The 72,089-nt window shown below is 38.6% G+C and overlaps 1 protein-coding gene across 1 annotated transcript; it reads right to left on the bottom strand.

Moving 5' to 3' along the window:
- Positions 1-34,224: 34,224 nt before the first annotated feature.
- RERGL (RERG like) lies at positions 34,225-43,153 on the bottom strand. The gene is made up of 5 exons (XM_069861939.1): positions 43,051-43,153; positions 42,905-42,961; positions 39,290-39,363; positions 37,395-37,543; positions 34,225-36,288 (listed from the first exon to the last, which is right to left on the bottom strand). Exons 1-5 carry the CDS (start codon positions 43,100-43,102, stop codon positions 36,006-36,008), a joined length of 615 nt encoding a protein of 204 aa, XP_069718040.1. The 5' UTR covers positions 43,103-43,153; the 3' UTR covers positions 34,225-36,005.
- Between the last annotated feature and the right edge of the window lie 28,936 nt (positions 43,154-72,089).

A 72,089-nucleotide genomic window follows, 5' to 3' on the forward strand; every position in this document is an offset into this window, starting at 1 on the left:
TGATTTTTTTTATGGCTTATTAATTTGAAGTAGGATTTCTTAACATTTTGTTTTGATTTCTCTATCTCTAGTAACATTTTTGTGCATAGAAAAACTGCACAAAAATCAAACACTAATCCAAAGATAAGGGTGCTACATCAAGATATTTGGGTTTGTTTTTTTCTTAAACCCCATGTTCCTCAACTTATGTGATTACTAGTAAATGTAGATAAATGCTCCATTAAGCCTTTTTAAAATAAAAACTGGGTACCTTTCAGGCTTAAGTATTTAGCTAACTCCTGAACATTTAATACTTGGCAAATGATGTGGGCCAGCTTCTGAAAATAAGGTGTTACTGTTTGGCACTGTGAACAAACGAAAGAGATTAAATCTACTACAGTAGCATTTTGTTTGCTTGTTTGTTCACCTCTGGAAATTCAGTAGTTAGGGATAAAGAGATGGCTGTTGTCTTTAACATGACCTCCAAACATCCAGAGGTGCACAAAACTGAGTGGCACAGGAAGCTTACAGGGTTTCCAGGGGTAAATGGCCAATGTTCCAGCCCTGAAGAGGAAAGCTGAGATTGACTTGAAGCCACCTTTATGGTATAAATGCCCTAAAATCAGAGGAGCCAGGCCAGTTTACTTCAACTACAACCACTGTCATATGGGAAAATATAGTTCCTAGTATTTCTTAAGTCCTTACTTGAAGGGCCAAGTCAAAAGTTCAGGCTATTTTTTTTTCCGAGTGATCAAAACAAAATTGGTGATTCCACCACTGTATAGATGCTGTACTTAAGAGATAGTTTTGAATGCTGAGGTTTTAAGCATAGCAGTAAAACAGCTGGGAAGCTGTTTACTAAGCAATTATATGACCTCAATTCACAGAGGACCAGGGGTTTTTTTTGCTACAAAATTCAGAAAACATTATGCAGGAATCAGGACTGGGCTATGATAGGATTCCTAAGGTTTTTTAATAAAAACTTTCTAAGAGATGCGAATTATTATTAGGATATTGATTTATTCTTTGAAGATTTGCTTCATAAAATATGGGGGAAAAAAATTGAAAAATACCATCTGCTGTCACAAATCTTCAGGATTCCTATAAGAGATGCTACCATAAAAAAATAAGAAGCTCACCTTACAAAGTCATTGTTTCAAGAAAACTATGATAAAAGTTCTTCATGACATTCAGTCAGTTTCCATTTCATATGCCACAACAAGAAGGAGAGATGACTGATAATTTCTATAATCATTCTTAATAATTCCAAAAAGAAGAAGAAAGGATAATAATATGTATTCTTGTGCTAAGCTGCTCTTCCTTTTTTGCTTTTTAGATCTGACCATTGTGTTCTGTCTATTGCAGATAATCTGTCACATCAATAATATCAATAGTTTTTATTACAGAAAGCAGACGTTATCAGCCTCCATCTGTCCATTTAATTAGAAATGTGGTACTGCTGTTAAGCTTCAGAAAAATTTCAGGAAGGAAAAAGAAAAACAATACATTTCAGAGTTCTTAAAGAGGCTTGGTGTTTACAAAAGGAGAAAGGTGACAATTTCTTTAGGAAACCATACACAAGCTAAGCATACTATAATAATAGCTTAATGGCTATTACATTCTGGTGTGAGGTGACTGCAAACTGGTGTGGCTCCATTTACTTCAGGAGTACATGCATTTTCAGCAGCTGAAATTTGTCTCTTATCTGCCTCCTCTAAAGGCCTCTCATGACAACTGGGGTTTGCAGGAGGCTGTAAAGTGTGGATGAGGGGGAACCAGCCAAACTTCAGACCTCAGGAACAGAGATTCCAGAAGGGGACAGAAATGATCATCTCTCCCTCATCCCTTTATTTTTGCTATCTCCCATTCTACTGGCTGACAAAATACAACTGCATGGTTACATTTGTTTCTCTCCACCCTGCCTCCTGCACATTGCCAGGCATCACTAAATTGGCTGTGGCAAAAATAGTGCGATTATTTTGTTACTGCCTGGTTTATGCTCACTAAGTTGTCCTGGTGGACTTCTTGCAACAGTGTGGGTTTTAGCCTTGTTGGTTTACACTAGGTTTCATAGATTTTAAGTTCTTCCCTTAATCTGTATTGAAAACTTCATTGTGGTTATTAAGCTTCTTAACTAGTGCATTATTTTCTTATTTTCTTTTCATGTGTGTTTTGTCTCATGTCCTCTGTTCATTTTGTGAAGACAAGTGCGCTTTCTCACAAGCTCAGAAGTAGGTGTCCAATTAGAGAAACACACTTGTAATGGCAACAAGGGGTTGGAACTAGATGATCTTTAAGGTGCCTTCCAACCCACACTATGACTCTATGATTCTACGATTCTATGATTCTAATGCTGTGAACAGTTATCTCATGGCTGTGTTCTCGTGCTGACTGGTAGCCTCAGAAGGTCGCAGTGGCATAATTAGGTGACTTCAAATAAATGTGGATTTATATCCAAAAATAATAGATTCTGGTGCATTTTATCTTAGATCAACGCTCAGATGCATGTCTAAGAGAAAAAAAAACCATTTGAGCTGATGAGCAGGGTTGATTGACTTTGTTAAGAAATATATACAAACTAACTCTGAATAAAACTTGCTTGAAAACAAAGGAATGCAGCTGTAGAATGGATGACTTCAGCTATATAGAAGGCAAAAAACTTCTGAATGAATTAGTGTTAACTATAGCCTGGTCAATTACATAGAGGATTTTTAAATTTTTTTTTCCAAAACAGAGGAAATAGACTGGGTGACCTAGTAAATCACACCCAATCTCATCTTTTCACATATTAACTTCTTCCATTTAAATATTTTCTGAATTCTTTTTGCTCCTAGCACTACCACTAAGCTGCAGATATGAAGATTTTCAGTAGTGTATTTGATAGGCTGAAATAAACCCCGTAGCAGTTACAACACTGTGTTAGGTTTGACTGTTCTGGAACGAGTGCCAGCAATTTCTGACACTGGTAGGTTTAAGTGTGTGTGGAACAAGCTGCCTGGAGAAGTGGTGGAGTCCCCTCGCCTGGAGGTGTTCAAAAGATGTGGCACTTCATGACATGGTTTAGTAGCCATAGTGGTGTTGGGCTGACAGTTGGACTGGATGATCTTAAAAAAGGTCTTTTCCAACCTTAATGATTCTTTGATTCTATGAAATACTGATGAAGTAATATGCAAGCATCCAGGTATGTAGAAAACACCACAAAGTTTTTCACCAACCCAGGGGCATAAAGTGAAATCTTTTTGCCTCATTTTGTGCTTAAGGCTATATGGTAGGTGAGAGGAATGATTTGGGGTATGCTGGTTTGGTCTATGCATTGCTGGGCTTGGCCATGTCTGCAGTCTCAAAGGTGAGTGGGAAGCAAGTTAAGCCCAGTCTGAGTGGAAACTCACACTGAGTCACATTGAGCCAACATTTTTTATGCCATCTTTGTCAGCAACTGGATGTGTTTACAACTAAATGGTGGTTGAGATATGGGATATGATACCATTGCACATACTTCTACAAGTTATATTTTCTTTTTACTAATACTATCAGAGAAATGTAGATGAAACCTTGGACCTGCTGAGGTTTATGAGAGCTTGACTTCAGCCTTTAGAGAGATTAGGATATTTCTCATTTTTGTTGTACAATGTGCTCTTTGTTGTAGTTTTGTGTGGTTCTGCGCAGTGATAGCTTTGAAAAAGAGGTAAACTGAACAAAGTTTTTCCTTTTTTTTGCCTTGTTCTCTGACTGGAATCAATTCTTGATTGGCGTTAGCGTTGTGCTGGGACTGCAAGCAGAAGAAATTCCACTGTATTGTATCTAGTAACATTGGATCCAGAATACTGAATGTGTTCATCCAGGCTGTGCACTATCAATTTCTCCCACAGAGAGAGAGGACCTAGCAAGAAGAGCAGACACAACTGCTCATAGATGCAAAACTAGGAGTGCATCAGCATTACACATGCACACATACATTTCAGCACTCTTGCAGAAATGTTGTGTTCGGACATCAAGAAAGAGCCATAATATAGCACTACAATAAAAAGGCTAAATGATTTGTAGCTCTTAGCAAGCTGACAGGTACAGCTATTCCCCCAGGACCTCACCATTATTTTGCCTCTTAAAGGCAAGCATTTCCTTTGGTTTGAACGCCAGGGGGGAATTCAGCCTATTTTATAGTGAAGTTTAAGAGGAGAAAGAGCAAAAAGATGGCTTAGATATTGCTTCACAAATACTCTTACTGGAACCCTAAAGTGGTGTTCAAGTTGAACTCAAGCATGTTATCAGGTCTTTGCAGTCTACATTAAAGAAACTTTCTCTTTTCTATACCTTATTTATGCAGATATTTACGTTCTGAATATAGCATATATTCACAAGTACAATGCTTATTACACAGCTTTTACCAACATCAAATATTCCAAAAGCATCAAGAGGAAGCCTGCACTGTCTAGCAAAACTGGGAACCAATACTTTCATAATTTCTGTTTAAAAATAGAAAATTTAAAAAACAACAGAAACAAGAAGAAAACACATTTTACCTAGAGAAAAAACCACTTGTTTAAAGATAAAGAACAAAATCAGCAGAAAAGTTTCAAATGTTTCTTTAGGAGTTGGCATTTCCCTCTGTAGTTTTTCTTAAAAAAAAAAAAGCTTCAACAATGTTTTTCTCGTTTTTTCCCAGTTTTAAAAAGTTTAAATAATAGCTAAGGATTACCTATACTGTACCTTTTCTTTGCCTGTTGCGTGTGCCTCTTCCAAACAGTATTAACATGATGTGTTTTAAGAGTCTATGTGAAGACTGCAAAAGCAAAGAAAAACCAGTTCCTGCAAAGTTGTTGCTCTATCTGTAAGCCCATATTGTGACACTGAGGTATAGACAGGCTTATAAGAACAATAAGTGATCCTACATGCCACATGCGTTATATGATATCCAAGCACAATGAGTGGTTTTTACAGCTAATGGAGAAAAGAAATGTAAAGTAAACAGAAACTGTCAGTTTCTGTGTTTAGTCTAGAAAAAAAAATTATATTACAGAAATCAAATTATTTGTTGCTTGACATGGACAGCTAATGTCACTCTGTTTTTTGTTTATAGTCTTTTGTATCTTTGACTGTCCGCTGGAAACAGAAGTTGAAGGGCGTCGGCTATTAATTTAAATGGATTGGAATTAACGTGTGTTTTAAGCAATCACAGTCATTTTAAACGCAGCTTGATCAAAACACTGCTATTAATTTATAGTCTCAGAGCCTGAACTCAACTGGCATGCCGCTGAAGAAAGTGAACTGGGGAAAAAGGACAGTGTCTTCAGTGGTAACACCAGAAATGGAACTAATTAGTGAAGTAATGACATTAGTTCTGTTGTGCTAGTAAAATCTACTTCAGATTAATACCACAGGGCAAGAGAAGAAAAATTTTGAACAACCTGCAAATCTTAGGCAAAATAGTTTTACATGCTTGAGAATAAATATGTAGTCTTGCATTTTTTCACTTGTCCTTTCATCTTCTATATATTCTGTATCAAAATGCACAGTGACAAGACAAGGGGACATGGGTGCGAATTGGAACACAGAAAGTTGAGGGAAAACTTCTTTACTGTGAGGATGACTGAACACTAAAAAAGGCTGCCCAAGGAGGTTGTGGAGCTTCCTTCTCTGGAGGTATTCAAAATCTGCCTGGACATGTTCCTGTGCAACTTTCTCTAGGTGAACCTGCTTTAGCAGAAGGGGTTGGACTAGATGATCTCCAGAGGTCTCTTCCAGCCCCTCTCATTCTGTGATTCTGTGAAAATATGTATGTTCTATTTGAGATTTATCAGAATGAATTCTAGGTATAAAAAGTTAGACTTCAAGGGCAGCCAAGAAACACTTAATGCTCCTTGTGCAGAGGTATGGATCTGGTGAGAGTCTCTGGCAGGTTTCTATCCCCTTTTCTGGTCCTGCAATCACCCTCCACTGGTATCGGCTCTCCACCACAAATGGAAGCAGATTGAAGGCTGTTCATCTTCCCTAGCAGCTTGTGAGCATAAGGGACTTTTCTGGACACAAGAAAACGATGACTCTTTTCTTACACTTTCCACCAACTAGAAGAGCTCTGTATTAAAAAAAAAAATTATTAATTATTGGTCTGGTTTTTTTTTTGGAAGGTCAACTTTGAATTAATATGTTCTATATATAACCAAATTCCTTCCAGTGAAAGACTTGTCAAAGACTCTGCTATAGCCCCCAGTATGTCAACCGTGCCACACAGCTAGGTGTCATTGGCAAACTTGTTGAGGGTGCCCAGGATCCCCCTGTTAATATCTCCAATAAATATGTCAAAGATGTCAGATGGTTCTGTACTATTTTTATGAAAATATTGGTATCATTGATAATTCATGTTTGTACTTGTGTCTTCCGTTAAATGCATGCATCAAAATTTTGCTCACTGAATATGATTTCCTAGCATTTTCAACATTAGAAGAGGTGCTGATATCTAACTACCAGATAAAATAGATTCTGGGTTAGATTCACATAATCCTTAGCTTAAATACGTCTTTGTACTAAAAGAACAGAAGACTAGATACCAAATGATCTCTGGTGAATGAGACATAGATGGGAGAATGGGCAGGTCATTATTACTGTTCAAACAAGGAGCCTTTCTGATTCTGGAACCAGGGTCTAAACAAGAAACATATAACCACTGTGTGGCTGGGCCTATGTATTGCTGTAGTGAGTTGGAGAAGAGACCACAAGACCTCATCCATGTTGGTTTCTGCATCATCACACTTTGCAAATAGCCAGGCACTCCTCCAACCCAGTACTTGGAGCACCCAAGGTACTCTTAGGAATGCAAAGGCAAAATTCTTGTTTTCAGACAGGAATATAGATTTCACTTTCCCAATTCATTCTCCTTCTCATGCAAAATTCAGTTGCTTTAGCTTCATGCAGTTTAAATTAATTTCCTTCCATCAGAATAAATAATGTGAGGGAGATATTACACCATACATCTGTGTCTTTGCAGCCTGAGGATATTGTAGGGTAGCAGTTCTCAGAGCATCTGAATGCATTCTACAACGGGACTTTTTTATACAGTTATCCCAAATCATCCTTCAAGGCACCTCCAGGATCTCTTTCAGCTGAAACAGATCTGCTATGAATAACCAGTGTGGGAGGGTGGAGAAAGGAAGAGAGACAAAAAAGAATTACTAGGCTATATCTAAGAATAAGGCCCCAAAGGGCCCTGCCACCAAGGAATTGTAAGAGCTTGTATAGGTTCTCTGGTCTGAAGCACAATAACATACCTGCTATTTTATTCCTTGTTATTAGCTCACACCGGAAGCTACTGCAAGATCTATTTCAGAGGCACTCATTTGATAGGTCTAGTCATCTCAAGGCAACTCATCTTACAAGCACAGGACACAAGTATTTCTTGATAGAATTAGTTTTTTATGGATCTCCTGTTTTGAAGTCTGACTTGCAACTCATGGATGAACCTTCAGGAATCCCGGTCCTTTGTATTAGTTCCTCTTATTAGTGATTCTTTTACATTTTTTTACTATCAAACCCATCTTTTAATCTTACTTCAGATTTATGCTCAAAATAAGTTTTTACATACTGACAGAATATTTTTATTAACTTCATTTAATACAACTTTCATGACTTGTAAGACTAAAATAATCTAATGTTTGTTATCACTTCTGCTAAGATCTGTCAAACCATACTACGCTTAGATAAATAAATACCTAGAGACATAGATTGCCAGATGCATAGGGCCTGTTTTTCTGATCTTGCAAATTATTTCATATTTTCATCTCATAAAGTGCAGATATAATTAGGATTTGAAGGGAGAGAGTATGCATGAGTGACTTTCATGAAGCATGGGCAATTTTGTAGCCACAGCTGAATGTAGTGCTAGCTTCTCCAAAGCTCAAGGTCTTTAGATTTGAATTCTATATGAGCAAAGCAAATCTAGTTGGCAAATTTAGAAACAGATTTGGAAATGGTCTCTTTCAATCTGCTATCCAGGTTTCCCTTAAAAATTATTTCTAGAATAAATAAAGAAATGAAGAAAGATGAACAAATGCTAGTGCATATACAGAAATAAAACATGGTTAGATTAAGGTATAGATACTATGTGTCTCTCTCTTTTCAAGTCAGGTGGGGTATTGTGTTCAGATCAGAACCTTAGTACAACTTGCGTTTGTGGGGTTTTTAAATCATTAGCTACCTAGAGCAATCAACTATCGCTGATCTCAACACAGGTGGTATTCATCTCAATTCATCTTCCTACTATTGGTAGTTGTGAAGAAATTCTAGACGTGTCCCAAGAATGGCCTGAATCTTCTAAGTGAAAGTCATTATAATGGAGTGCTAAATTTTTGACCAAGAAATACAAGCAGAGTTACTACCACTGGAATTTTCATTTGTAGCAACTGGAGGATCACAGCCTGGCTGTTTGCTTTCCAGTGGGGATGGGGTAGAATCATAGCATAACAGGTGACACTTATGTCGTTGCATACTTTCAGCTTTTAATTGTTTTAATTTACTTTCTGTTGAAATATAGATGTCTCACAAGCAGTTAATGTAGTAGAATTTGCTTGGAAACATTTATAAAAAATGCTCGCATACTCAGTACTGTAGTGTGAATCCAAACCAGCTGTGCATAGCTGTACACTGAATCTAGAGAAGGCAGCGCACAGCCCTATCCAACAAGAAGTTGAAGAAGCAAAACTCTTCTTTATGTTACAGCTTGGGGCCCTAGTTACTCTAGCCACCGGATAATTTTCATAGATCAGAATACCAATTACATTCATATACTTTAATATCTGAGAAAATAGATTGGTTTTAATATATTTATTATTCTATATATCCTGTATTAGGACATAACAATTCTCTGCAATGTTCCCAGAGTATTTGCTCAATAGATATTCAGGGGTAGAGGTTATTGAAAACATTGTTGAAACATAAATCAGACAAGAACAGAGATTTGTGATGGCCTTGGGACAAAAAGTTTAGAGGAGAAATAATATTTTCACAGGTGTGGCCCTTTGATGTTCTCTGTATTACAGGATGAAAGACTTGGACTTTGTTCTCAGGTTTGATTTCTCAGTCCATAAGTTTTTCAGATGGATGTGTGCAATTTTCCCCTCTGGATCAGATACATAAAACAAGGGTAAAAGAGAAGATTTGGATTGAAGATACAAAGGAAGTAGCATGGGTTTTGTCTAAAACAATTGCTTGGTTACAAAGTAGTTAGTAATTTCTATGTGTATTCTTTCTGTAGTGAATTATTTGATGGAAATATGACTGAAAGACATCAAAGAAAGTTTTGGGAATTCCTTATCTGTTGTATATTATACCTTAATGTGGCATCAGATAAAAGTTTCAATACCCTCTTAGGTGAATGGAAAAGGAAATGAATGCATGTATTCCCTTAGATCATGTTGCTGGATGGATCCATTAAATTTATCTAGACAGTTTTCAAAAGGCATGATGATTCCTTGGTTACATCTTTGGTTGTTCACTGATGATTATGGTCATATTAATTAATTTTAATAGTTTTGTACTGTTGCATAGGAAAGTTTCACTTTTCCTCAATTGAGTTTCAGTTCAGCATTATGAATAAAGACCATGAAATATGAATTTCCATGTCTTCTGATACAGAAATAAGGCTTGTTTTAAAATTTTTATAAGCAGGCATGTGACAATGGATCTTAGTGTATATTTGCACCACCCTATATATATATGTCAGAAATTCCAGTCTAGCTCTCAATGGGCTGGTCTGTCTGCACCAGCAAATCCATTACTACATGCTAGCTATTTGAATTAGTATCAAAAGCGAATTTACAAGGGAAGGAACTAAGGATGTTGTGCTTTCTTTGACTCCTTAGCACCGTCTGGTCTTCTGTTTGCTATTCAAGAAATGAAGTAACAGGTGTGTGCCATCTGCATGGCCACAAACCGATTACATCCACTGGCACAATGTCTAGATCTGCTCGTATGAAGGTTAACATGAAACTGTGCTTAGTCAAATTAACCTCACAAAAGCAAAATAGCATGTTACTCTCCTAGTTAGTGCTGTCAGTTCCAGAGCTTATTAGTTCAAATCTCTCTTGGATATCACCTCTTGTTTCTGCACAGTCCTCTACTGCATACTATGGGTACAGTTAACATTCTCTCATGTGGATTTGGGCTCTTAAATCAATAGGCAGAACCTGAAAAATGTATTTAAAACAACCAAATCTTCGTGAAATACTATGTTTGCTTTTTTAATTATTAACATTATTTTTTTTCTAACTGTTGACTGCAAAATCAAAATTTCTGGAACTATGAATGACCAGTCCCACCCTCTTCCCTCCTGAAGGCTTTAGAAGGCTTTATTCAAAAAGGCTTCCTTTTCCTTTTTGTTTTCTCCTAATTTCCTGGGCCCCCACCTCATATAACCCTTACAACAAAAAGCTGCTTAGTCTGCAAATATTCCTTGGCACGTTTCACAAGAGTAAAATAGTGTCTCAGGTCCCATCCCAATTCCTGCTTGAGTCAGTGTACTGTAAAGCCTGAAAGCCAGGAGGTTTACGCCGGATGAGCTTTTCATCCTCTCTCCCATGCTACTGTGTTTCATTATATTTCTGTATTTTCAGAGGCTGTTTTATCACACTTTAATTTACCCAGCTGAAATTATTCCAGGTTTACAGTTGAATTCATAAGTTTTTCAAATGTGGTAGGTTCATAGAACAAAAAAGTTTTATTCATGTAGCAATAAAGATTAACACAGAAATATGGTTAACATGGCTGTTCAAGTTAATGATTTCTGAAGCTTTACTGGCTGGAAGTTAAACGTTCAGAGTTGAGAGCTGAGGTTTCTCACACTTCTTCGTGTTCGTCAGCCCCTAGGAACAGAGTCTTGTAGCATGTATTTTCATCTTCTGCACGATGGTTAATCGAACTGTCGTGTTCAGCAGGTCCTCCTGTGATAGCAGGAGGTAATGAAGCTGCTCTATTTTAAAGAGCTTCTTAATCTATGTTAATACAGTGAAGATTATTATAGAAGCAATAATAATCATAGAGAAATTGATAATGACTAGAAATCAATGTCTGGCTTGTTAATTATAAAGCTTTTGCTATAAAAAGAAATCATTTAGCAACTGCAATTAACCAGTTAGGAAGAATTCTTATTAGGAACTCCATTTAATGGGTTTTGTGAGTTTAATGTACTGGCTGAATCATCCCTATTTTAACTCTAAATCCCTCCTCTATTTTGATAGTTGGGATGCAAAATCAGATAAAGATTAAAACTTCCATATTTTCGTCTTAACAAAAGAAAATATTTTTGCTTTCACGTAAAGCCATTCACTAAGACACAGGGGTGGTTACCCTCTGTGCTTTGCAAGGGTACAGGCATAAAGATCACACACAACATGCATGCTCTTCCTTCCCAAGAAGGCAGAGTCTGGTGCCACTGAAGGCCCAACAAAAGGGTTCAAGAAGCAGACAAGCTCTCCAGTTTCCCAGAAAATAACTCAAATAAGGGAAATTGAGGCTGCTGTAGGATCAATTTTTATAAAGATTTCTAAATGAATCTCTGCAAGTTTTCTCTCTCTTTTTGATAAAGCAAGAATAGACTGTTATGCATCAGTCCCGAAGAAAGGATGAGTGACCAAAAGTTGATCTAGTTCTTTTCCAGCTGCACTATTAGGTCAAATGAATATGTTCTCTGTCTTTAAATTTTTCCTTTAAGACTATGTGACAGGTTCTGCTACAGACACATAACGTTGGTCAGATTTACTTGATATCTGTAATTGTATATATTGCTTTAATCCTATCTGAATTCTTTTTCCAAACTTCTTTGAGTTCATTTATATTATGTACCCTAGAAAATTTCAGTTTTGACATAGTGCTCACATAAAGATGAAACATAGAAGTATTGCTTTTGGTTTTGTTCTTCTGATTTGTCACAATCTCCAAGGTAACAAAACTGGATTGGTAGTTGCTTTGTTGGGTTGAAAATGTCTAAATGGGCTGCAAGGAAACTGACCTGCTATAGCATTACTTTCATAATTTTTAATTATTAATGTGGTTTTCTCCCTCAACCTTGCATCTTGGATTAGTTAGGAGCTAGAGCCAAGCTTGCTTAAAGTTTTAGTTTGTTCCAGAATAATCTGCAAGACCTTGATGAATTTTGGAGCTGCGTGTAGAGTGCCTGTCAGGCAATGACATCCAAAGTTTGGAAGCCCAGTTTCTCTAACAAACAACAATGCTCTTGAACAGAGGCTGAATGTATCATAGCATAAACATTGCTGTATTGGATAATACACGTGATAGATAGCATGCCCACAAAAAATCTAGTTGCTGTTCTAGCTGCAAGGTTTTAGACTTCAAAGGCTTCACTTAAACTTCTGACTGCATCTCATGGTTGTTATAAAGGATGCTTCTCCTTCACTCCTCTAGAGTTATAGTGAGATACAACTTCTTTGCTTCCTAACTGAAGCAATTCATGCAACCTTGTTATTTCTATAACTTAAAGATTTGATTTGACTGCACACTTTTGAGTTGTGCTTGGATTCTGTTTGTAGGTGTACTGAATTTTGCAGCCTACCCCCTCTGACTTCAGGGTTTAGAAATACCCTGGGTATGCTTATGTTAAGCTAGCAAATACTGGGCTTTTATTGTATCCCTCCAGGGCTTCCTGCTTAATAGTCTAAGAGACACATTGCAGCACCTAAAAATAAAGACAATGAGCAACAGGGAGCAATGCTTTATTCATAAAAGGCTGTGTATTTTATCTTAAATTTCCAGGTGCATTATGACTCTTTTTTTTTTTTTCCTTCTGGAACAGGTAGTCACTTTTCTTTACCCAAGGGATTCATGTTAGGAATTGGTGTGTTAAAACTTAGTTTTCTCATAGATAAATGGATGAGAGAATCTATGAGATTTGTCTAGAAAAAGAAATTCCAGTATATGTGTAGTAGCCTTATTAAGAAAAGCTAATGCTAAAAGGGGATCTTGCTTGCCTACTGAAGCTATGAGAAATATATGTAATGAAAAAAGAAGCTACAGAAAACATAACTAGGTTTTCTTTTTCATCTCTAACATGAAATTCACATCAAGTCTGACAAAAGGTTCATTAATCTCTCAAGGAAATGTGGTCTCAAGTGGCTTTTTCTTTTGTCATTGATACCTTTTTAAAGAAAATAAGAAAAAAACAATAAGGGCATTTATATAAGTGCAAAAATTATTCTCTCATGCACAAAAAGGGAGACAAATATTGTTTTGTGCTCTGAGTCTTTGGTGTTCTTTTGTTTGGGGGGTTTAATAATTAAGGATTGGCTATGCTGTTAGAGGTATTTTCATTGAATGATACCATATCTCTAATTCTTATTAAAGTATTAAAGTATTCCTATTTCAACTGTTTTTCTCAAGCTAGAGTACATTCCTAAGTATAAATATTTGTTCCTACCTGAATCAGATATTTAGAATAAGTAGCTGAATTATATCTTCCAGGTAACATCAACAAAGTATGTGTTCATATATTTGTTCAGTAAAAAGATGTGTAGCCTTCAGAAAATAGGAATCTAGGATACTCCTGTTTTCTGCAAAACATTTGAAAGCATTGAGCTGACGGCCTTAGTAAGGCTGCTTCTAGCAACCCAAGCTGAATTTTTATTTTTTTAGATGGTTATAAACTGCTATTTAACACTTTCTGATTTTATTTAATGATTTTTTAAAATCTGAAAACAGAACCAATACATAACCAAATCCTAAATGATCATGCGAGTGATGATGATGATAATGGCAGTATTCCTGACTTACAGTCTTTTGAGTGGAAAAAAACTTAGTGTTTGTGTCTTTTCCTCAGGCATTGCTTCAAAGAAAGCATTGAGATAGCCTAGTGTTTCTGATTAGTTTGGAGCTGTAATGGTTTGTGTCAACCATATGATGTTGTGCTTATTGGGATGCTTACTATCAAAATATTCTGTGGGACCCTCTGTGGAAGAACTGGTAGGAAATTGTTAAAATTGTTGCAAACCATGCATCTTTCAGAAAATTCAGAAGCTTCTCTGGGTAAATCTCAAAAACTTAATGAATAATTTGTACAATTTTTCAGGGAAGATGCTCTACAAAAATGTGGAGACAAAAGCAAAATAAGTACTGGGAATGAGGGCTTGAAACAGAAATGTATTCATCAGAGTTGGAAATAAATAAGATAATATCAGGTTAGTGGGACTTCATAATCTACAACCCAAATTTGTACAGGAAATGGTGCATGACAAAGCAAGTCCAGTAGAAAACAGTTTTAATAAACCATTTGAGCCAGCAGTGGTACCATCTGACTGGAAAACAGCAAATGTAATATTCATACTGGGAAGGATTATGAAGGGATAATGCCAGCATTATTAGCTTTGAAGATTTTCCCTGTCTCTAGCCAAACTATAAATCTGCTTTGGACCAGAGTATGAAAAGCCTGCCAGCAGAGATGAACAGTAGACCCTACTGGGGCAGAAGGGACCACCCTTCAAAATTGGAGGAGTTGTCTAAGACCCAGCTCCTTTTCAGGGAGCTGGAATCTGAAAAAACTAGGGCCATTGGTCATCAAGATAGGATAAGGCTTTGTTATCTAGGTATTTTGGAAAACTGTTTTTTTTGTTTAAATTTTGTAAATTTAGCACTGTTCTATTAATTTTTTGCAAGACAAAAAAATAAATCCCAAGTCCTGACCCTCTTAGATTTTTGAGGATTCCTTTGCCACTGTATATAGGTATTAACACTCCCCGCAACAAGGACCACAAGTGTATAGGCCTTTTCAATCAGGCAGAATAACAATAAAACTCAGAGTGCAATAGCCTGAGCCCTCTTCTTCAGAGAGAAGAGCTGTGAGCACTGCTGCCCCACACACCTGAGCAGAGACAGGAAAGGAGGCAGAGATGAAAGGATCCCTGTTGCATTGACAGTACTGAGACAGCCAGTTTTTTACTGTGCTGTGGCAAGTATGCTTAGAATAGATCCCGTGACACTGGCTTCATGGATGTTATGATATACAAGATGAAGGATGGCTTAGGAGTCCAGCGCTGGAGAAGTGACAAGCCAGAGCATAGGAGGTTCTTCTCTTTTGCTTCCATTGGAAAACTGGGTGTTATTCAGATTAGCGGCTTCCCTGAGGAATTTTCTAATATTCTTATGCTGACATAATCCTTTCCTTATCCTGCTGTAGCTGTCTTCACCTGGAACCTTACCTGCTGATATAATTCCTTGACAAGACTATAATCTGTAATGTGCCCCAGTTACCCATCTATGAAATGAAAATTATGGCACATCCATCCCTCACAGAGATGTCATTAGGATTAAATGCATTACAGGCTGTGAAACACTCAGGTATTATAATGTAGTCCTAGAAGAACAATAAGGTGCAGAGGCGAAAAAATATAGAATCATAGAATGATAGAATCATAGAATCATAGAATAACCAGGTTGGAAGAGACCCACCGGATCATCGAGTCCAACCATTCCTATCAAACACTAAACCATGCCCCTTAGCACCTCGTCCACCTGTGCCTTAAACACCTCCAGGGAAGGTGAATCAACCACCTCCCTGAGTAGCCTGTTCCAGTGCCCAACGACCTTTTCTGTGAGAAGTTTTTTCCTAATGTCCAGCCTAAATCTCCCCTGGCAGAGCTTGAGGCCATTGTCTCTTGTCTTGTCCCCTGTCACTTGGGAGAAGAGGCCATTGTGCCTCTGTAAATCATAGCTCTATGCAGTGGCATGTCAAACTCATAGGATGCAACCAATTGAGCTTGGATTGAGCCTTGGTCAGTAGTGGTCCAGCTTTCCTCAGATCTTTTCATGCGACTTTTTCCAACCTTGAATCCTCCTCCAGGGCTTAGAGGGTGAGGGCATGGGGCAGAAACAAAGCTGGAATTGGCTTCTACTCACACCTGATACTTGACTTTAATTCTTAAAAAAGGTAATGGAGAGAGTATGAGTTCCCTGTTAGATGGTTGACTAGGTGAATTATAAGGACATGTTAAAAACTAACCAAACAGATGGATGTTCTAAGGAAAAATTTCAGTCTGAGTGACTGAAAGGATTTACAGTCCTTCAGATACATAGTGAAAAGTTTCACCCAAGAACTGGAGTAATTTGAGATGCAGAAATTCAGAAGAGATATTGTGGACTACAGAGATAACAGTGTGTATCTCTAGGGGCCCTGGCTGAGCAGGCCACTTACAAACAGATCCAAAAGATAGTGAATGCCATCATTCAGATAGTAACAACATTGAAAGAAAGGGAAAAGATTTTGTCATCTTTTGACGAGTTGAGACAACAGCTCAGGACCTCAGGATCTGAGGGACCACACAAAGAAGGGAGGCAAGGCTGGAAGGAGGAAAAAAATTTTGACTGCAGAATAGATGGAGGGGGCCAGACAACTAACCTTTTATACTGAGTTCTCCAAAAGAAAGGAGTGGGGTTTTCTATATGCAAATTCCACACTATGATAACACAACTCATTTACCCCTAACTTCCCTCCATCAGAGGCCTGAGTTTGAAAACTCAGGTTGGAGTTTGGGGGCGAGTCAGACGAGCTGCCAAGATGTTGGTTGATGGGCACTGATTTTGGGGAAGTGTTTTTTCTACTCTGCCTTGATGCTGCAGGATGAAGGATCACGTGACAGGGATGTTGTGCTGCCACATTAGGGTATGTACTCCAGGAGCTCACTTATAACAGTAGATGCAAAAAAGGCTGTTCAAAATGTTCAAACCCTAGATAACGGGAGGATGTGGTCCCTGTGAAAAATGAGTGCTCAGTCATAATCTGAAGCACACACCTGAAAATGGGATTATTAGAGACAGATGAGAAAGCAGTAGCACTTGCAACTTTAACATAACCCGCTCTTCTCCCCTGGTGTCACTCCATGATATTTCGTCTAGATTTGGGACTTTCCCCTTCTTTTAAGATTTTGGAGTGGTTGAGGGTGTAGTGCTTGAATTTGGTTTAAAATATTTCAAAATTATGAGCAAGAGCTATTAGAGAAAAGAAAAATCTATGAGGCACTGCCAAAATAGGATAATGCAAATAATCTGTCCTTTGCTCTTTTCAGCAGTCTCAGTGGAGCAAAAGATGTAAACTCACACTGCATAGGAGGCCTAAACCTTTACAATCTTCTAGTCTATTATTCAAGTCTTATTTTCTTCGGCTGCCTATTCCTATTTAGATAACTTATCATCTAGTTCCTATCTGTATAAATAAAATTTCTCTCTCTACCTTACTTCTCTTTATTGTTTCTCTGAAAATAGAAAGCCCATTTTAATTCACTGCTATGTGGGATCTCAACCCCTGCTGGGGAAGCTGAATGCTAGGTCTCAGCACTCCTGCTGGCCTTCAGTTCTGGAGATAATCCTTTTAAATGGAGGTTTGAAAAGATGGACTTACTTCTAAAGTGTTGGCAAGTGAAGGGAAAGCATTTCAGAACACAAACAAAGGAACCTTCTTGTTGTTGGGGACAGCAGAGGAGTTTTGCATTGCTCTTCCTCCCTCTGCAGCAGCAGACAACGTAGCAACAGTCTTCCTATTTATACAGAGGTTTTGGTCCTTCAGTTTCTCGCTGCTGGGACGTTCAGTCAGAAAGATTCAATTCAGATAATTGCATGATAAAATAGTTCCCAGACTGGCGCTTTGGAAGCCTTTGGGATCATGCAGTGAGAGTTCAGCAGGATCCTCAGCAGTGCAAGTGGCCAGAGCATATGGCCTCTCTTAACACTCCTAAGCTTGTGTAGAAACGTGAATTTAGGCTTTAAGCAGTATGCTCTGGCCATCAGAAGTGGTTTCATTTCAGCTTACTGTAAAAAGATTTCAATAATTACATTGATACTCTTCAGTTATTTGTTTTTCTATGCTTATTGAAAATGCTGGCTAGTATAGCAAGTTAGAGGCTGTTTAGAAAAATGTTTACACTTGTGCGTGCATATATGTGTTTCTGTGATTGGACACCACCATGTGTACTCAAAATAGAAATGCATCAAACTTGAAGTTATTTCAGCATCTGTAGATTTGATGCTTGTTTTCTAGTCTACATTTATGAATATGCTGAAAAAATAACTTTTATCCTGCTAAAACATACTCTCTGCAAATCTAAATTAGAAAAAGAGACATATTAATGAGGTGAAATATTAACTCTGGAGTGTAAGAATTGTCATCCACGGACACATTTGTTCATTTAAAACCAATATTGTCATTCTATCAGTAGCAAAGAAACCCTTTGCCCTTATTGTAACACTGAGGATGGGAGATATCATTCAAATTAATCCCCACAAGTGGGCATGAAGACTGTTTTCATGTGACCTTCTGAATTTTCCAATCAATTGCTGTGTGAACTTAAGAATAAAAAAAAAAAAAAGAAAGGAGAGTATCAGATGTTTTCCCTGTTGTCAAAATTTCCTTGCTTTTTCATGATAATTGTTTTGAAGCTCTTGTGAGGTGATGCATGCTGAAGCAAGGAAGGAAAACCAGTCCCCATCAAGGGTTTTAATCAGCTGCTCCCACCAGTGGAAGGTCCATGCCAGGGGGCACTTGGGGTATCGGTACTACAACAGCTGTGGTTTGTAGGCAAAATTGCACCTGAGACAAGCATGGGGAGGAAGGCTGAACCAGCTGGGAGGAGCTGCCACAAGGCCCCTTCGTGCTGTGGGCAGCTGTCCCTGAGCCAGCAGTGGCACCGTGCTCTGGAGCTGGGATGCCACCTCCTTCCAGGGTCGAGTTTTCCATTCCTGTCCATGGCACCCCATAGCCATCGGAGGCTTTTTCCCAGGTTTCACCATCCAGTCCAAAATGTGCTCCTGAACTAATTATAACTTTCCCAGTGGTGTGGTCTGCAAAATTGTTTTCATCGGTATTTTCACACAAACACTGATTTGCATTAAATTTTGGATTTCAGCAGTTCCTTTGAGCTTGCATTTAAATCAGACACCTCAGCTCCTGGAGTCAAGGAAAATTTATCTCCTCCAACAGCCCAACCTAAGAGGTTAAAATTATGCAGAATGATACAGTCATAATCATAGAATCATATCATAGAATTATAGAACAGTTTGAGTTAGAAGGGACCTTAAAGATCATTGAGTTTCAGCCCCCCCGCCATGGGCAGGGACACCTTCCACTAGGATCAGGCTGATCAAAGTCTCATCCAACCTGGACTTGAACACCTTCAGGGATAAATTTTCACCTACTCTCATTTGCCCCTGACCCCCCCAAAAAGTCCCAGACCACTTAGAGTTTCATTCATGCTATTTACAAAGAATAGTTCCTGGCTCATGGTGTCCCTTGCATTGTGTCCCAGGGCCATCAAGGAGTGCCGTATGGTGCAAACCAAAACACAATCTCAGTGAATAACATCTTTTTTTTTTTAAAAGATGTGCATTGCTTTCAGTTAATCAACCTAGGAAGTGTGGATATACGTACTTTTTATTAGATCTTCTCTTTAACTTTTTTTTCTGTCACAATATCTTTTTTGCTGTCAGGAAAGCTTCGATATACTTTTGCCTTATACATATACAAATGTATATACAACAGAGAGAGAGTGTGTATAAAAGTGGTCAATATTCAAGTGCCTATATTTGAAAAGGAGGAAAAAAATCCTTGTCAGTTTTATCAATTTCATCCCCTCTTTCAAAATGAAAAATATAAATACAAGCTTTCAAAGCATCCTATGGGCATTGCACAGGTAACTCCTGGAAGGTAATTTCTCCTGTAAGTTAAGGGGATTCTATCACCTGCTGATCTTATTTTCACTTTTAAAGGCTGTAAAGCAAGTTGTGTGGGTTGCCCAAAGCTTTTGTGTGCCTAGAGTGAACCACATCAAGTGTTTGTGTGTTGTTGTTTTATTGTCTCTACAGTTTGGTCTAAAATTTCACCAAGTAGGGAATGTGTAGGTCTCCATTAAATTATTCTTTATAAAGGACTTAGTGATCTCTTTTCTACTGAGTTAGACAAACTGGATTTTGTGGGTTTTGAAAACAAGAGACAAAGATAGGTAGAAAGGCATAAAATATTACAGAAAAATCCAAAAGTCTTTGGTTGGATTGAATTTTGTTTTGTTGATTTTAAGTCATAAAGTGGTTGTATTTATGCTAATTTTGAAGAATAACTATGGTTTTTCTTTATAACACAGAACTCAAAATTTAATAAAATGCAGTAAGATACTTAAAAGTCTGAAAAACCTAAATACTAAAAAGTATAAACACACAGAAGATACTTACCCTAATATTTGGATAAGTGTTCTGAGAAGCTGACAGCCCCCATGAACTGCACCAAGAATACAAGTTGTATAACTAGCATATTCCAACCTCCAAATGCCTTTCATGTCAACATGAGAGATACCATCAGGCACTTTTAAAGCACCAACCTATTTATAAAGATACCATCAAAAAACCTGCCTGATGTAGCTGACTTATGAATCAATTATCTGGACTTCAGCAGTGATATATCTGTTCTAAATTTTAAAGCGATATGTTTAGAGCAACATTGTACACAGATAGTCTATTCAGCATCCCAACAGGGTACTTATCTGCATGTATAGGCCTGTCAAAAAGAGAGAGAAAAAACATTCTAACTGTAGGACCTATTTACCAGAAACAGTTTGTTAAGGAGAAAATAAAGTTTGTGGATATCCAGTTATACATAACTGAATGTAGAAGGAAATGACTAATTAGGGTTAGCATGTATGGGATGGGTGCTGACAGCAGATGGTAAAAATAATTTTTTTGAAAACTATTGAAACTGATCAGTCAGATTTGTACTTTTAAAAAAAGTTTTTCTTACTTGTTCTAATAACTTAACAGAGGGAAAATATTTAGCATGTAATTTAAGCAGTTGGGGGAAAGCATAAATAATCCTACTTGTACACTGAAACAAGTAATTCTGCAGACATTTCTGTGGACATTAAGGCCCAAGGGGTAATTTCACAAAGGTAACCATCTAAAATGTTACGTCTTGGCTGTTTTCAGTTTAGGCAGCTCCACTTCCTTGGTCCCAGATCCTCTTTCCATTTCTAGATACATTTGCAAATTCAGTTCCTTTATATTAGTGTGCTTATGCTCTGTTAGAGATTCGCTGCTGCTTTGATAAAGCTGTACTAAAAAAGTAGATAAAATGTGTGAAACTCTTCAGGTGCAGGACCTGATGCTGGTTGTTACTTCTTGCGTTGGCTTTACAGCAGGAAGCTCAAAACTAGAGCCACGTAAGTAGATTAACTGCCTCTTCCTGGGCTGCCTACAAAATAATGGGCAAGGCAGTTGAAGCTGGGAGTACAAAGTGGCACAACTTGCTGAAGCAACTTATCCAAGGTCACATTCTCTCTATTTCAGTTTAATTTGTTTACTTCTCTGAGGAGATTACGGTGTTGAGCTGTTGGTCTGAGTATTAACATTTTCTGAGTTCTCATGGGAAGTCTAAGTTGTTACACACTGGCAACTAGAAGTGACAAAGCTGGCACATCATACCAACCCACACGAGTCCTCTCATCTTCCTTCCCACAAGAGTCATATCTGGTCTTAATCAGTCAGGAAAATATCCTGCTATATTACATGACACAACTGGTGTTCTTCACTGGCAAATAGAATAACTCAGAAGAAAATAGTGAGACTGTGTGGATAGTTGGCAAGTGAACTTATTAAAACATGACAAGTTTTGGATTAGAATTTCTTATGTGACACCGAGCTTTTCTAAAGTTACTGGAGATAATGATTATGACATTTTGAGACCGATTTTTAGAGGATAGGCGTTTGGTACTTTGGCAAATCAAGTCTCCTGAAAGGTGTAGCAAGCTTTACATCAGCCTTCCCTCCCTGCTTCCACTCTGCCTCACCCTCCCCAAAACCTCAAACAAATGGAATCGTATCACCAGCTTTCTGAAGATCTGAGTTACAAACTAAGTATAACTAACCAGTGACTTTATATGGGTTTTTTTATGACTAGTAACTGTATTTGGGATGGGAGAAGAAAAGCTACCTAAAAAAAAGCTGTAAATGTAGATTTCTTTTGCTAGTATAACATATTGCAGCAAACTATAAAATAGTCATGGGCTCACACTCGTAAATATGAACATACTGATAATTTGAGGTGATTGACAGTTAGATATGGATTGGAAAATGTGGCTTGGGAAAACTTGTCCTTTCTCATTAACTGAGTGATGCCAGTGTCCTAGAAGCTCTATCCATTCAATACTGGAGATAATACCCTCCCTAAGCCTTAAAAGCAAGGTGCCACATGATCCTATTCATATAATCTAGTCATAGTTTCTGTTTCAATAACATATAGCTTTCTAAAAGCAGGAACTTTAATGATATCCTCTCTCAAATAAAACCAACCAACCACACAAACAAACATACAAACAAAAAAAGACTGTAAATGTTCTTTTCTAGTGACCTTATCAGCATATGTAATTCATCTCTTATGCTGAAGTAAAATTCTTCCCTGTGGACAGAGATGGCCCAGCATAAAATCTATGGAACCAGTAACTATACATAAACTCCCAAAAGAGATCTGAAATAGTGCCCAGGTCACGTCTTTGGCATTTCTACAAGAGGGTAATTCTAATATTCATAACTTCAGGATTCACAAATGGTACACATTAAGAGACAGTCTGGGTGCCTTCCTTGTGCAAGGTGCTCTGTACCCAAGCTCAACTCAAAGTCAGTAAGAGGCTGAAAGAGCTTTAGAGCACCTCTGAATTCTGGCCATTTAAGCATTAATGGATTTGAGGAATTAAACAGCATCAAGCATAGCAAATATTGACCTGTCCTCAGAAAATATTTACCATCTCATTTATTGTTGTATGTTCCCTGCACTAGAATGATATGTTGACATTAGCAGCTACGATTTGCTAGGTGCACTAATGTTCTAAATTGACAAACTCAGCTATTTACTTAGAGGGCCCTTGGATTGATTTCTAGATGCTTTGCTCATTGTAAATGTGTCTGTTCCCTGCTAAAATGTCACTTTGGTTTTAGGTATTTCTGGCTTTATAGCTTAATTTTGAGCATAATTTATTTTATATTAACAACTTGCCAATTTTGTGAGTAATAATACAAAAAGTGTTCATACATGAGACATGTTTTAAGCTGAACAAGTCCAGGCCTTATCTAAAGACACATTTGAAGTAGGACACGGATTTTGCAAACTAGGAAACTGAGGCACACAACTCTAAGAGATTCACTGTGATAAGTTGTCATAGCAGGTAATCTCTTTTCATAAAAGCCTTCAGGCCTTGGTCACCTGAAAAGTGAGGTGAAGTGCTGGTCTTCTATGTACTCAGGTGTTCTGAAGCATGTATTTCTATATATAATCTGTGTTTCCTGCTCTCCAGAACCTGAATCTACAATCTAACAGATAGTACATATTTCCCACATCTCTTTCTCTTCCCATTGGCAGTGCTCCTGAGTATTTCTTCTGTAGAATAGTCAGAAAGCAGAAAAATTTCTTCCAGTTTCAGTGCTTTGTTCTGCAAGGGCTCTCTGTGTTTGAGATTAGGATAATCCCCCAATCTATAATTTAACATTCTTGTGTTGTATTTTAGGTCACTTTACCTACCCATCTGTGACACTCAGAGGAAACTAGAGGAAATAATTGGGGAAAAGAGAAAGAGTCAGCTGACAGAACTTGAGCAGGCCAATTATTCCCTTGCCATGATTTGAAATGAAATGTAGCACAAATGCCAGATCTATCCTGCATTCTAGGGCTATCCAACATTAAAAGCCTCTTAAGCTCAGACTATAGAAACACAAGAACAGGTCAAGATGACATTCATAAAATGCTTTATACTTTGCTTCATAAAGATTTGCTTCATAAAGATTCCTTCAGGAACATACACAGGTCAAGGCTTGACCCAGGTGTTTACAATGAGGAAATAGTTAGACTTCTCTTCTGTTTCTGTCCCAAAGTCCTGAACAGAAAAAGGGTTCTTCCATTAAAACTATCCCTGACTGCCTGGAAAAACTCTGTTTCCTTCTTGGAAGAAGAGCTTTGAAAAGAATGTTGAAGTAATTCACAGAGATAGAATCAAGCACAAGTTGGTACACAGTGTAATTATGGAGAGCACATGTTTTAATGGTGATAGTCTATTAAGTTTTATAATCTGAAATCAGTGACATTTGCAATAATTATTATTAATAGCCCGGTTTCTTACTAGTCATATTTAAATGGAGCTTTATGGCTTAACTAACTAAAGTAATCAGCTTCCAATGGGGTATTATATTAGCCTAAATCATAGAACAGTTGAGTTTTAAGATGTGCATTCAGTAGCTTTCTGTAACTACTTATTATGTTGTAAATAAGATAAAAAACCTCCCAGCACTATTTACTCTAAATTACTCAGAGATCAGTAAGGGAAAGCCTGCTGAAACCCAGACACAGTTTTCCATAAAGCAGAAGAAAAGACTGGGGCTCTTCATGACCCTTCATTGAACCTGAAATTATGTAAGCTGATGCACAGCACCTTGACACCAGATTTTCAGTGATTCCAGCATCTTAGGATCAAGACTCTCACCACCTAAATCTTGTATAACATATTCTCTAAATGTTGTGCCACCAAGATGATGTGTCGCACTTATTCTTAATTTTTTTTAGGGCTGACATCTTTGCTGAGAAGACTGCTGCTAGTCATCTGAGAGAAAATAAATGATATTCAAAGCAACAAGAATAATGCAGGTGAACAGAGTATTATGAAAAATGAGTACAGCAAAGGACAATTTGGAAGACTCCTCTCAGAAACAAGTAGTGGGTGGAAGTGGCTGTCTGCCTGCTGGGAACTTGTGAACTTTGTGTAGTTTTCAATTATCTGAGGATCCTAAAAATGCTCTCTTGAGGCAGAAAGGGCTAATATACTTTAGGGAGCTATGTAAAACAATTATTCTGAATAGAAAGGTATTACTTAAAGAGCCCTTCTTTTAAATTTATTTTTTAATGACATCATGCTTTTATCAAAGGCTTTCCTTGGAAACTTTTATTTCTTAATACCCACAGACAGCATTAGCAGGTCTCTTTAAATAGTTTAAATGTTAAATTCAGAGCCAGAAGTTTTCTATTCTTTGGGGGGGTTGTGGTTGATGTTTGGGGTTTTTGGAGGACATGCAACATCCAGAACACTTCCCCTAAAGCAGTTTCTGGATTTTATGTAAGCAGATACTATCCCCATTAAAAGAGAGAGATCAGAACCTTTTGTAGCAGTAAGTGAAATAATTCTTACTAAGTAAGAAACTAATTGACTCTTCAAAGCCACTTTTCTCAAAGGAGTTAACATCCACAGGATGTATTAAAACAGATGACTTTTTTCTTCACCTTTACTAACCTGGCACCTCCCTCTTTCTACTTGTGTGTGTATTTTGCACCTATTTGAAGTAAATTAAAGACAGGCAATTCACAGAAGTAATACACTTTCCATCAGGCCATTACTGCTTGTTTTCACAGCATGTTCTGCAGATCTGTCTAAAGAATGGATCCTGTCATTGCAAACATCAATTGTGCAAGGTGGTCAGCATTTATGGACAACAGATAGTTAGAACAATAGTAAATATGGAGTGTAAAGGAGGTACTCAAAATATGTTTTTGTTAATCCATGTGTTGGTCTGATAAATGTGGCTTTGTGTTATAGGCAATTGGTGAATGAGAAGACTTACATTCATTCTGGATACTGTGTGCTACAATGCCTGTTAGTGGCTGTGCACCTGGCACATCTGTCTATTTTGTGTCTTGACCTCTAAGCCTCCTACAAAAATTATGCCATATACCAATTCTAAGTGGAGTGGGACAAGACATTGTTTGGAAGACAAATGTCAGAGCTGAAGTGAAGGCAAAGTTATCTTGTCACAATTTTTTTATAATATGATATAATATTGTATATCATATCTTTTAGACTTGCAGAAATTTCCTGCACCTCTGGAGTGTAGAAGCTATGCTCTCTCCACCACAGCTCTGAGAGGTGCATAAAGGAAGAATATAACAGAACCATAGTGTTGGACTGGGTAGTTGGAAGTCTTCTATGCCAATCCCTGCTCCAGTTAAAGCTAACTTTAGAATTAGATTAAGTTGTTCAGAGCATTTTGCAGTCAAGTTTTGAATATTTACAAGGACAAAAGTTCCACGGATTTTCTGGGAAACTTGTTTCAATACTTAACCACTCTCATAGACAATTCATTTCTTTACATCCAGTTAGAATTTCCTTTACTGCTACTTGTATCTGTTGACCCATCTCCTTTTGGAGGTTTTATTTATTCTTCTCAGGAGAGACTGGTTCTGTTTTCTCTATAGCCTCTTAATAGGTAGCTGATAAGGGCAATCAAATCCCGTCTCAACTCTCTCTTTTCCGGGCTAGATAAACTCATTTCCCTCAGTCTCTGTTCACATATCATGTGATGTAGCCCCTTAGCCATCTTCATAGCCCTGTGCTGAACTAACTCTAGCCTGTTCCTCTTGCACTGGAGGGCCAGAAACTGCACAATCTTACAGAAGCGGGCACACAAGTGCCAGGTGGAGGGCAATCTGCTCTTTTCTTAATCTGCTGACTGTATTTTTACTAACACAATCCAGACTGCAGTTGGCCTATGAAGTGATAAGAGCACATTGCTGAGTCGCGTCCATCTTGTCTGCCAGGACCACCACCTTTTTCTGCAGATTTGTCCTCTCACATGCTCAGTCCGTAGCCTGCACAGTTGTATGGAGCTATTGCATCGTAGATGTAGAATTTCACTTTTGTTTTGCTGAACTTCATGAGGCTCCTTGTTAGCCCAGTCCTTCAGGTTGTCCTTGTCTCTTTCCAAGGGGCCTCTCTGAATGGCAGCCTTACAGTGTCTCAGCCATTGTCCCTCACTTGGTGTGGTTCACAAACTTGCCGAGGGTAGGTTCTCTTTCGTTGCAAGGGTGGTCAATGAAGATGCTACATTGTGTTAGTTCCACTATCAGCCCCTGACAAATGCCTGTAGTAATTAGCCTCAGCTAAACTTTGAATTACTGAGCACTATACTTTGAGCCTGATCATCCAGCTGATTTTCCATAGTCCTCCTGCCTAGTCCTCCTCTCCAGTGCGCTTTTTACTGTGCCAAAAGCCTTGCAAAATTCAAGGTAAATTACATCCACTACTCTGTCTGCATTCACATAGACACTAATTTCATAGAAAGTGATCAGGTTGGTCAGGAACATATTTTTCATTGGTAAATATGTACTGACTGTTACTAGTCATGTTCTTATCCTTTAAATGTCTGGAAATGGCTTCTAGGGAGACTTGCTTTTTAATCTTCGTAGGGATTAAAGTGAAAGTGGCCATCTCAGCCCGGTGACCACCTCCCTGCTACAGTTCTTACTAAGGAGAGCAGGGAGTTGGAGGAAGGAGGGTTGGTATCTTAAAAACAGAATCTTACATTTGCAGAGGCTTGTGCAAGAAATATGACAGCAGATGCAGTAAGCTAACCTGGATTCAAGTGTGCAGTTTCCTCATTAGTGAAATAAATAGTCAAGATGTATCCTAGAGGTGAAGTTAACTTTACATAGTCATTTCAAAGTGAAAAAAGAAATATTCTGCAGGTTTACAGTCCATCTGATTTCTTTGTTCATGTCTTTTCATGTACCTAGAGTGAAAATGGAAATCTTGGGCATCAAGAATTGCAGGTTCAATTCCTAACTTGGCTCTCTGTACAAAATGAAGATCATTTTGTGACAGTTAAGTGGGGAAAAGCTGAAAATTTTAATATTGGATAGTTAGAAAAATTCCCATCAACAACTGGTTATTTCAGTATAATTTTTTTTTTCATCGCTAAAAGTACTATTGATTTCTGCTGTATTTTTTCACCCTTTGGAAAGCACAAAACCGTTAAATAATTTGAGTTTTTCCTTATTCCTCAGAATCGCGGTATATGACTGATAACTGCCTTTAGAACTCCTAATAGCTAAATTACAATTATTATGCAAAGGCCTACAATAGACAGTTATATGGATTGTTAAATGACTTTGCCTTTTTTGCAAACCATAATCATTTTGCTTTATTAGCTGAAGGATTTCATAATTTAAGGAAGATGAGAACCTATAAGTCACATTTTCAAATAAGGAACATGGATATTGCAAACATTAAATTCTCCCATAAAAATGTTAAGGCATCATTAAACTAGGATCAGATTAATACAATTCAGTCAACTCTAGATAGATATCTCCCGTAATAGGCTGAAACAATACCTCGTCATATAGGATGTATAAGAATTTGCTACAACCAATTTATAAACCTGTAAAACATACAGGTATCACTCAAAGCCATCATTAATTTTGCATGCCTTATATTAAATCAAGTGAATTTAATAAGGAAAAATACTCCCCCCCCTTACTGTACCTTCCTTTCTATTGTTAGCTACTATCACAGCATCTTACTTCTACCGTAAGTCAGATGAGAGATTCCTTCTGGTAGAAGTTGACCTGAGAATCTGTGCTTGATTTATCCATCTGTTTAGGTGTCTGAAAGATTTTTCAAATGAATTTTCAGGGCATAATTTAGTTCTCACTTGTATCACTGTAAATCTGGAGTGATTCTGGGTTTGTTCCAGAATAACAGCAAGCAGGATCTGACCCTGGGTTTAGTCAAATTAAAAACAAAGGCTTGCATATCCTCTACTCAGCTGGGCAAAGGAAGGGAGATAGCTGGGGAAAAAGAGGATTTGGACTAAAGGCTCATACGTATTCCTTCCAGAGGTACAGGGTAGCTCTGTGGATCTGAAGAAATGGAAATTTCAGAGAAGCACGGCATAACCAGTGAGACTCTATTTATAAGTGTGCCTTCCCAGTCCTTTGAGTGCATGTGAAGAGTGCAGCTGAGATTGGGCTGACTGCTTCTAATTCCTAACCCACCGATTCAATTTTAGCTTAGATCAGCTTTCATGTGATTCTCAACAAGACCCATTAGGAATATGTCTGTCTTACTTGGATGGTACTTTTGGTCCCAGCCGTCATCTAGTAAGCAATCAGTGACCAAACAGATTTGGTGCAAGAACAATCCTTTCATTTGGGGTAACTGGAAGAAAAAATAATCATTACTAGCAGGGGAGAGTGTTGCTAGCTATAGAGTCCTCTTATGAACAATCTTCAGAACTTGGCTTAGACAAGCTTCCATCTCTCTCCCATACTGCAAGTAGGTGTACATACCCTGGGCCCGAAGAGGAAATGCAGGAGTTCCCATACATGATTTGTAAATCTTTATTAACGATCAAAAATGCAGTGCAAGCTAGCAGAGGGACCTTTCAAACATTGTAAAAGATGAGTATAGATTAGTTCCTTTGTAAAGCTTTTCCAATTGCATCTAGGATAAGTTACATGGTTCAGCTTAGTATTTGCAGTATTCCCTAAGGTCTGTATAGGACAGATACCAGACTACCTCAGTCATTTATTAAATCATCTAATGCAATTGAATTCTGAGTGACAGCCAAAATTATATGCAGTTAGTAAAAAATGTTGTTGTATTTAATCATATAATTGTGCATCCATTTAGATCAGCCCAGCAATCATAAGAACCCTTATACACAAGTAGCTTTACCTATGTGACTCTTCATTTTAGTAACTAGGAAACCTCACATGGAGGGCATTCTCATGCACAGAATTTGAAGAATTAGGCCTAGCTGTATGCCAGCAAGACACATTTCCAATAATCCATTATTGTAGATAAGGATTAGTTTAAACTAGGGTTTTTTTGCATGCAGCCATCTTGTCGCTACTCCGGTGATATCTCACGTGGAAGAAACTATGAAGCAGTTTCTGTTATATTTTACCTTATAACGTATAGCAGCAGCCATCTGGTCCGCACACAACATGGATAGTTCTGGGCTTTTCATGCTGTTGTTTGGATACTATAGTGCTGTAATAGCTGGAAATTTGATGAGAAACTGGTGTGACTGGTGTGACACGTAGGCGGTTCAAAGGAAATAGCTCACTAATCAACTTTATTATTTAGTTAAACTTCCCATTTAATGAAATGTTTTAAGATTAGAGCAGTTTGGTGGAAAATCCTCCAGCTGCAAAGAGAAGACAATTGATGGCAAATTGACACATACATGATGCAGAGATTTTATGCTGTCCATTTCCAAATAATGAGCTTGGTTCATTCTATATGGCTGGTAATTGCTATCAGAATAAGTCACAAAGTGATCTAGTATCTTTGTTCACACACAAATTGTTGAAACGTATTTTCCATGTTAGAAACCCACCAACTAGTTGAATCACTAGCTTGGGAGTCAGGAGACCTGATTTAATTTTCTGCTCTGTCTTAGGCTTTTGGATTTACCATAGGCAAGCATTTCAAACATGGCTTTGCTGCAGACTGCAGTGACACATTGAGGTTTTCTAGTCAGTTTTTAATATGCTAGCTTGGATACAATCTGTGGCAGTACTCAGTTAACTTATCCTCAGCTTCATTTCCTGTTCATCTATTAATTTAACATGTGACAACTGGATTTCAAGCTGTTTCATGAAGTTCAGCAGTGATCAAATATAACCTAGCATCCTGATCAATCATATGAAATAAATTTAGCATTAAATAACTCAATGGTCAGCTCAAGTTAGATGTTAATTATTTAACCATAGGGACTCAATTGACTTTGTAAATTAGGACAGATGGGCTCTGTAGGGATGAAGGGCAAAATAGCTAGCAAAGAGCTCTGAGGGGCCATATTTGGAACATGATTCATCTCACCTAACTTTAGAGATCCCCAACCTTAACTATTTATATAGTTTCTGGAGAGTTTAATGCCCTTTGGAACATGATTCATTTATGTTATTTGAAACATCACATGGATGAAGTAAGTGGCTCAGTAGGAAGCCATCTAGCTGAGATGGGAGTCGAGAAGACTGCTATATTGGACCAGATGAATCCAACCTTAGAGTCTTTCCAGTAAGTGATCTTGCTCATTTAAAGATTGAATTAGCGTATCCTTACTAGAGCTCACAGATAAAAGAAACACACTTTCCTAACTCTGCCTTAGCTCCCTGCCATGTCTCCCTGTCATGCTTGGGGGATAATACCTTCAGGGAGCTGTAGAAAGACAAGGTGGAGGTCAGACCTCTTATCAAACCAATAGGTGTAGGTGGGAAAATGGTAGAAGCTTTCAAGCCCTTCCCAAGGATATTAATATGTATGTACGATATGTTAACAGGAAACCTTTTGGCGTCTTAGACAAGATAGCTGAACTTTATTTCACTGAAACAGCTGAGCTCAGAGGTGTCAGTTGTGAGAAAAACCTTATCAACACTTGCAGTTTTATTAGTAAGCATGCTGTCAAATGAAGCCTATGAAATGTCATATTGTTAAGCTCAGCATAATCGATAGCACAATTTAATAATACTGGAAGGAAGGAGGGTTTTTCCCTGTACTTCGTGATTAGCTTTCTTGGTTTTACTAGCATTGATGTTACAAGCTGAGAAGCAAGCAAAAGGCGTCTTTGCTCACCGAGGAGGATGAAGTGTGAGCAAGAAGCCACGAGAGGGAGCTGTTGGAAGAAATAAGGCTGTTGTGTTTCTCATTAAGCAGCGTGTTACATTTAAAAAGCACTAGGCTAAAGATTATTAAATTTTAGAGGCTCACAGCATTTTAAAATAAAGTTTCTTCTGGGTGGTAACTCGCTTAAAAAGTTAGAAAACGCTACTGGGGGGAAAAAAACCACCAAAATAAAAAAAAACAAAAACCCAAACAACCAACAACTAAATGCACATATTAACTGTATAACCAGAAATATTCAATTTACTTTGTAAAGTACTTTGTAAAGAAGGCAGAATCTTAGTCTGTTTCTTGAAGAGAGTAACGTTTGTTAAAAACAACTTCCTTCCTAGAACATACCATGGGAGGTGTCCCTGCCCATGGCAGGGGGGGTGGAATTTGATGATCTTTAAGGTGCCTCACACCTCCAACTATTCTATGATTCGATGATTCTATATCAAGTGTGGGGAGGACAGAACAAAACAGGCATTTACAGCACTTCTTCTTTATGGAAAAAAACAAACACAAGTTTTAAAACAATAGAAGTTGACACTTGGGTTCCCAGATCCATATTTAAGCACGTAAACAAAGGATTTGCTTTTCAAACTGGCTGGACAACACATTAAAAGTCAGCTTCTGCTTGGGGTTATTCTCCATGGGGAAGTTAAGCATTAATACTGCTCTGGATTGTTCTAGCAGTATTTCTTGCTTTAGAGAAGATAGACGAGAGTTCCTTTCAAGCATATTAATCAGAGCAGGAGTTTGTTCCTATGCACATAAGCATAGTAGATCTATATGAAAACTTCATTAACCTAAAGCACCTACTCCAACAGACATCCTGATGGAAAGTTAGTGTATCTTTGAAACTTTGCCGCATCTTAGTTTTGCTTTGAGTGGTATTCATAATACCCTCTTCTTTACAGTGTACCCTCTGAAACTATCATTGAATGATTTCAATCCAGTTATCAGTGAGAGCATCATACCTGTTTAGGCCAATAGCACTCTGCTTCCTGGCTGGACAGAGCATAAGGATCATCAATCTTCAGATAACTACTAGTGCACCATCTTAGAAGCAGTGCAATCAAATAGATAGAAAAGAAAGTTAACAAGGCTTTCCCACATGACTCACAAGCTCTTTGCACTTCAATGTTCACCCTTCATAATCACTCCAGAAATCAGCTTCTAGGAATGGGCTAAAAAACCCCCCTCTATGGTAGTTACTTTTGCCTTCATAGTATAGTGCAACATCAAAACTTCTGGTCTACCTTTTTCTTGCTATCCAGAATTAAATATACTATAAAGAAACAGCACATTTTGTTAAACCACTCAACATTGCACTATAATTATTCCCTCTTCCAGAAGTACTGTGCTTCAAGTTTTTGTGTGACAATTTCCTCTCTGCTCTATTGTGAACGTGATTACAGTGGGATTTACAAAAAAAAAAAACAACAAAAAAAAACCCCAAAACCAAAAAAACCCAAAACCCCAGAGTTTAATGCATACAAACATGACAGCAGAAAAAGAAGCTGAGGTTGTGTTTGTCTTGATTGTTTATTTCAAAACTACAGTGAGAAAGAGCTTCAAAAAACACCTGAAAGCTCTCTGAGATACAGCATTTGGGAGCCAGGGGCTATAACCTTTACACATCAGTAGAATCTCTTTGCTTTTATGTCACCATTTCAAAAGTTAAAAAAAAAAAAAAAGTTGGAGACAGGGAAAGAGAATATAAATTCTGACTGCCTTTTCAGGCAAAATTTTACTGAAACTAGAATATTTGTATACACAAGGACTTACAGACACAACAGCAACAAACTTTTAACTCTTGTGTGGCAATTTCAAAATCTTTTGGTGAGAAAGGATGAGGTTGCACGCTGAAGCAATCCATGGGAACACAAATAGCTCAGTTTCCACTCTCTTCAATGAGTTCAAAACACTCTAGTTGATGCCACTTTCAAGGGTGGGAATCAAACATCAATCACATCATTTACTTGGTTATACAAGCAGGGCTCTTACTTGTATTTTCAAACACAGCTAAGCCAGTAACATATCACTCTCATTAAAATTCCAAGAACATTTACTAATATGTATGTATCAGTCTTTTAAGTATCTTATTTTTCTTAAAAAGGCCTCCACATTTAAAATACTACTAATAAAACACACTTTGAAAAGTAGAATATATATATATGCTTTACTGCACTAAAATTGATTCCTTCCCAAGTTTTGCACTCTTGTTCATCTGCTCTTACCAGACATAAAAGACAAGTGAAATCCTAAGAACATCACATTATGTGTATTCTGGGTGCTTTAGTATGCTTAAGTCTAGATGCATCCTGCAGCTCTTGCAGGCCATTTTCGGATGAGTGCAACCTAGTACATGGGCCAAAAGACAGCCACTCTGTATTCGAATACTTACCCTATGTGGGAAAAAAAAGGGAAGGAAAACTGCGGGGTGGGAGAGAGGTATAATGCAGATTCCACCTGTCTGGAAGTCCACGTTCCCATTAATACAAACAAATCAAAGCTAACTTCTCTGTGACTGTCTTGACAAGTTTTTGAAGGATAAAGAATTTTTAAAGAATGTTCTCTAGAGTTCACTGTATAAAGGTATGTGAAAGCTTCTTCATTGTGCACAGAAACAGCTAAAGGCTCTCTTTTATGCAAATGTCTGATTCCCAGGTTTACTTTTTCTAACTTGAATTCCAGACCTCCATGGTGCTTCACTTTCACAGTAGTTAAACAAGTGTGCAGCTTTATAACAGAGTCAAGAAAAAAAAACCAAACAAAACACATTACTACATCCATCTTATATCATATCCAGTTTATTTAATACTATAGCAGTAAATACAGTTAAAAGTTCTCAAATCTGGCAATGCCAGAGCTGGCGAGATGCAGTTACCTGACAGATCTGACACTATTTGTAGTTTTGGAATTCCGTGTGCTGGAAAGCTGAAGGGCATACATGAGTACTCTTCAAGTTCAGCCTCATAGATATCAACAGTTAAATACACTACTCCTGATATGGCAGAGTGGCATCTACATAGAGGTAAAGCAACACTGTGCCTTGTCAACATTGAGAACCATATTCCAATATTTGTGATCTTAAAACAAGTTAAATAAACAGTATTTTCTCCTTAAAAAAAAGGAAGTGATCTTTGGTCATTGCTTATTAAAAATGCTTTAGTTTTAATTTACACAGGTAATAAGATTATATAACATTTTCATGTTATCCTATGAGAGTGGACATTTGAAAATCACTATTCTGCTGTGGCTGAAAAGTAGTCTTACTAGATTCAATGCAGGTAAAATCTCAGAGTGGAGGCAGGCTTCACCTCAGCAACTCAAAGACTGAACCCCAGCTGACCTCTGGAATGGTTAAGAGGCAGTAATTCATCTTCAAATCACTTCTCTTCCTTTCATACTTTCTGTATGAGCAGAGCACTTTCAAATACACTAGGGTAAGCCCTTATTTAGTTAAGTCTACAGTAAGAGCTCTGAATGTCAGTTGACGACATATTTAGACCCTTCTGATGTTTAACATCCATATTTGAAAAGTCTAGCTGGCATATTCCTTAGTGCTCTCTCAAGTGGTATTTCAATACCATAGTGATAAACAGTTGCAGAAACGCCGGTCCTTAGGAAACACTCTGTGCAAGTTAGGGGCACAGATCTTGCCAGCAGGCTGATCTTTAAATCCAGACAGACATCCGAAAGAAATTGCACTCTTTACCAGTCCATGTGCTTTTCAAACTTCTGCTCCTATCTAATGTGGAACACACACATACATCCACCCTACAGGTAAGGAAACTTTGTCACAGCCCACAAAAACTGCTCTGTGAAAGGCTTCAGCCCAATATGTTACACTGTCCCGACTTTGCCAAAACTGTCCAACACTCACTAACATACCACTAACATATCAGTTCCCACCCTCATCAACCCATTCTACTTTCTTTTATCACTCAGAAAAGATACCGAGACCAAAGATAATACTGTTTTATCCATTTCCCTAATTCTGGTGCCTCTGCAAGACAGCTTTGCAGGTAAATACCTTTTGTTGACTTGGTGTCTAAGAATTTAATTCATATGAATTTCAGCAGATGTTAAGCACCTATTGGCACAAAAGGATCTGAGCCATCCTTCCTGGATTTAAATACAAATACGTCACCACACAGAGCAGCAGTATTTTGCCTTTTTTTTAGGGCAAGTGTCCTTGAACAAAAGAAAAACAACTACTACTCAGAATTACGAAGCAAGATCTTGATCAGCAAGTCTGAGTTTATTGGAAAAAATATTTTTCCTTCAGTCACATCTACAAGCTCTATCCAAAACTAGAACACTCCTCTGAAGAGAGAAAGAGCGGAACATCCTAAGACTTTAAGTGACGTAGCCCTAATGCAGTAAATATGTAGTAGAAATGGAAATAGGTCAGGTCTAAATCTAGACCCTGCCCACTTCACCATACTTTCTCCTGCCTTTGGTGCCTGTCTTACTCCTCCAGACACTGATCTTTGGAGGAAACTGCCTGAATCCCAAGAGCTGCCTGTGCTCCACCGTTTCAGCTTGCTCCTGCTTCAAGAATAACCATCTTTACACAGATTTCCTTCTCTTCCCAAACACATTGTTGATTAACTTGACCATTGACTTTGATCCACTTGGTCGTCTCTTTTCCTTTACTTTGACATTTGAGGTGATATTCCTCAGAACTTTCATGAACATTGCCACAACCTCCTGATAATGTTCTGCTGCAGACAGTTCACAGAATTGGCACTTGTTATCCATTGCCAGCTTCTGTCCTTCATCCCAACCAACTTCTCTCATGTGGCATAAATCCCGTTTATTACCAACCAAAACCACTGATGATTCAACCATTCTGAAATTAAGGAGATTCTGATTAGAGAAAAGCTATGTTACAATGCTGTGCTACGTACTGTGCTATATACAGTGTGTCTGAAATATACGTATGTACAGGATAAAAGGCCTTGCAAAAAACCTCAAACAACAAACCAACCCCCAAAACCACCAGGCAGATCAATAGCTTTCCATTGGCCGTAGTCAAACGTCAAAGGATTTTTCAGACAAGCTACTGTCTATCAGTAACGTTTTTATTTTAATTCCTCTACTTGGTGAAGTCATGTATTTTTCATCTACTGAAGCTTCCATACTCTGTACAGCTAAGTATATTGCCACCTCCTGTACTTCATGAAGAAGCAAGCTGATCATTATCTCTGTTTGCAGATAACAGAATAGTCTAAGAGATACTTAAGTGTCAGTGGCACAATTCAGAATAACAGAGGAATCTTAATTCCAACCTTTTGCCAAGATTACTCTTTCCAGAGAAATCTTAAGAAAGGTCAGCAATAAAACAGACAGAAAAGGGTTAATTTATTTTTTTTTTACTCAGCTTCTGATATAAAGAAAGGATTTCACACTCATTTATTTGGAAAGCACCTCAACTGACTGAAGCAGGGGTACACATCACCACATGTACCCAGACTGGCAGTTCTGGTGTTCTTTTGGCAGTAGTTTGTTTCTTACTATATGGTCATCCACACGCACAACTAATGCCAAGGTCACTGCTAAAGGCAGTTTAGGAGACATCCAAGTATTTGATTCAATTATAGTGGGAACTGCTTTCTCCAGCCCCCACATTGGTGCATCTCTACTGGTAAAAGAGAGAGAGTATAAGCCTAGGTCGATTACGACAGCCTTTTACCCATGCAAATCACAACAATGGCCATTATTTAAATAGTAGTGCTGTAAGAAATACAAACAAAAATCCTGATGTACTTGGCTTTGAATACAGCGAAAGAGTTTGCGATTTGCAACACAGTTTACCTTCAGGTACCTTATTGTTGGTATTGTGTCATGCCACTAGGATGCTGCTGGATTTTAATTGCTATTAGGATGCCTGCAGTTCACAAATGTTCTCAGCTGTTTCATATGTTTGCTGAAGGAAACAAAAATAATGCCACTTACTTTTTACAAGCTCCTATGTGAGATTCTTGGATCCTGTACAGCAATGCTTTTGCAAATGCAAATGATGCTCTGTCACTGATGTCATAAACAATGATAAATCCATCAGCCCAGTGGAGCTCATCTGTGAGGGAGAGCTTCCCCCGCTGTGGCTGAAAGAAGTTCAAATCGCATGCAAAAAGAACGTTACTGTTGTCACTTCGGAGACTTTTCTTCGTTACTGTGAATGTAAGAATGTTGTATCTTTAATTGAAAAAATATATTAATAAGCCTCGGTTCTGACATTGAATTCAGGTGAGTTCTAATCTAAAAGCCTAATAAATAACTATTACTACAGATGGCATTTTGGATCATGGAAATACATCATGAAACACTTACACTTTGTTTAAGCAGTAAAACTGCATAACCTGTACAGCCATTGTTTATGCTGAATATTCTGCAGAGTTTCACAAGAATGAAGCATACAGGAACCATCACTATTTGTGTAGCTCTTGTTTAGAGCTGTTTTGCATGTTCCTAATATTCTGACTACAGTAAGCTTAACCTGTTAAAAATTCTTTGCTCCCACACGCTTCTCTCTAAAGTCTGAAGCAGTATTTACCCACAGGATGAATTTCTACAGGGCTACAAAAACCCCAATCTTATTTCAATCTGAGTTGACTTTAATAAAACAAGTGACAGAAGTCACTCAAGTGGTAACAGGGTTATAGCAATCCTTGAGTCCCTTCACCTCAAGAAAACTGTTACACTTAGTGCTGTAGAAAGCAACAGCTGTAAACTATCCCATTAAGCCAAGAAATGCAATTTCAAAACTATTTTAAATTAGCTTATCTCTGCAGCTGATTTGGCTGCAGCTCACAAGAACATGTGACCCAAGATAGGTAGAATACTGGAAGCTGATGAGAAGGTAAAAAAAAAAAAAAAAATTGACTTTTGCTCTGTGGAAACACTATTTTGAATAATAATTTGAGGACTGCTTAAGTTATTCCCTCACTAGTTTAGTATTTCTTTCCTTGTAATGTATAACTTCCACTGACATCCAACCCTGGTTGTCTTGATTACCTCAGCATCAGGGCAGCACTGTAGCACCATAAACAGCTGGACTGGAAAGGCAGTAACTTGCCATGAGGGATGGTAACTGAATGCTAGCAGTGAAAGGGAATGCACAAGAAAGAAAAGATGAAGCAAGTTTCCAGAAATGTCTGAAGACTTTAGTGCCTTTAATGCAACAGGTTTTTTTTTTAATGTTGCGACTGTGCAGCAGGTTTAGAGGCAGGGAAGGTGACTTGTGTGTGTCACAGTTGTTTTCCCAGACTGATAAAGTGACAGTGAGCTTTGCAAAACAAGGATCCAGCTACTTGAGGGAAGCCTCAAAGAACCAGAAGATTTCGGGAAGCAGAAACAAAACTGGCAACTTTTCCTTCCTCTAATTTCCTCTTGGGACCTGCTTTCCACCTCCAGCTCCCATGGGGTATGGAGGTCCTATACCCCATGGCTTTCCTTGGATCCGCTTTTGGGAATATAAGTCTTAATTCCAGGCCTATCTACTTTGACCATTTCTGCAGACATTTGACAAACTGCTTGCTTTACGAACTAAATTTCATCAACTTCAGGCATCTGAATGAACTGCACACAATCCTATAACTTATCTCTGTACTTATCTATATAATGCAGAGTGGGAAATATTATTTGCTAGCAATATTCCAAAATGTAAAAACATTTATAGAATCTAAGCAATGAAGGGTTTCTTCCATTAAGTGGGAAATCACTCAGTAGTTCTGAGCAGCAACAACTGTAAGATTTCAGTCTTAAAAAAAAAAACCCTGGGCCCTTTGGACCCTTTTTTACCATTACACAGGTAATGGTAAAACCATTTCTTCACCCTCTAAAATTCTTACCTGTGAACAAGGGTCATACATTTCCAACTGTATTTGCCTCCCATCCAAGCATAAATGTTTAGTGTAGATGCATTCTAAAAGTTACATGGTATACAAAGAAAACCAGCATTAGTGACTGGGAATGGTAGTGATAGAAAAGACAACAAAGGTGAGATTTGATAATACTGAGGGAACCTTTACTTTCTTTATTGTTTGATTTTAAGGGGTTTGAGGTTTTTTGTTTGTGTTTTGGGGTAGTTGTTTGTTTTGTTCAGGTTTTCGGGGGGGTTATTCAGTGTTTTGCTTTGGGTTTGGTTTTATTTTGATAGGCTTTTTATGGGTTGGGTTTGGAGGGGCAGTTCAGGTCTCTCGTTGTTTGGGGGGATTTTGTGCATGTGTGTGGTGTTCCCATCAAAGTGCTAGTGCAATGAATATTTTTAGGGCCTGGTTTTCCTCTTCTAAAATGGAAGCAAAAGGGATGCACGGTGCTCAGAAACAGCTAAATACTAATGACTACTAGGCTTGATACCAGGGTTCATGATTATGAAAGCACTAAGCCAGACTGCTTATAAATTCTATTTATCATAAAATTACTTTCATGCAAAATCCAACATTTTTACCAAATAATCTGGTGCTTTAAGAGTTCTTATACTAGGCAGCATTAGACCAATAGTATTTACAGCATCATATCCCTAGTCTAAGTCCTGAGATATTTCTGAGGCACAAGTTCTCAGATTTAGGACTCTCCACCAGCACTAGCAATCCTGACAAATCTCCTGTAAACAGACCACCACTACAAGTTTTAAGCAGCTGGTCTTTTTTAGTCAATCATAACCAACTTGTGTTCATACTACTGGTCGCCAACAGTCTACAGCATAATTCCTCAGAGACTGAACAGACACAAGTGTTGGCACTACTGGAAATACATTTGAAACTGTAATGATGGCATAGATAAAGGTTACAGTCTCTGAAACTCAGCATCTTCAGGTCAGCATCACATTCAACTTCAGCACTCTTCACAAACATCTTAAGAGTTTATCTGATGATGGACTATCCATCCTAAGCATCTCAGGATTGGAGAGGGGCCAATTTAGACTAGACACAAGGAAGAATTTCTTCACAGGTTACCCAGGGAAACTGTGGATGCCCCATCCCTAGAGGTGTTCAAGGCCAGGTTGGATGGGGTCTTGGGCAGCCTGATCTAGTGGGAGGTGTCCCTGCCCATGGCAGGGGGGTTGGAATTAGATGATCTTAGAGGTCCCTTCCAACCCAAACCATTCTCAGGGTATAAAATCTGCAGCCAGTGGTTTCCATAATTAAACATTTTTTAATTAAACTTTAACTCCACTAACAGTGGGATGATATGTGTTTTATCACACATTCTCACTTTCCTCCTCCTTCCTTCACTCTAGAAACAGGGCTAAACTTATGCTGCTTCTTGTTAAGCTTTGTTTAACAAGTACTTGTTAACAAATGAAAATATTCTGGAGGGAGTTGACACACCTTTTCTGACACTTGCAGTAAAGAGGCTCAGAACAGGGAAAATTGTCTTTAGTTGTAGGTGACTTAGAATACATGAAGAGCACAACACGACTTACAAGTGACAGCTTAAACCTATGTAAGCCGTGTGGGACACAAACCATCTTTTCAGTTTGTGTTTGTATAGTAACAAGTATCTGTAGAAGACTTATGTACAACTGTTACTCTACTTTCAGACTAAGTTCATTTGGATATATTCAATATAATTCACCTTAGTACTGCAATTCTTTTTTATTTATGGATCATGGAAAGCTACACTGGTTTTCATAACCTGAAGTAGATAGCAAACTCCTTTCCTTTTCATGTTTTGGGGACTTCTCATGCTCCATCAGCTGGAGTGGCACACACCTCCAAAGGTGATTGTGTATCAGTTAAATGGTGCACTTCTACCCTGCATGTGAAAGTTCAAGTCCTGCTCTGCCATCTTCCAAGATCTTAGAAGCATCTTAAGGATCAGTAATGTTTGTTCTGACAGGGATAAGAAATTCTATCCTCAGGATGGCAAAGCTTTCCACAAAGCTATCAAATCAGTGCATCCCTGCAAATGCAGAGGGCTTTGCATTATGCTTTGATTAACCAGCAGTGCCTGATAAACAATCTGTTTCACCTCTCCTCTAGAGCTAAGAAGGGGATACTCAACAGACCAGGTGCTGGAATTTGTTCTTTTTTTTTTTTTTAATCTATTTCTTTACTCTCTCCTTTATCTCTTCTCCGATTGAGCTTGCTATCATCTACCCATGTTTTGCACATGCAGCCCGGTTATCTTCCCTTTGTAAGCCCCTTCACAGCTGCTTTGCAACAAGCTCCTTGCCAGCCCATGTGCCCGGGTGTTCTACTGCAGTTCCAAGCAATCTCTCTGCAGATATCTGGCTTGCCTTTCCTCATCTTCAAAGCTTATACTTAATCACAAGCCCTTGCTGATAAGCAAGCAAAAACTTAAATCCTTCCATGAAGTTCTCTGAAACTGCATTTCTACACAATTTCTTGCTTAAATAAATGTCTGAAGTGTCGCATCCCACGCTCCCTGAGGAGCCCACATCACATAGCCCCAAGGAGGTTCCACATAGTGACACCACACTACCCCCCTAAACCCTTTCCCTACTGTCAGACCAGCTTCCACGGGCCCCTCCCCAGCCCCTGCGCCACTCCTAACCCCCACGCCCCCTCCTCATCCCCTTGTGACCCTTTCCCTTCCCAGCTCTTTCCCAACCCCTTACAACCCCTTTCCCCAACCCCTTTCCCAACCCCTTACAACCCCTTCCCCATCCCCTTGCGGCCCCTGTCCCCATCCCTTCCCCATCCCCTTGCGGCCCCTGTCCCCATCCCCTCCCCATCCCCTTGCGGCCCCTGTCCCCATCCCCTCCCCATCCCCTTGCGGCCCCTGTCCCCATCCCCTCCCCATCCCCTTGCGGCCCCTGTCCCCATCCCCTCCCCATCCCCTTGCGGCCCCTGTCCCCATCCCCTCCCCATCCCCTTGCGGCCCCTGTCCCCATCCCTTCCCCATCCCCTTGCGGCCCCTGTCCCCATCCCTTCCCCATCCCCTTGCGGCCCCTGTCCCCATCCCTTCCCCATCCCCTTGCGGCCCCTGTCCCCATCCCTTCCTCATCCCTTCCCCATCACCATCCCTTCCCCATCCCCTTGCGGCCCCTGTCTCCACCCCTTCCCCATCCCCTTGCGACCCCTGTCCCCATCCCTTCCCCATTCCCTTGAGGCCCCTGTCCCCATCCCTTCCCTGTCCCCATCCCTTCCTCATCCCCTTGCGACCCCTGTCCCTTACCCCATCCCTTCCCCATCCCCTTGTGACCCCTGTCCCCATCCCTTCCCCATCCCCTTGCGACCCCTTTCCCTTACCCCATCCCTTCTCCAATCCCTTGCAACCCCTTCCCTGTCCCCATCCCCTTGCGACCCCTTTCCCTTTCCCCATCCTCATTCCCTTGCACGTCTCCCCTCCTTCCCTCATCGCCCACGGCCCCTTTTCCTTCCCAATCTCCTTGCGCACTCCCCTCCTGTTTCCCCATCCCCTTGCGACCCCTTTGCCTTCCCCTTCCCCTTGCGCCCCCCCCGCCCCTCCCTTTCCCCCCCGCCCTCCGCTCTCACCGGCGCCGGACGCGTACTCCCCGATGAACCGCCGGGTCAGGAACCGCACGGCCAGCGCTGCGGGAAGGAAGCAGACGCCGGGTTTATCGGGTCCCCACCGCCCCGCTCCCTAGATTCGAGCAAGCGCTCCCGGAGCCGCCTCTTACCCGACTTGCCGGCCCCGCTGCCGCCCAGCAGAGCGAGCTTCACCCCGGCCATCCCGACCCGGCACCGCGCCCGCCGTCCCCATCGCTTTATAGTCACGGCCCCTCCGGCGACACCGCCCCGCCGCCTCGCCCCCTCCCCGCTCCCAGGCGCCTTTCCCCGCCCCACCGGCTTCCAGCCCACGGGACGAGAGGTTTCGTCTTCTTCGCCTCCGTCTCCGGTCCCGAGCGGCGCTCCCAGCGCCTTCGCTCCCCGGCGAGACTGGGTGGCGGGTCCCTCGCCGCCTTCTCCTGCCCTTCCCGGGCCCCGCCGCTCGCAAAACTACGGGGAAAAGGGGAAAGGAGGAAGTGGGGGGAGAAGGAGAGAAGGAAAAATGGAAAAGACATTCTCCTGCTACCAGGGGTTGTTGATTTGGTTTCGCTGTAAGCTTGTTTGCGGGCTGCCGTCCTTGTGTACCGGGAACGTGAAAGTGAAGGAACTCGTGATTCTTTTAAGCGCTTCGGTGGTAACTTGCTAAAAATAGGTGGTGAGCGCCACTTCGGTGTTCTCCGCCTCAGTTTTCAAAACTCTCATCACTCGCTAAACCTCTAGTCTTGCGAAAACTTAAGGCGGGCGCGCCTTCTTCTGTGAATGAAGGCTTTTAATGCGTTTAAATGTAAAGTTCCGTGGTGGGTGGCGCTTATCTGAGGTTTTACAGCGCTGCTCTGGAGCTGGGACAGATGTGACAGATGTGGAAGGTGAGGCACAAAGGGCTAAAGCCGCAGAAAAAAGCACCCTGGGTTTACTGTGTGCCTCACTTCGTTTTGAGGCTCTTCAAGTGCACTCTAATGGCTATTGAGCTCTGAAAGTGCACGGGATATTTGGGTGCTGGGTATAGTTCGTTTTAGTTAGTTCACTCTGAACAGGAAACTGCTCTAGCATGCAGGCACTTGTATCCTTACTCTGTTAATGTTTATTTTATTTGATTTACGTAAGCTGAATACGTTTATTTATTTTGATATTTTTACTCTCCCCTGATGAAACTGTTATACGTTTTATAGATGCTTCAATAAAGTACTGCTTCAGTATCCTTGCTAGTGCATATTACCACATTTATGTGAGCTCAAAGAAAAAAAAAGAGGCAGACCAAGTATTTGAAAATATGTTGGTTACAGCTGAAGAAAATGCTTAATGGAGGAAAACAAGTTTTAAGAATAAACATGCAGGTGCGACTATGCTCCAAAGTCCCTAACTGGCACAACTTGGTATTTAACTATTTAATGCACATTTAAACCACTACACGGGAAAGTCTAAAACTGCTTATCCACGTGCACCCATTATCAAGTGGCAACTTTTGCAAGTAGCTTAAATAAATGGTTCTGATATTCCTTTCAAGCAAAGGTGTGAGGTTTGAACCTGGCATTCTGACACCTTGAGAATGTACTTTCATTTCTGTTGAAGTATGCAGATTATCACTATGCCATGGAAAGGCTGTTTAATGTAGTTATGTAGTTTTAATCCCTATAAATAGTCCATAGTACAGGAGAACAGTGGTAAACTCCTAAAAAGGAGTGTGCTCAAGATGTACTCTTCAAGTTGGCTTTTTCTGCTTTTTCTCCTCCCTGATTGGTTTGGTTTTGGGTTTTTTTTCCCACTCTTTGCTGATTGGTTTGTTTTGTTTTGTTTTTTTTTTCCACTCTTTGCTCATTCATGGCCATGTTGGCTTATGATAGTCCTGTCATTCCTGCCCCTGTGGCATGGTGGGCTGGCACAGCTCTTTGCGCAGGTGTGTTGGGAAACAATCCCATTGTTTCATCTCAGTAAATTTGGTTATATAGCCATAGTGGAGATTTCTCAGTAACTGAGGAAAGACTCAAGTGTGTTTCAGACACTCTTACAGCCAAGTGAGTGCAAGCAAAGTCAGAACGTGAGAGACTTCACTGTACAGGAAACTTGGGCATTGATATTAAGGATGTAGCAGCTTGTTCCAAATCAAATACTGCAGTACTGAATGTTCTACTTGGGATGTAAATTGTCCGAATTCTTATCTTACCCCCTTGCCAAAGTTAAAAACAGAATCCTGCTCTCTTCTTCCTGTTGCTGGGACTTAACTACATGAACACTTGTCTCACTTAGACAGCAGATGTGATAACCAAGTTAGGGTGTTCCCTCTGATAAAGAATATATTGCATAGAACTTCTGTTTCTTTTAGTAATAGAAAAAAGTTTCTTAACATGACTGAGCCAGTTTGTTGTATATATTATGTATACATATTCCTTAAAGCATTACAGAAATTAGGTTTTAATTGAAGATTAAACAATGTAGACATTTCTTTTCCGATAGACTCTCTTTTACTTTGCAGAACTAAATAGTTGGACTTGTTGATCCAATGGGTCTTTTCCAACCTAGTGATTCTATGATTCTATGAATCTAAATGGAATTGAGAAAGTTATTAATGGAAGAAATTCCTGGATATTCAGTCTAAAATAGTTAATTTTAGTCTTGCTTATAAACTTTTCTGTCCCTTTTCTGTTATTATTGCTGCAATTGTATTTTAAAAGTGTATATACATAGGGGTTTTTTATTTCCTTCACACATGGAGGGCAAATCTCAAATTTCTTTTACATGAACACCCCCACAAAACTCAGCTGCTGAAGTGTCTCACCCATCTAAACAATGCTGGTTTTGACATTTCAAGTTGCAATGTACTCTTTTGGTCATTAGCATATTGAAAGACCTTGAATAACAGTAAGCTCAAAGGAAAGTCTGATAGAAGCAATGTTGTAAAGTAAATGTACATTCCTTATGAATTATTTGCCTAGATTTGGCCTTTTGTATAAAAGCTTGTGGTTGTGGTTTAACAGTGTAGCAGATGCAATGGTAATGCCTCTTTAAATTGCCTCAGCCGCTTGCTTTCTTTCAGTGTGACTGTCTTGTCCTGCAACTTGTATAATTGTCTCTAGTGAGCAGAAGCTTATGTGTTTGTTTCCAGTCTGATGGTCAAAAATTTGTCAACTCTGTACTGCTCAAGTTACAAGTGAGTTAACTGTCTTCACGGTGTAAAGCTCTGCTATGATGGTAGGCTTCTGACAGGGATGATTATTAACTAGATAACGTCTTTTGCAATGAACGTGATAGAAGATTGATTTTGAACTGTTTAAGCTAAAAGTTTTCACAAGTCTGTAGATCACTGTGCAGGTGAGGTCACTTTGCATTTCATTTCCAGTTCTGTAGATCAGGACTTCTACGGCTTGGTGCCAAACTTCTGGGAGGCACAAATACTTGTGGAGAACATCAGAAAAACGCTTAGTTTCCTTTTTAGCTATTCATTCATGTAGCTTAGCTGCTGGAAAAAAGGTAGAATTGGGAGTGTATGACAATCTGTACTCTGTGTACAACCATAATGCTTCATCCCAAAAGCACAGTTAGAAACCACTGGCTAAAGCAAGTGACAGATGTTTGCTCTCTATGGCATAGGATTTCTAAAGTTTGCTGATGTTTGCATGCCTACAGAATTAGTCTCAGTTTGGCTTATGGAGTAATGTCTTTCTGGAGATCTCTCTTTCAAAGCCCACTTTCCACCAAATTTTCAGGTACAACACTGTAAGTTTTACATCCGCTCCACTAACTGCTTCCATAGCATGTGAACTGTCCAACTAGAGGTATAAAACCACAACAAAACTAACAAAACTAAAACACGTTTTCAGCTGTATGTGATGTTTTCATAGTCTGTAGATTTGGATACATTCTTCAGTGGGATACTTAAAGGTATTCGTGACAAAAAGAAGACATGATACAGTATAATCCCAGTTGCTTTGTGTTCTCTTTACATCGTGTAGTGGAAAAGATGAAATCTGCCATTTTCCCTTTGAAAATGGTGAGCTCTTGGAGGCAAGTTGTTATGTTCAATGATTGAAATTTTATTTTGCTGGACATGAGAAAGAGGGTGGTTTTGCAGAAATTACAAAACTGAGTTCTGGTAAAGTACTGTTAGTACTCAAGAAAAGTCACATTGGATGTGAAAACCAAAACTTTGTAGCTTCTCGTATGTTTCACACAGACTCTGAAAGTGTGTTCCCCATGGTACCGTGAAAGGATTTTGCAATCTCATTATATGCCTCCTTGCTGATAACCTTTTAGGAGTAAGAACAGGATGAAAGGTTTAGTTCTGTTGTGGTTGCCATGATCTTACACCCATCCATAGCAGTGCATGCAGGTGCTCAAAGTCTTACAGGACCCTGCTCCCAAATAAATTTGGACACCACATAGTCTGGTGAGAATAGTTTAGGATCATTGTTGTGGGAATGAAGTCTGAGGCATCTAGACATCGACGTTTACAGTATGTTGTCTATTGTTGATATAAACGCATTCCTTCATAGCATGGAAAACATGCTGAGAGTCTTTAAAAGAAAATGGGTTGTGTGATTCTTGGGTAAACAGTGTATTTCGGGAAGTGCCACACCAATGTTACATTACTGCAAGGTAAACTGTCAAGTTGTTTTTCAGCTTCTTACTTTAAGTAATTAAGTGCATAAACCACCTATTCTTTTAACATCTGTTGTACGCAAACTTTAGGAGGGAGATTATCTTTTGAATGTATAACTATGAAGGGACAAGCGTATGATAAAGGCCTCTACTGTAATGAAATATTAAAGCATAAAAATTATCTGAGTTGTATGACTCAGACTCCCATATGGAAGCTTTAAAAATTATTTCTTGAATAATTAAGGCGTTAAGGACAAGGGCAAGAGATTTTAAATGGTGTATATCTTCCTTATATATAGTTGTTGTAAATTCTAATTTTATGCAGAATTCTGCTCAGCTTGTGTCTCGTGTAACAGACTTTTTCCAGAAAACAAGAATCTCTTTCTGTGTAATTAAACATGGAACTTAATTCAAGTTCAGCAAAGTCTGAGTTACAAGGCTAAATGCATGCAAAGGATGCTTATACTCTAATTCCAATATAAAGATTCCACTTTTTTATTTTTAGTGCCTAGAGGAATGTTAGCTCAAATTATGCAAATCTGTTTGTAACAAAAATACAAAACACATTTTTAACCATGGTCTGTACTAGAATTTATTTTCTGTTCTTTACATTAACAAATTAAACACAGTATACAGACAAAGTTATTAATAATCTCAGAAGAAGTAAAAAAATGAAATCTGTTTCTTTAATAGAATTGGTCAGAATGCAGTTTTGCTTTTTGAAATAATTCAAAATGTTCAAGACATTTCTCCTCTTTTGGCATTGGAATAAAAATAGGTACTTTCCAGATATCCTTTGTGAGAGTTTTAAAATAAGACAGAAAGTATCATCCTAGAGTAATTAAATAATCTTGTCATCGAGCAGTGTTTGTTTAAGCTTTTAAAAACTCAAGCTAAGGATCCTGTCTCTAATAAGAACAAGGATTTAAAATTTTATCTGCTATTTCTCAAGTGACTGCAATGCTCTTAGGGGATGAAAACAGTATTTATTCTGTGATTGATCTATTTATACAAAAAGCTAAAAAAAAAAAATATTCTAAGGAGCCCTAACATTCCAGGCAAGAATAACCTTTGCCACTAGATCATTGGGTGCATTTTTGTTTTCCTCACCTAAATTTCCATCTCTGCTTTGAAAATAATTTTGACCAAAGAAAGTTCTTGGTTTTAAACCATCTCTGGTTTTAATGCTCTGGTTGAGATTGTAAAATAGCTACCATTGGTTGCGCTTACTGACAGAAGTCAAATAAAAGCAGTTGAGTTTTGTTGTTTGTATAGAGAAAATATGAAATAATATTCAGCAGTGGAAATATTTAATTCAAATTCCCATTCAGAGCCAAACTCACAGCAAATCTGTCTTGGTTTTCATAATGAGTCTGAACCTAAGGGTCAGAAAGCTTATTAAAAAATCCCTCAGGGTGATCACTGTTGGTTTTCAAAGGGCAATTCAACTAACAATCATTGGGTTACTCTGGCTAGAATAACATACAAGATTAGCATCATGGACCTTCGTGATTTCTGTTGTTCTGCCTGTTTGAATGTTCACATTTTTTTTAAAAAAATTAATTAGTGTCCTAAAAAGTACTTATCTTATTTCCATCAACTGGAGAAAAAGAATTAATGAACTTGCATACTAGGAGCAATTAAGAATTGACTACTTCCAGAAAAGGAAGAAAAAAAGGCAGACACTACTTTTTTTAAATTAATATCTTTTTTAAATGCCTTAGGAAAAAAATAGGAGGGTTTTGTGATGTGAAGAGCATTTAGCATATTAAAAAAGCAATCCAACCTGCATTTATATTACTTACCAAAAAATCTAGAAGCAAGTGTTCCATATAAAAGAACTTGCAGAAACTTCAACTGATCTATTTTCAAAAAAACGTATGAAAGAAATAAGGCCCTGGAAACACATGATATGAGCACAACATTAGATTGTAAGTTTTCACTGAGAATGAAGTAGGAAGAATAGACTGTAATGAACTTTGAAATTGATTAGACAGGCAGTCACTATTAAAACTTAGGGATGGAAATTACACCTAACCTATTTCTGCTGTGAAGACAAATGCTTTTTAGTGGTCACTGATGTTTGTTCAGTCTATACTGTGATGAAAGTCCTACTGAGAGTTCTCAAATAAGTTAAACGGAGATAAACTAGTGTTTGAATTTGCAGCATTTGAATTGTTCTGCAATAATATGCCAACACGTGGGTTCTTATCTCAAGTAAACATGTGAAATAGGCTGATCTGTAATGGAAGGAAGGTCTTCCTGTATGGTACTTAAGATGTTAGTGTTGAGCTATAATGTCTTGCCCTCTGCTTGTGGCCCTTCAAGTTTAATGTCAGCTCTGTCGATAATCAGGAAGTTTGTCAATAATCAGGAGGTTTGAGGTTGCTTCTATCATTTTAGAGATGAAGGAAGACTCCAGCTGGGCACTTTCCTTGTCATCTGCGATTCTCCAAGCTCTCAAAAAATCACATCTCCTGCAGTTTTTGATTGTAGATATGTTCTGCAAAATCTGTGTGTTTGAACAGTGTATATGATGTATAGATTTATTTTTTCCCCACCCAGTGAGGCTTATCTCCCTATAAATCCATGACTTGAATCATTATGGAATGTCAGAGGGAAAAACACAGTTTCTTTTTAATGGTTTTATGTTTTCTTATTATATATTTAATATATTTGTGAATGTTTGCCTGTGTTATATGTGTTGTAATGTTTGTGAAGTACATGGCACCTCCTGCTAGTGTCTTTTAGATGAGGTTTGTATTAGGTCACATAGCATAAAGAAGCAATTACTACACTTCCAGTCTCTGCTAGATAAGTACTGTAAAGTTCAGAGTGCTTTTAAGCTGAAGTTGTGTTATGTCCAACATAGATTAGAGGCCTAAAGTAGACAATTAAAATAGTCAACTTTTATTCATAACTTCTTGTTATACAGAAGATGTTCAGTCTCCAAATACAATGTGCTAAATGTGTCAGAATCTAGACACTGTAGGAAACAACAGAGCTGTTTCTGGCTTTGTGGTTGCTGTGATTTGTATCCCAGAAAACACTCAAGAGAAGATTTGATGCTCATCTTAAGCTACTAAAGGATAGTTTGCATGCAACTGTAGCTTAGTCAACTTCACTTTGGTTCTTGGGAAAATCTTGGAAAGAGTCTACTTTGAAGTTGTTTCTGTGCACATGAAAGGGAGGATAGTGACTGGGAACAGTTAGCATGGATATCGAAGGTACCATGATTTACCAAAGCTAATTCACATCTGACGGCCTGAGTACCTTCTATTATAAAATGCCTAGACATGTGAATAAGGAGGGAGCAGTTGATGGCATTGTGTCAACTCTAGCAAGGTGCCCAATACTGTATCACACAGCATTCTTCAATTTATGCTGGGGTATGATGATCTGGACGGGTGGGCAACCAGATGGATAAAAACCAGGTTAGATGGTGGGGCTCAGAAGGTATTGGTTAATAGGTCATGATCTACCTAGAGGGCGATAACGAGGGGAGTCCCACAGGTGTTGGAGCTGAGACCTGTCCATGATCTGGAGCAGGTGACAGCTTACACTCTGTATAATTTTCAGATGACGCTACACTGGACCTATGACTTGGTACACTCAAGTGTGAAGCTGCCACTAAGGGGGACCCAGACAGGCTGGAGGAATGGCCCCGCAAGAACCTCCTGAGATTCAGTGGGGCTGAAGGCAGAGCCCTGTGCTTCAGGGAGGGTGAGCCCTGGCAGCCACACAGCTTGGGGTCTGGCTGTCTGGAGAGCAACTCTACCAAACAATGCCAGGGCATGGTGCGCAGTGAGCTGGGCATGAGCCACCAGTGCCCTGGCAGCAGAGACAGCCAGTGGCCTCCCGGGCCGTACCAGCCGGTACATGACCAGTAGCTCACAAGAAATGAAGTGTCATCCCCTCTCCTCAGTATTCCATAGACCATGCCCAGGAAACTGCATTTGTTTTAGTCCCTCTGTCCCCGTGAAACAATGCTGACTGACTGAAACGAGTTTAGCAGACGGCCACCCTATCACATGGGGCCTGGAGTGCTTACTCTGTGAGGAGAGGGACCTAACATCCCTGCAGCAGCTATGAAGACAGGATGGAGAAATGTGTCATCAGGAATATCATGAAGTTCAACAAAGCGATAAGTCACGTCCTACACACGGAGAAAAATATTGCCAGGCTCCAGTGCAGACTGGCAGCTGGCCAGCTGTAAAGCCACTTTCCAGGAAAGGTCCTGGAGTCCTCATGGGCAAGTTGAACATGAACCAGCAAAGAAAGCCAGCAGCATCTTGAGCTGCATCAAGAAGAGATCTTATCATCACCTGATGGGAGGATGTAAAGAAGACGAAGCCAGACTATTTTCAGTAGTATACAGTGAAAGAGGCAAAAGTGAATTGATAAGACAAAAAGTGACGAATGTAAATGAGGTGCTCTGTTACTTAGGGCACACAAACTCAGTTGACCTGATTACTTATAATCAGGTTAAACATTTAGCTGTAGAAAAAAATATAATGAATTGGACCACAGGATGGCTAGTTTCACTCACTTTTTTTTTCATGTGATATCATGGTACCTAAAATTCTAAAACTGCAAGACTATCCAAAGACAAATGATAATATTTGCATTAGTACATATATCCAGTTTTGTAGGAACATTTTTTATTTGATGTTAAACTTAGTTAAATGCCCTTTTAATTTAATTCCCGTGGCAATTATGTTTGAACCACAAAAAAAATATTTAAATAATCTTGGAAGTTTTTAAGGTACTCTTATTGCAAGATGTAATTCATGTGAAAAGGTGCTGAGTACTCAAAAATCTGTCAGCTGTAATAGCCAAGTCATAATTGTTCTGGTTGGAGCTAAAGTAGAATATTTTTTTTTAGCATTTCAGCTAAGCCTCATCTAAGTAACTTCATTTAACTGCATGTTTTTCAGGCAGTGTTTCTTTCTAGAAGTGGTAACAGTGGTACGCAGAAAGGTCGCTTCTTGTATTTATTCCTACAGAAACCGAGGTCATCTTCAAGTTGGTGGAATGCCAGCAGTGAAAGAGGCAAAGGAGGGTCACACCTGCAGGGAGGAGCAGACAGAACAGCTGACCCAAAACTGATCAACACAGTATTCCATTCCTTATATGTGTCCCTGCCCATGGCAGGAGAGTTGGAACTGGATGATCTTTAAGGTCCCTTCCAACCCAAACCATTACATGATTCTCTGATATACATCATCCTTGGTATAAAACAAAGAGAACACAAGAACCAAGCCCTCTTCTCTGATGTCTGGCATCTAAGGACCTCATCCATCCTTCTGCCCTTGATCCTGGATCCATGCATACCTGAATCCAGTTCCTGTGTCCAGCTCCCTCCTATCACTGAGTCCAACGTGGGATCTTTTCCCCATGCCTGCTTTGCAGCATCAGTGGTGATGTAGTCATCAGGAGCACAGGATGCAATTTAGTGTATTTGTATATATTTTATTAATTTCTTACTAACAGTTTTTTTTAATCATTATTCTTGTTTCATTAAAACTGTCTTAGTTTCCAACCAACCCTAGAGGGTGGGAAGGGAATTGGGTCTCCAACTGCCCATATTTAGTTGTTAGTCAGGCTAGGCTAGGACTAAATAGTGACAATAATATAGCTATGTTATTTTACTTGCACTCTCTAATAGGCTTGTGTGCCTTGAAAATAGTCCTAGAGAATCTGTAAGCAAAGTAGTGTATTGTAGTGTGTCATTCTAGCTAGAACACTCCAGCGGCTCTCAGTAGAATTGTTCTTGGAAAACTGGCAGTTAATACCCACAGTTTTTCTAATAAGACTTCTCACACTAAAGCCTGCAATTTGGTTTAAATTTTTATGGTCAGTTTTTATCATTAAATGTGTTGTATTTTCATTTAATGCTACTTAATGTTTTACTAAATGTAGTTTCATCTTAATAAGATGTTTATAGTCCAATATAAGGGTTCAGATAGAAGAGTTCTACTGCAGATAAAAATGGTAAAAAGTAGTTATTTTGGTTATGGTTTGTATATAGATAAAAACTCACATCCTGAACTGATTTTTTACTATTAATAATTCTATTGTTTATGTACCTTTTGAATTTTTCTAGGCTTGAGCAATGGAAATTGTTACAGTTTAGTATGGCCAGCATTACTTTCAAGTTCTCACTAGGGATTTTTTTTTGCTTGGTGCAGTAGAGAAGGCAGCATGTCAGGGATAGGGTTACTAATTTAGGCAATTATATCTGTTGGAGTTAAAGCAAAAGTCATGGAATATTTATCTTGGTCTGAAATTTAGTAGGAGCTGGTCTGACTCAGACCTGACTTGATAGTGCTTCATTAAATGTTTATCTTGTTGCTAAGATCCGAAAAGGACCTATTTTTGTTAAAACTTACTGAGCTGTAATGTACTGAAAACCGCTCTTTTTCGGTACACTATAGGAGATTTTTAATCTTCCTGGCTTAGAAATGAAAAGTGGAAAAAACAGGATGTTGACAAGAAGGTTTTTGGTTTGAGTTGTGAGTTTATTTTCCTTGAGGGCAATGTGTAAATTTATTACTGAACTATTCTTTGGACTTTATTTGACTGTGAGAAATTCTTGCACATAGACTCTCATGAGATATTTATAAATTGTTTTATTCTCATGCTTATAGGGAGGATAATAGTAGTAAAAAAAAAAAAAGTAAAGGTAATTGTAGGATTGTGGAATTCAGAAATGGAAACAAGCCCCAGGTATATACCACTGCAGAACATACTGCAGAGACGCTATGGGGATTATGACTGTGACGAAAAAATACATCAGGATTTAACATCTGAATCTTGAATTGTGTAGATTCTTCATGTGGCCACAGCTGGTGACTGCTGCCGAAAACAGGAGGAAAATGAAAAATCATAACACATTCATCAGCAGGTATCTGCATCATGTAAATACCCAGTTACAGCCAGTTTGTTTCATACCTAATTTGTTAGGATTTTTAATTAGCTGAGGTTCTATAAGAAGTTTTAATTAGTGTGTACAAAAACTGTAACTGCTCAGAACCGTTGATATAGGGATGATGGCTCAGTGTGTGGGGCAGAAAGAATCTCTGTTTCCAATAGAGCTAAACAATTTGAAACAGGTGCACTAAAAGGCAGGAACCAAACAGACTGAATGGGTTTGCAAGAGCTGTCAAACCAAATAGGTGAAAAGACATCCTTTTAGCATGTTATGCTGGGGACAACTTTTTATGGTAGAATGTTACAGTGAAGATAGTAAATTTTGAATTTGAAAGTTGCTTAAGAATTATTTATGACTTTGCTTGTCTTTTCTGTTTCTCTTTGGAGGCCTGCTGCTGTCTCAGAGTCAATCATTGCCCGGAGGGCAATGAAATAATAGTTTTAGAGGTCCTGCAACTTGGTGAATTGCATTACAGTGTTACTGCTCCATTTCAAGTGCTCAAGTGTTTTCAATGTAACTGAGGAGCAGCAGGGTATAGTCTTGAGTGTGGTAAGCAAAGTGTTGTGACTATGTCAGCTGACTTTGAGGCTGGCTAGGAGTAGCTCAGGAACACAGATGGCACATCCTAACCAACCAAAATGTTGGTTTTTCTTCGATAAACCAACAAAGATACTGCCAGAATTTATTAAGTCAGGAGGAAAACCAAGACCATTCCCTTGCAATTTATTGCTTATCGTGCATCACAACTAGCAAAAGTGGATTTTCATCCAAAAGGACTATAGAGCATCTAGGTTTAGAAGTCTTTGATGCAACTTCACCTGTAAGATAGAAAAGGTACAACTGCTGACTTTCATATACACTTAATTCTGTAAGTTTCTTGATTTTCACAAAGTAACCCAAATAACCGATCTTCCCAGTTTTACATGTTTTAATTTTTTTCTTAATGAATACAATGTTAAATCCTGTTTTGGTTAACATGGAAACATCCAAACTCCCTGCAGCCCACATATCATGTCCTTAATGTGTCAGAAGTCATAAGACCACATTACCTCACATTTTAGAGGGTGGACAGGAGTATTTCACAGGAGTGATATGAAAGGGGGTGTTGCTGCTGTGTCACTGAATAGACTTGAGCATGGCTGTGCTGGGCGTGTGACTCTTTCCCAAACTGGTCTCAGCAATGTCTTCTGTATCGCTTCTCCAACAGCCTTGGATTCTGATTGCCCAGAACCTGCAGGTCAGCGTAGACCCATTGCAGCTTGTAAAATGCAGCCTTAGGTTGGGGACTGTGCTTGCCTGCTTGATATGGTTAAGAATCAGAGATTTTCTACCTTATCACAAAACTGATGTTTAGATTCCACCTAAGATAGAGCAGGTTTTGTTTTCTATCATATCCTTACCTAGGTTTATAAGAAAAAAAAATACCATAAACCCTTTTGTGTTTGTTGAACAGAAAACAAACGGGTTTAGGTCTTTAGTGATCTGAGTTGGGCCAACAGGGATATTTTCTGCCTGTCTAAATCATACTGAGATTTCTTATGATCATTTTGTGTGTCATAAGACTATCATTTATAAGATAAGTGCTATCAAGAGCCTATTCCTATTGAAGTCAATGGGTGTTTTTGCTATTGCTTTTCACCAGTAGTACGATTGATGACTGAAACTAAGCAGCTGCTGAATGGTTAGTTTTAAAGTAGAACTGTGATCAGAAAAGCAAAGTGACCCTGTCAAGCTGACATGCTGGGAGCACTGCATTTATTTTTTCTCAGTGACTTCCAGACCAAATCCACTCAGTTCTCAAGTCAAACATGTTCTATTGACTTCCAGAACAGCAAAGTTAGCCTCAGTGTGAAAATTCAAAACTGTTACTTCTGTTTCAGTCCACAGAAGATTCTCTGTTTAGCACTTGGTTGATGTCACTGATGCATGGCTGAATCCAGCCTGCCTTTCTATGTCTGTCCTGTCTCTAGAGGGTGAAAGCTGCCACAGCAAAAATTTATCAGGAGAGTAAACAAATCTAATTTGTAGAGATAAGGAGATAAACTGGGGAAGTAAGGCCATTTTTATGTCTTGTCTTCTAGTTGCACCTATTTTAATCTTAACTTCTGCCATCACAACAATTAATGTTTTCAGATTGCTTTAGGCTGGGACTACAGAGTCTAAATTGTCTTCATTGTAAAAAGAAAAAAAGTTTTTCAAAAGTGCTTAGATTCTATCATAAAAGTAATGATTTTAAGATTAGTTTAAGACCTCAGAAACCACATCTGAAAGAGCTGACTCCTCCCAGGTCATGCGATTCTTTCTTTACTCTCAAGGGCTCACAGAATCACACAGGGAGATGGATCGGAGAACTAATTTAGTTCATTATTTAAAAGCTCTTAATGATATATAATCACAGGAGGGGATTCAGCAGATGCTGGTCCATCATATCTGGGCCTTAATCTGACCCTGACCTCAGAATTTTCATGTGGCTCCTCAGGCAACATACATCATCTGATCTTAAACTGCTTGCTTGATTAATATACTGTAGGTAAAATGTATACTCAGTGCTGAAGTTAAAGCCAAAGCTCATCCTTTCCATCACAAGTGCACCAGGGGTAAACAGATTTGTTTAAAGCTTTGCAGTGATGAAAACAGTCCAGAACAGAATGTCATATTTCTATTAAAGGGATAAACCAAGACTATTTTTCCAGAGTTTAAAAAGTGAAGTAGCTTCCACTCCTGCATTTTGCAGAGCTCATGAGCTGTTCTGGAAGTTCCTCTGCATCTTTATTTTTCTAGTTATCACAAAAAACAGTAGTTATTCCGGGGCCTGAATGAGTGTATGCAAGTTTGTTTATGATGAAGTGTTTATGACAGATACACATTTTTAAGACTTGATAATTTCTACCATGTTTACACCACACACACTCTGTTGAGTGGTGCTTTACGGAACTTAAGTCTGTGGTCTGAAACTGTAGCTATTTTCAAGGGCAGTCAAGTATTAATGATTCTTTTGGAGTGTGAGAATATGCTAATTGAACTCCTTGGATGCTACAGAAACTTCTTAGATTTTTTACTGTGGGAGATCTTTTCACGCTTTCTCTAGGTATTTTTTTTTCCCAGCAAATTTACAACCCATGAAAAGTCAGAAAAGTATTGGTGATTGCCGTTATCTTTAACATTCTTCCATTCTTCTGTGGAATGCAGAACTGTTTAGTGAATCTGTTAATCTACATCAGGTGAGAGTTGTTTGGGTTTTTTTTCAGATGAGACTGTGCTTCAACAGAGGAAGAGTTACTTGTTGATCTTGTTCTGCATCCTTGGTTGCTGGTAAGCTTTTGCAGGGCAGGGGGAGGTTGCTCGTCCACAGAGAATGACTGAGCATGTGCAGATGAGAGAAGTTTTAGTGAGGTGCTGGGCTTTAGCAAGGATAAAATACAAGAAGTGAGGAGCAGGTAGAAGCCTGGCACTTAAGAAACTGAGGAGGAGCAGAAAGCTTCCCTGCAAGGGGACTGCAGCAGTGTTTGGAGGTGGTGGAAAGAAGCTTTTTTGAAGATCTGGAGGTTTGTTCTAGCCAGCATTCATTTTCTGAATGAAAAAGAAAGGCTGTTGAAAAGTTCCAGCCTTAAAGAACACCACTCTTGGGGTCCAGGTTAGTTTCAAACATTTCTGTTTAGTGTCTTATCCTGCAGACGTGCATTTTCTTTTTTTGATTTTTTTTTTCATTTTCTTTGTTTATTTTTTTGGGTACACTCAAGAGCCAGTGTCAGAAACTGGAAGTGTTTGGCATCTGTTGATGTGCTCACTTTTTAAAGAAATTAGATTATTTGCTCTTACTTTTCAAATGATGGTAAATTACAATTATATATTCACATAGATCCAGCTTTCCCTTTCTGTTAAGTTGTGTAGTCTTTTCAGGAACTCTTTCTACATATGTAAAAAAGTCTGTGTGCAAACATACAGTAATACTGGACCGTGCATGCATACAGATCTGTGAATTTAATCCATTGATCCACCATGTTCTGTGCTACTGTTTTGCTGTGTGCATAGCTCAGATTAGTATTTCAAGCAATTAAGTTTGTTTTCTGGAAATATCCATGTCTTAAAAAGTAAAAACCAAAAGAAACAGCCCAACAGAAACACAATTCCCTTCTCTCCCCCAGCTGGGAAAACAAACAAAGCCATAGCATTATATGGAAAAAGATAACGTATAGTTCTATGTAAGTGAAGTACAACACACTTCAAGGTTAATGTCAAAACTTACGTACTTTTGTAGAAGTGGACAAGCTGTAAGAAGTTGTTTTACGTGATCAGAAAATGTTATGCTTTAAGTTGTTTTGAAGAAGGCCTTGTTTAAGCACTTTGTAGTGACTCATCCTGTTATATGTGCCATCAGTTCAACGGTGTTTGACAAAAAGTTCTTATAAATAGGTACATAGAGGACGATAGTGTCTCATAAGCTTCCTGATGAAATTATGTATTTATGAGCAGGGACCACCACATCAATAAAGTAGAACTTTAGGTGTGAAGATAGATCCCCTCAAGTTTTCTTCAAGGGAGAGAATTAAACCTAAGCAGTGAGTGCTCTTTTGCTTTTCATAAATGTTCTCTCTGTTTCTCATAATACATCTGTACAGAGCTCGGGCTTGTGATGGTGGTGTGGCTGATGTTAGAAAGAAATGGGAGATAAGTGGTGTTCCTCTGCTTCTCATTTACACGTTTTCACAGTAAAATGCTCTTCCTATGAACTAAATAAATGAGTTTATACAATTTTTAGTTTACACCTCATTTAAGTGTTGGCTATCTTCCAAAATCATGCAAATACCATTCATATGTAGAATTTGAGAAAATGTGTATGCAAGTAAGTATGTGTAGTAACATAAGGGATATAAAAACAGCTGAACAGATTTGTACTGCATTAGTGAAAACTGTAAAGTAAGTGCAAAAAGTCAAATAGTTACTATTTAGGCCTGCTTGCATGTCCCTTGATTTCTTCAAAACATCATGAATGCATAGTTCTGCTGGGCTGCTTTTTAACTTGTGAAAGATTATCTCTACAAAACTAGCACTGTTTTGAAAAGGTGCCAAATAAGTAGGTAAAAGCTGAATTTTGCCATCTTGAGAAGAGGGTTATGTGCCCTCCCCATCTGCATCTCCTTTGTGTGAGATTGTTCACAGTAATTCCTGCCAATACGTTTACTATAATATGAATCAATATAAATATTTTTATGTCATATACTATGGCTATTATAAGTGCCTGTTGATGTAGCATTTTCAGTGAGTAGTCTGATATATCAAGTGGCTGTTGGAATACTGACAGTTAAATAGCTCTTGTATTTTTTTTTTAAAGAAATATGATAATATGTGTTATTTAAGCTTTTGGGTTTTTAGGGATTAAAATATCCTAGTCCAGTGTCAAAATTATTAGTATAAGTTATGAGATTGTAAATTTTGGATATTTTTGCTTTTACAGTGGCTTGTACAGTTTGTTTTCTAGAGCTTGCACTTTATAAATCAGTAGGAAACATCTCATTCTCTTAATTTAAAGCAATATAAAGCACAATTTGCCCAAAGTCAATGATATTTTTCATCTTTTTCTCTGTGGTGTTCAGTAGCCTCCATTTCGGTCAAAATCAATTGGATTTGCAGTTGTTTAGTATCAGTTCTAGGGGAGCTTTCATAACTTCAGGGCATGTAAAACCAGAAAGGTCCCTTTGGTTTGTAAAGTCTAATCCATATATAGTTTATAAATCATGCTATAGTCCCCTCTGTTCAACACTGTTTACCTGTGCCATTAGGTCTTGTGACTTATGTTAACCCAGCTTTAGTTAAAGATATTCGTATCTTCCAGAAGGGTTTCTGCCTGGGCTTTGAGAGTGACCAGAAATGAAGATCTTGACTTCTTATGTGGTTAGCTAGTTCAAGTAATAAATCTTCTTTACAGCTTAAAAATAATAAATCATGCATTCACTTCTTTCTGAACCTCACTGACATCTGACTGCAGCTCCAAGTGGATGATTCTTACGAGGATTTTTTGTGCATCTGCATCAGCATGTCACTTCTGATCGGGAGTGCATTTTGTAGCAGGTTTGACGACTTCTTCTTCATTTTTTTTTTTTTTTCAATCTTCTTCTGCTCCACCCCCCTGTTCCCAGTGCTGCCATTGGCATCAGAGGTGCAGCTGGCAAGCAGATTCCTTCCGAGTGAGATTCCACCAGCAGATGTGTTCGGGGAGCAGGAGTGTAGCTAATGCACTCCAGCTGCAGAGACACATGTGAGGATGGGAAAGCAGGCTATGGCTGGTCTGAAATATCCCTTCCTTTACATCCTCTGTCTCGTCCCACAAATTCCTAATGGGTAGGTATCAGGCCCTCAGCACCTCCTGATCCTTTCCTTGTGGGGCTGTACTGCCTGCTAATGTAAACAAAGCCTTTCTTAAAGGTCAGCTTAGTACTTAGTAATTTCTGTCTGGGAATTTATTTACATAGGATGTTGTAGCATGAGGATGATCATCTGAAGAGCTGCAAGGGCTTAACTCTTGCTAAAAGAAGCGGTTTTGGTTTTGTTTTCCTGTTCATGGTTCTGAAGTTTGAAATAGCTCTTAAAATATCTTTTAAAATATTTTTTTATTTTAATTAAGAATATTATTGTTTTTAAAGAGTGCTAACCAGAATATTGTAGGGTACTAATTCAAGTGTGGTGTGGAAGTAAAGGATATTCAGTTTAAATCCAGTTGTATAAACCACAGGGAAACCAGAACTACCTTCCCTCTTCAAGTCAACATAGTCTTCTTTTGACAGGAACATAGCTAATGCCAATTATTTAAGACTTTATTTAGTGACTTCTTGTCGTTGCTTTGTTCAGGACTTACATTCAGCCAAATGAGGTGGATATTTCAGTACAGGCTTTATGCTTGCATCTAGACTACCCTTTTGGAATATAGGTAGACCTCTAGATTTCTTCTGGTCATGTAAAGAAATGGTATATTCAGGGTATAAATTGTGGCAGATTTGGATGCAGGTAGGCCAGAGAAATAATCTGCTAATATATTTCAAATATCTACTTTGAGCTGTCTAAGTGCACTAATTTAAAATTAGTGTTTATTCCTTGTAGATGTTGTTAAAATTACTCCTTAGATACTAATATACTGGAAAGTACTTCGTCATCTTGTTGTGATGCTAGCCTGTTATCCTCCTTCTCTCCAAGCATACAAGAAAAATGCACTGAACCTTTTGCCTTTTCTACTTCTTAAAAATATTGCTGTCTTCACATAGGTATTTGTCTATTGTTAAGAATTCTATTTCTTTTTTTTTTTTTTTTTAATTTAGATTTGCCAGCCGAGTTACATCAGCAGAAGTTTAGAGGCTAAGAGGTCTGAATTAAAATCTGGCTTCCCTAGGGCTCCCAGTTAGACTGAGACAGTTTATTCAGAGTCAGATTTTAAAGAAATTTAAATTGCTGCAGATTTGTTTTTTTACATATTTGTATGGGGTTTTCGTTGCTTCAACTTCTTGCACTCTTGTTTAAGGAATATTTTCAGCAATTTTTATTAAATGAAACCAACAGTATATGGGGCAGAAAGAGATTACACCCAGTTTAAAACACTCTTGAAACACTGTCAAGGGCAACTTTGGTAAGAAATTATTGTATTTACTAGCAAAGTTAATATTTCTCTTAAATGTACACAATCTCTTGTGAATAACAGAACTCAAAATACTAATTCACCAAAGATCTCATTTAGAATAACAAGATGTTGTTACTGAGAAATAGGGTTTTTTAAAAAAAATGGCTGGCAAGCACCCTACAATCTTTTAAAATCTTTAGAGAAAAGTTGTTGCACTTCAGTCTGTGTGGTTCCTGGTTTAGAAGAAATGCTACAAACTGTGACCCTATCCTATTTATAGCTGGCATTTTTTTGGCAATTAACAAAATTGCTCATGCCTCCTTTTAAATAGAACTTGGCCACCTCCTCTGTATTGTTCTTTTATGGAGAGTATTCTTGACTTCATTGACATTCAATAATGTTGAGGTATGCTGCTAATTATTCCCAGCATGAATGCCTGCTTGTAACTGCAATTTATCATGAATGCATAAGATTTGTTAATGATTTTTTTTTTAAACTTTTTTTTTTTTCTGCCTCAACCCTTGAGGGTTTTACTGTTTCTAAAGCTGCTGAATAACCTGCTGGTTTGAAAATAGTAGTTAATGCATACCACCTACTGGTAATAATTACATCAAAGCTTTTTGCCCCTTCTAATGTGCTAACACTGCAGAGATATATGATTTTTTTCCCAGCCAAAAAGAGCTCCATTTTCCTTCGGTGCATCGAAGTTAAGAGATTTCTGCCAGAAAAAGGCTGACTTTCCTATGTACCAATAAATTGTTTTTGGCTGGGGTAGAGTTAATTTTCTACACAGTAGCTGGTATGGAGCTGTGTTTTGTATTTGTGCTGGAAACAGAGTTTATAATCCAGGGATGTTTTTGTTATTGCTGAGCAGTGCTTACACAGTGTAAAGGCCTTTTCTGCTTCTCACACAGCCCGGCCAGCAAGTAAGCAGAGGATATGCAAAAATTTGGGAGGGGATGCAGCCGGGACAGGTGACCCTACAGACCGAAGGGATACTCCATACCATATGACATCAGACTCAGCAATAAAAGCTGGGAGGAAAAGAAGTAAGGGAGGGGCACATTTGGAGCTAAGCCGTTTTGTCTTCCCAAGTAAGTTACACATGATGAAGCCCTGCTTTCCTGGAGATGTCTGAACACCTACCTGCTGATAGAGAGTCATGAATAAATTGCTGCTTTGCTTGCACACCCAGTTCTTGCGTTACCTATTAAATTGTCTTTATCTCAACCCATAAATGTTCTTATATTTACCCTTCCGATTCTCTCTCCCATCCCACCAGCAGGGAGTGAGTGAACGTCTATGTGGTGCTTAGTTGCCAGCTGAGGTTAAACCATGACAGCAAACAGGTGTATTTAATGCATCCCTCCCCCCAACCCTTCCCCTGGGGAAGTTCCTAGACATAGTAAAAGCATTTTCTGGCAATATAGTATCTACATATCACATTTCTTAACATTAGCTAGGCAGTAAAGAGACTTGAAACAGTTTTGCGTAAGCCAGAGCACTGCAAAGGAGATAAGTTTAGGGAAGTCAATTTTTTTTAATAATGTCAGTTTTCATCTGTGGTTGCTATAGGCCTGGTTATGGACTCTTTATGACCTGGACTTCCTTGCAGCTCAAATCGGGCCTGTGCTAGATGCAGTTCAGTTTGTTCCAGCTGATTCCTGGAACAGTTATTTAAGACTTGCTTCTCTCAAGCTGTACTCCACACTGCAATTCTGCATTTCTACAGGGAGTGACTCCAGTTTGGTGACTGGCTCCACTGCTTTGGAGTCTGGTGTCTGGAACTGATTGCTTTTAAGTCTGGGACTCATAATTTCAGGACTGGAAGGAACTCTTCCGTGTAGTGGCAGAGTATTGAATTTTGTTTCCTCCCTCCTGCCCTCTCTGCTTCATGTTTCTGAGTAGAAAGTTTGTCCTGAGATGGAAGTGGCAGCAAGAAGTAGTATTATAAATTCTGTTAATCAACATTAACTTTGTATATTTTAAACTGCAGGCAACAGAACAATAATCTGTGACTGTTCATGATACTTGTCGGTCATCATGCTCTTGAGATTTCTTTGGAGTGAAGTACATATTTCCAAGACTAACCGAAGTGTGGTTATGGAGAGACTTTAAGGTGCAGTCTCTGCTACTAGTGTGGGTAAAACTGTCCTGGATTTGGTGAACTCTGTTTTATAAAAAACTCTAGGGCTATCTCTGAAGGCCTTGGATTCTGAAATATCTCTGCCTCATGAGAACATGAAGCGCACTTGCTCTTGGTGTCAGGCAGTGGAAAGCTGTGATAACAATCATTATTTCAAGAAAAGACTCATAGGAGACCGAGGGTAAAGGTGTGGTGTTGATGGGACCTATATGTATCAGAGGCTGTATATGCTGAGTACAGAAGTTTAAGTGTGTGTTTCCAATTACTTTACATACTTTCATGTAGTGTAAAAAAGATGAGAAAATTTTCATGTTATTCCTGGAGTATGTAGTACTTTGATGGAGAGGTGCTTTTGGAGAGATGGCCTGTGTGAATGGTAGAAATATTTAGTATGTCAAGTTGTGTAAAATGTTGAAGTAGTTTTTCCTAAAAACCAAATGCGACTATTAGGATGAGAGTTGGGAAACAGAGGACTCTACTAGTTGCCTCAATCATTATGTCCTAAGGGGTTCCCACCTGTGAGTTATAATATAGTTTTGAGTACCCTAGACTCTGTATTGTTGAGTCTTTCTCCAGTGGGACACAAATGTGAAAGGCCTGGAGGACTTGCTACCCTTGATCAAGGTGTAACAATAAGGAATGGGAAGCTATGCAGTGTGTAGAGATATACAGGGCTCAACAGCTGTGAAGAGACTTGCAAATGTCTTTGTTATGTTGCTGTTAGTCACTTCTGAAAAGATATTTGGAAGATCAGCCATCTGAGCTTGTCTGTTCAGACAGAAGGTGATTTTTTTCTTTTTTAGCTGGTAGGAAGAATAGCATGAGATACTTTTCTTCTGTGGGACGTTTTGTGAATATTAGGAAGGAATACGAGTTTTACTCCACACACGCAAATTTCAAGAATGGTTTGGGTTGGAAAGGACCTTAAAGATGATCCAGTTCCAATCCCCCTGCCACAGGCAGGGTAGATCAGGTTGCTCAAAGACTCATCGAACTTGGTCTTGACTACCTCCAGGGATGGGGCGTCCATGATTTCTCTGGGCAACCATTCTGGTGTCTCACCACCCTCACAGTAAAGAATTTCTTCCTAATATCAAATCTGAATCTCCCCTCTTTCAGCTTAAAAACATTAGCCCTTGTCCTATCACTGCACTCCCTGATAAAGAATCCCTCTCTAGCTTTCCTGCAGGGCCCCTCTAAGTGCTGGAAGGCTGCTATAATATCTCCCCAGAGCCTTCTCATTAAGATAAACAAGCCCAGCTCTCTCAGCCTGTCCTTATCTTCTTAACTGAGTTTATTTTAAGTCAGGTAAAATAGCTGGAATAAGATAATTTTTTGAGTTTGTTTGTTTTTTTTTCCTTATGTAAAAGCACAGTCTGAGACTGCAAAGGGTACAAGTTGTGACATATTCTGGCTATGTTGAGGTGGTTTTTGCATTTTTATGTCAGTATATAGAAGAAGAGATGTCTTCCAGAGAGCAGTTAGCCTCTGTGCAACTGGAAGTAAAGTTGAGTAAAAACTCTGTGCCTGTCTTTCTTCCAGTGCGTGGGTACAGGGAAGGAAATGGTGGTGGAGGATGGGAAATTGATGTGCTGAGCATGGTGCACTCCTTCTGTGAGTAAGTGTTGCAGGCAAAGGCAGATCTGATCCTATTCATATTATGGACCAAAACTGTTTTTCCTCTTTCCTTCCTCCTATTACAGCTGCAATTTAATGGATAGAGGAAAATGAAATAGAACACTAAGTGAATTATTTAGGTTCATGGACAGCCAAAAATATACAAGCAGATTTATGGTTATCTTAAGAAAACCCAAAACACTGAAAACCACACTATTTTTAGACAAGTCTGTCTGCTATTTTAATCTGATTAATATTTCTTTAAGAAAAGAGGGCCTGTGTTTTCCCAGAATATGGCCTTAATATTGATATACTTCTGGTATCTGTAGAGGCTACGTGCAGACAAATAAAGCAGTTAATAATGTCCTATGTTCATGTAAAACCTAGTGTCTTAGTAAGGAATAATTCATATGGCTGAGTGAAAACAGAGTTAAAACTGAGAACCTTGTATTTGATTTTGAGCGCCAAAGTATTTCCTATTTTGCAGTTGTAATAAAAGCAGAATTTCAGGTTGCTGAAGCTCAGCTTGGTCCAGAAGAATGACTCCCAGTTTTGGGTTTGGTTTTTTTTTGTTTCTTATAAAAAAACCAACAACCCAAGCAAATTAGTGTGCACTTTTACTGCTACTTCAAGTTATTAGTGTCATGGCACAAGTTGATCTGTACTTCAGCTACACATTCCTGGGATGTAGACGAAGATGTAGACGAAGATGTAGACGAAGATGAATTTAGTGCTGTGGCTTGGTGCAGCAGTGTGTAACGTGAGATGGAGAGAGGAGGTTGTGGGTCACTTTGCCTAGGCTGCCGGTCAGCTCCAGGGCATAGGAAGGATTGCCGACTGATCTTTAGTATGAATTCCCTTGTGCCACGGAGGTGGTTTAGGTAGAGCTCTGCATACAAGCCTGAGCTCTCTCGATTCATGATTAGTTCCAAAACCAGACTGTGGTGTATGTGATGTATGGTTTATCCCTTGGCTGTAAAAAAGGCAAGGGGTGCGTTGCCTGGGATAGCACACAGCCCAGGAACTCGGCTGGGTGCTGTGGAGAGGTTTGGTTTTTTTACTTCCAGACACAGCCTGAAGAAGCAAGAGTCTAATCAAACTTCCTAATCCTGTCCCAGCAGAGACTGCAGATCTCAGAGTGCCCTGCACAGCTCTCCAGGGGCTCCTGATATGAAGTGGGGTTGATGGCTTTTATTTCTTGGCCTGCTCATACAGTTATTGCATTCAGAAGCTTTCTCTTTTTCTTGGAAACATCCATTGTTCATAGTTTAGTTTTGTCAAACTTTATTTACCATACTCTTTTTTTTTTTTTAAAAAAAGGCATTATCTACTTTTTCATTAAAAATGCTCTCATGCGAAAAAAAAAAACCCTTTTGCTGGTTCTGATGTCCTGCTGTTACTCCCCAGTGTTCATGTCTGACTGAAAGATTAATTAAAATAAATATCAAGTGCTACTGAAATAATTAATAAATTATACAATTTACATTCAATTGTAAGTGGAAGAATGTCTTACACTTCCCTTTAAAAAATCAGCATGGTTCCAGAAAGGAAGGAAGCATGCTAATTACAATGCCTCCATGAGACTTTACAATTCATGGCTGAGAGTTGATCAGAAGATGCAAAGGAGGCAAACCAAGCATTTTAATGTTTGATACTTCAGTGCTTCTAATCCCAAAGCTTGCTATTAAAATATGTAACAAACTTTGTTGTGCATTTCCAGCAGTTTGATACTTCCTGAACTTCTCCATCTAGAAAAGATGAGACATTTAGGGCCAGATGTTGCTTCTGTGCTACTTTTGGTACTGAGGTAACATTGCTGGAGTTTCTCCTAACTTACAGTGGCTAATGTGAAATCAGAATTAGTTTTTTCAGCTTCTCACAAAATATCAAAATATTTTTTAGCTTCTTTTAACATATATATCATGATGAGCATTTATGTGACTTCCTGGCACACAAGGAAAATAGCAGAATTTCTGCCTTTGATAAAAGCAGCAAATATATAGGGTGTCCAATGCACAGTCATTTTGTCCAGTGTTATTTATAAACCAAAATAATGTTAGTGCATCTCTGAAAATATTTTTTAATTTGGAAAGTAATAGCATCTCTTAATAGAACAGTGACAAGAGGAAGAAGAATGGTCTCTGCTACAGGGCTGGATATAGAGGTATCTTCTTCCATGAATCATAATGACATCTTAAATATGCAATTATGAAAAAAGCTCTGCAGAGTCAAATTGAACATCTGGCTTGGAGGCCAGGAGACATTGGCCAGTAGACTAGTGGAGGACAAATACAAGCATGGTATTTTTCTCATAAAGGCTCTTGGCCTCCAGCCGTATGGCTCCTGAAACCAGAGGGTGTACTACTTGTCTCTTCACTTAACCTTTGCACCGCCTTTCTCTTGCTGCCACTCCTCTATTGCCTTTACATTGCTCCTGTTCCTTCATGATACAGAAGCATCAGTAGCAGGACTACTGAGAATATAGCAGAACCAGTCTGGATGCTCATTATTTATTTCTCCTATGAAATGAGAGAGCCAACTGCAGTAAAAATCCAGCTCAGTTTTTGGCCAAAGTATGTTAATCTCTTTGTGGGATTATTCTGCTCCAAATGACAATCTGAGAGGCTTGAGCATGTGCACTGCTGTGACTTGTTGGATATCTGAGCAAATCCTACACTGAACAGATGTAAGATTTGGGGGGAAGGGGAGAAACTAATTTTGTCAGATCCATAGGAAGTTTCATGGGAGCTACAGAAATGCCACATTTCTGAAGAAGCATTTTCTATTTCCTGACATCCCTTGAATCCCTGTTTAATAGCATGGCAGGTTTATAGCTCTGAATAAAATCTTTTCTCTTGGTGTTTTTGGTTGATTTGTTTTCTCCTTCCTTATCTTATTACTTGAAACTGTGAAATCACTTCTATTAAAAAAAAAAAAGGCAAATACCTGGAAAACATGGATAGTCCAGGAAAGCTTTATGACTACTGAAGTCAGGATTTTCTAACTGGAGCTTTTATGGCTGCCTCTCAGCAGTGGTTAGAGTAGTGCTGACTTCCCTGCATCCTAGGGGAGCCTAGGCAGAAGGTTTCAATCTTTTATCTCAAGAAATGGCATGAAGTATGAGCACTTAAATTCCATATCAGTATGACCCTGTGTCCTGTGCTAGTAGATAGCTTACAGTCAGTGTTGTAAATTCATAATGTTCTAGCTAACACAGTAACATCTGACAGGATTAACTTTATGCTTATTGCCCTTGTAGTCCCATAGAAGGTTTTCCTGGAAAAAAAACACCAACCAACTTTTCCTTGTCATTGATTTGAGTATGAACAGGGAAGTGGATAGTTACCCAGGACTCCCTGGACTCTTTAATAAATCTTGTGTCTTCCTTTTCCTTATAGTATGTAATTTAATGCTCTAGAATGGCGAGATGCAACTGAAAATACAGTAGTGTTTATAGTGCAGGCATTTAACAAATTATCTTATCCGATGCAAGCAATTACAGAAGTTCAGTGAAAGATGTGTCTGTTAATTGTGTTGGTCAATCATATACTTACTGCCCAGAATCCTGAGCTCTTGTAAATACTGTTTTGCTGATTAATTTAAGGCGTACAGATGTAACTATTCAATTTACTTCCAGGGAATGTGTTTATCACATAGCTCTTTTCCATTACAAAAAGTATTTTCTCATTGTAGTTGCCAACCTGTCTTGCAGCAGGACAGATTGTGCCTTTACCAAGTATAGAACAAACTAACATATTGATTAAAGTTTGGAAAAATCAAATAGAAACATAGTATCTGAAAAATAGCTATATGATTATACAGTGATTGTAGAGGGTGTGGATAGCATTCATGCTTAGGAAATATAGTCTCTGAAAAGTTTTTTGGCTTTTTAAAAATTTTTATTTGGATTAAAAACATTTTTTTTTTGAGGGGAACAATGGGGAACACAATGAGAACAAATTTTTAATTTGGTAGTGCTGATCACTATTGGTTTTTGACATAAAGACTCATTAACCTTTGTCCCCAAAAGCTTATCTGAATAATTCAGGATTTATATTGGGAGTGGGAGACAGAGGATGTGGATTTTTGAACTCTGGAACATCACTGGCTCTGCATTTAGAACAGACTTGACCTTTCTCAGGCTCAGGTCCTGGGCTCAGTGTTCACCAGACTTTCTCAATGGCTTTTTTTTTTCCCTTTAAGTGAGGGGGGAAGTCAACACTAGTCTAACTTGAAAATATTTTTAATGGAGGCTTTTAGTTTGTAGAACTAATACTTTGAGAAAATGGGATGTTTGAGGTGAATGTCATGGAAAGAAAATGTTCTGTTCCATAAACAATTTTGTGGTGAGCATGTTGTCTTGCATTGTGTGGGGACAGCGTATGTTGCTGTTACTTCAGAGACTTTTGAAATTACTTAAATATATTTCACTGCACTCTTGTGCTGTGAAGACAGAATACCAAGATCAAGTGAGGGAAATACTTCTTTTTCTGTCAGTTTTTGGGATTGTATCTTTGTCTGTTTGCAGCTAACAGCAGCAGCATGACTGACCACTTCTTATTCTGTTTCCTGAAGAGCATAAGTGAATATATCTATAGACTCTCCTACCAGTTATTCTTTTAATATATGTGTGTATAATATGTAAACCATGCAGTCAGGTGGATTTCTTACAGAATTTAGTACTTTATTTTTTGTTTTGTAGATTATAGATATTATTTTAAGTAAAGTAGCAAAGATTAATATGTTAAAGGCTATTTCTGCTTATTAAAGTCTCTAATAAAAACTTACAAGGCATTTTGAGAAACAGAGTTTCTCAGAAGGTTTTAAGACAGAAGTTTGAGTCGAGAACAAACACGAACACTCTTCAAATCCTCTAAAGACAAAACTAAATTCAGGCTTCATTTAGGCAAAGGAGAGATTCTTATCTGATGTTTGAATGCAGTTCTTTGGCACAATTTAAGGGAAGTTTAGGAATTACAGAAGCATCAGAAGTGTACATTCTTACTTCTTACCTATAAATCTCATAGAAGTTATTGCAAAACCCTATGAAAAAAAGAGAGAACATCAAAGGGACTATCTAAAGAAAAATTCAGACAAATTAGCCCTCACTGCATTCAATGGTGAAAAAATTCAAACTTCAAACCAAAGTAAGAAAAGTTGTTTTTTTTTTTTTTAAATAAACATGATCTGTGAGGAAACACTAAAGAAATTAAATTTACTTTCAATATTTAGATGATGCATGTTGTTTCATGATTTTCTAGATTGGGTCTTATGTACGTTTTCTGTGATGTTAATTGGATGTACAATAACTTTGAGTTGTGAATTCCTTCTGACCACTTACTGTTGTAAAGAAGTGCTGGAACAACCTAACTACAAGACTGCATCAAGCCAGTTGTAGTACAGTTGAAAATGGATGGAATAACCTATCCATCTGTGTAGCCTAAACTACAAGAGGGAAAAGTTTGTTCTGTTCCTAATTTGGGAAGGGTCCAATTTATATCCACTCTAAAGCTAAGCCAACACTTAACACATGTAATCAATTGCTATTTATGAAAAGTGCTTCATTTTAGGGTCGTTTCCAAGCTGAAGTCCTGCAAAGCATTTTTAGAGATGCTGCACACTTGAACATTTCAATCGAATGTGTGCAAACTGGGAAAACCGCCCCCCCATTTTACTATAGAAGGGTACATAGGGAGGAGCTGAAAAAAGCCTGAATGATGTGATCATTGGAAGAACAGTCCCCTTCTGTCTGGATATTTCAGCATTGCTGCTGTTTGCACAGTGATTGGTTTTCAGTGTAGGGTTGGGATTAAGAATTTTTCAGTGTGTACATATTTAAAGTGTCTCTTCTTTCCATTAACAAAAGAAAGGTTATGTGATTGCAGCTCTGAAAACACAAGGCTGGGATACTGGGAGACCAATGCTATCCTTCCTCTTTATGCTGTGCATCCTTGTTGATGCTTCTTTGAAATCTGTAGATGAAAAAGACTTATAGAAATGTAAATGAAATATTATTATATTTGTTTTACCTTGACTAAAACTTGAGAGGAGATAGGCACCACTCAAATGCTTCACTGAGAAAGCATATCAAAGGGCTACTTTTTTCTTCTTCTTCCCTGCAGTACACCTTTCTGACTTTTTCTAATTGTACTGATGTGAGTTTTTGCCAGGCACAGAGACACGTATTTAGTCCTACGGTCTCTTTTATTGCTTAGAACATTAATAAAATTCAACAACAGCATGGTTTTCTAGTTTTATTCCAAGAGAAGCAGTT

Source organism: Phaenicophaeus curvirostris, chromosome 1 (genome assembly GCF_032191515.1).
Source record: "Phaenicophaeus curvirostris isolate KB17595 chromosome 1, BPBGC_Pcur_1.0, whole genome shotgun sequence".
Taxonomy (NCBI): Eukaryota; Metazoa; Chordata; class Aves; order Cuculiformes; family Cuculidae; genus Phaenicophaeus; species Phaenicophaeus curvirostris.

Coding starts and splice junctions, on each gene's coding strand:
- RERGL (XM_069861939.1), bottom strand. CDS start 43,102: ATGGCCGGGGTGAAGCTCGCTCTGCTGGGCGGCAGCGGGGCCGGCAAG. Junction 42,962..43,050: donor CAGCGGGGCCGGCAAGTCGG/GTAAGAGGCGGC, acceptor TCCTTCCCGCAG/CGCTGGCCGTGCGGTTCCTG. Junction 37,544..39,289: donor TGTATGACCCTTGTTCACAG/GTAAGAATTTTA, acceptor AACTTCTTTCAG/CCACAGCGGGGGAAGCTCTC.